Source organism: Zea mays, chromosome 1 (genome assembly GCF_902167145.1).
Source record: "Zea mays cultivar B73 chromosome 1, Zm-B73-REFERENCE-NAM-5.0, whole genome shotgun sequence".
In the NCBI taxonomy this organism is placed as follows: domain Eukaryota; kingdom Viridiplantae; phylum Streptophyta; class Magnoliopsida; order Poales; family Poaceae; genus Zea; species Zea mays.
Genome location: NC_050096.1, coordinates 251095579 through 251167125, shown reverse-complemented (window position 1 = coordinate 251167125; position 71547 = coordinate 251095579). Strand labels below are relative to the sequence as shown.

The 71547-nt window shown below is 49.3% G+C and overlaps 2 protein-coding genes and 1 pseudogene across 3 annotated transcripts; all 3 read left to right on the top strand.

Moving 5' to 3' along the window:
* LOC103645422 (F-box/LRR-repeat protein 12-like) overlaps nucleotides 1-122 on the top strand; it is a 713-nt pseudogene extending 591 nt beyond the window's left edge.
* A 5639-nt stretch (nucleotides 123-5761) lies between these two features.
* Nucleotides 5762-8614, top strand: LOC100282798 (uncharacterized). The gene is given in 7 exon segments (NM_001155704.1): nucleotides 5762-6198; nucleotides 6706-7337; nucleotides 7499-7555; nucleotides 7644-7882; nucleotides 7993-8111; nucleotides 8184-8270; nucleotides 8337-8614. Coding segments are annotated over 7 exon segments (1542 nt in total). The 5' UTR covers nucleotides 5762-5850; the 3' UTR covers nucleotides 8397-8614.
* Nucleotides 8615-38138: 29524 nt separating this feature from the next.
* Nucleotides 38139-46325, top strand: LOC103643608 (protein DETOXIFICATION 40). Of its 2 annotated transcripts, none has more exons than XM_008666772.4 (7): nucleotides 38139-38607; nucleotides 43513-44144; nucleotides 44278-44334; nucleotides 44515-44753; nucleotides 44913-45031; nucleotides 45135-45221; nucleotides 45925-46325. In XM_008666772.4, the coding sequence occupies exons 1-7, from the start codon at nucleotides 38347-38349 to the stop codon at nucleotides 46009-46011; spliced, it is 1482 nt and encodes a 493-aa protein (XP_008664994.1). In that variant the 5' UTR covers nucleotides 38139-38346; the 3' UTR covers nucleotides 46012-46325. The 2 variants fall into 2 exon arrangements, with proteins under 2 accessions (XP_008664994.1, XP_035820187.1); XM_035964294.1 differs by having other exon boundaries at nucleotides 38274-38607; nucleotides 42689-44144.
* The last annotated feature ends 25222 nt before the right edge of the window (nucleotides 46326-71547 follow it).

The window sequence follows — 71547 nt, the reverse complement described above, 5'->3', positions numbered from 1 at the left end:
TTCCAGGCCCCACGTGAACCTTAGGGTGTATGAAGTTATGTCCATTGGCCCTTCCATTGAGAATTTGTTCCGATTGCATTGAGGTGAAATTGTTAGTTAGGTTTTCGAAGTTTGGGATTAAAAGTTCCTCTGCAGCTATTTACATGTACATGTAACTTCTGTTTGTATATATTTTTAACAAGAGAAATTGATAGGGATCTCTCCTGCTAACATCGTCGTTAAAAATGGAGCCATATATTTTCAGCCAAACAATATTAGCATTGTGTTGGTGAATGGTGACCAGCTTACTGATTTCTACCACTGTACAGGGCATTCTGGATCCAGCATTCTTGAAGCATGTTCAACCTGTCTCCATATGCCCGTGCACCAAGAGCGTCCCAGACGTGAGACTGTCTGATGGAAGCCAACGTATCAGCATGGAAGTTGTGTTGGAGATGCTGATGGAAGTTGAGGCCACCATATACGGTGTGAGGCACGCTGGAGTCTATGGCAGGGAGAAGAAAAGTCCTAGTGTGATCATTGCTGTAAAAGATTTTTCAGATTTTATACTATATGGAAATACATCTCATATGTAATAATCAGATTTGTTTTGGTTAATACAATTTATACTTGTTTCAAATGAGGTTCATATATATATGAGCTGTGAAGTGTTTGTTGGTGCATGCTGAAATGAAATTTAGTTTCCTGACTTTGATATACTATTAATGTAATATGATTACAGTTGCAGTTTTCAATACTATTGTAAGTGGACGTTAATGTTGACATGTGGTTGTTAATAGTCATGTCTGTTATAGCTAAAACCAAGGTTGTTGATGCCTCATATGTGGTCGCTAAAAGCTGCAAATTTGGTTGTTGATGCTTTTTATGCGGTTGTTAATACCCCACAACTAACGACCATTATATATCTGGTCGTTAATCGAATAACGACCGGAATCTACATGTGGTCGTTACTACAACTAACGACGGAACATTTGACGACCATCGACGACCACATTTTTGTGGTCGTTGTTTACATTTGACGACCACATTTTGGCTATTAACGACCACATATCCTATCGTTAATACTCATTTCTCTTGTAGTGTGCGGATCGAGGAACCTCCGCCACCGCGCGTCGAGGTAATGGAGTTGCGGCTAGGGCTGGAAACGAGCCGAGCCGAGCCAGGCTCGGCTCGGCTCGGTGAGGCTCGGTAGAATAGCGAGCCGAGCCAGGCTCGACTCGGTCACTTAGCGAGCTCGGTAATGAGGCTCGGCTCGGCTCGATATAGGCTCGCGAGCCGGCTCGGCTCGGCTCGCGAGCCTGTACACTCAAATACTCAACAACAGTAATTATAGTCATTAGCTCAAATTTGAAGCACAATATGTTCCATATAATAAAAAATTATGTCCCTGCACTCTAGTTCCTTGTGAATTGTGACCAAAATAGCACACTTACACACTGGTCAACGGAGATACGAGTAAGCAGTAGTTTGGACCGAGCCTCGAGCCGGCTCGCGAGCCTCACCGAGCCGGCTCGGCTCGGCTCGTTAGTGTAGCGAGCCGCAGAATTAGGCTCGGCTCGGGCTCGTTTAGGCTCGCGAGCCTCACCGAGCCGAGCCGAGCCTGATCGAGCCCGAGCCGGCTCGCGAGCCTCGAGCTTTTTTTCCAGCCCTAGTTGCGGCCACCGGCCTGGGAACCGCCGCCACCGCACAAGGGCGCTGCCGCCGCTCGCCCTCTGGATCGGGGGCCGCCACCGCCGGCCTAGGAACCGCCGCCACCGCTCGCCCTCTGGATCGGGGGCCGCCACCGCTGGCCTGGGAACCGCCGCCACCGCATGTCGAGGTCGGGGAGCCGCGGCCACCGCCGCGCGCACTATCGGGCAACCGCTGTCGCTAATGAATCGAGATGGGGCGTGAAAAACTGATCCCTAGCACTACGGATTTTCTTTTATAGACATCTGGAACTGGTTCGGCTCGACCAGATTGCACTGTCTGGCCTGTGCTTCCAATAACTAAAGGAAGCCCAGAGCTCCTAATATATATATATATATATATATATATATATATATATATATATATATATATATATATATATAATGGATACATCAAAATATATATATGTGCATCTCTATTGTTATTTATACGGTCTATTTCTAACACATGCATGGCTATGCGCCCTGGCTAGAGTTGTGCTTGTCGAAGACGGAGTCAAGGACTAAATGGACAACCGCCAGCGGGTTGTAGCAAATGGACGCTCCTCTTTCTTTCACGTGACAGCAATAGAGGAAAGTGAGCCGTTATTTTTCATAACTAATAACATGTTGGTAATTTTTGAAGCTAAAAGTATGAGAAAGTAGGGATGATGATGTTGTGAGTTTTGTACCAGAGCAAAAGCAACTGTTAGTCCAATTGTTTCTTTTCACTCCTTTGATTGGCTTATGTCTTTTGTGAAAGTAAAAAAAAAACATGATGGAAAGTCAGAGGGGACCTAATATGTTTTTGGTTTAGAGACATGGTAGATGGTACTGACCTAGCCCATTTTTTAGAGATGAGATGATTCTATCACTACTGAAGAATGGGGCTTCAATCCAACAACTTTTTATTTTAGTTGATATAAAACCGATATCGACACAAGCTTTAGGGGGTGTTTGGTCAGAGGGACTAAAGATTAGTCTCTAGTTTTTAGTCTCATTTAGTCCCTTTACCAAACACTAGGTCTAAAGTATGGACTAAAATGATTGTCTTTAGTCCTTCACATATGTGCTAAAAGAGACTAAACCATATTAATTTCACATTTACCCCTCATTTAGTTCAATTGTACTAATAGCAAGAGAATGTTAAAGGTCATTTTAGTCTTCTTATGAGTCCTTTAGTATATTCTTACTATTTTTAGCCCCTAGAACCAAACATGTTGGGGACTAAACTTTAGTCCCCTAACTAAATTTTAGTCTCTAGACTAAAGAAACCAAACATGGCCTTAGTGCCGATTTTAAATGTGGAGAACCGTACAAAATATATTAGTACCAGTTGTTTTCCCCAACCTGTACTAATATGAGGTACATGTTCAGTACACTATCTTGTTCAAAACCTTTAATACCAATTCATAAACTAGAGAGGCTTTTAGTACCGGTTATTATAAACAACTAGTACTAAAAGTGACTTTACTTTCCTACTGGCGCAATTTGAATTCTCGCCAACATTAGTCTAGGATCGATTCTTTTAGATTCAATACTAAAGCTTAGTTTTTAGTACCTGTTCTGAACAAGAACCATTACTAAATACTAAGCTTTAGTATTAGTTTTGTGGAAGAACTAGTACTAATATGTGCCCTATATATCTCCAACCATCTATGTAGACCCGAACTGGACACTCCTGGTTCACCTCTCCATAGACGCTGCCGCCACTCCCCAAGCGGCATGGTTGTGCTCCTACATCCATTCCTCACCTCGAGCCTTCCTTGCTACCCTCGTCGATCTTCCATAACAAAGTCGCCATCCTCACCTTTGCCCAAGGACTCCAATCAGCTAGCTTCGCCCAAGGATTGTAGATAAGGTTGCTTATGGCTGCAAATTGCTGGTAAGGTTACTTAGCCACTCCACTTGTTAATTAGTTGTGATTAATGGCAATAAGGTTGGTGTCATGCAACCTTGTTAGTCTATATGTATGTGGTGGGGTTTCTAAAGGTGGTTGTTTTCATAACCTATGCAATAGGGTAAAGCCCATGTTGGCCAGTGATTTCGGTGATCTATGGCTAGGAAACTACATCATAACATCGGTTGCACCCTAATTAGATCATTGTGGCATTGTGCGGGTTTGTATCTAGTGTGCAATTGGACATTCACATAAGCCTTTTTACCAACACATGTATATTTTGTTGGTGAACAAGGTTACATGAAACTTTGTGTTCAAATAAAGTGTTTTAGTCAAAATTTAGAATACTTACATGACTTATTAGGATAACACCAAACCTCCACTTGGGCATTTGATTCTACAATACATGTTCTTAATCCCACGATGTAATGTACTCCTAGCTATGTGACAAAAATGATTCTTGAGAAATATTTGTCCATACCACACAAATTATATTTTGGATATGTGCCATACACATTATTTAATGAAATGATTCATTCATTTTAGATTAATCTGCCGTACACATTGCGTCTTGCAAATTGTTTAGTGAAATATCCCATTTATTTTATATTTTAATCCCATCTAAATATTTCAATTATCTAGTCAGTGAAATTGAAACACCAAATAGAATGTGTTTCTTCGGGTTTTTTCTCTACCACAGGTTGTGTCCCAACGTCGATATGCACCTGGGTGCTGAACTCGGTTGTCTAATATCAGCCATGCGCACCTACCCTCAAGCCACCGATCGTGTCACTCCGCTACATCGATTGCGTTAGTCATCGCGCATCGGGATCAGGTAACCCCAATGTTACATCAATTTGACTCGCGTTTTTAGTTCGAACGTTGTTCTTTTAGTTGAATTAAGCCATTTGATCAAATCTATAGTCGAAGTTATGTGGAAGCTTCCCTGCGAGGTTTAATGATTCTTTTGTTTTTATGCAACAATACATATATATTTTAGAAAATTTCTATATAAAGTATGTTTCTTTTCCTATATGTAGTGAACTAAATGGAGCTCGAAAGGAGAATCTGTCTTGGTCTCTATAGTGAGAGGGTTTTTTTTATGATGGAGACGAGTCGTGGAGAGCTACTGATATTACTTTACTAAATTGGTTAAAAACTTATAAATGGACAAGCACCATGACTACATATGAATTAAGAGCTATATCCAAGAGTAGTACCGGTTCTTGGCTATAACCAGTACTATAGATGGAGGGATCTTTAGTACCGATTATAGCCAATGTAAGAACCGATAATAAAAGGTTAATTAGGCTTTGATACTAGTTATAACCAAGAACAGATATTAAAGGTCCCTCTATATTACCCGTTGTTGCAAAACGGACTAAAGATCGTGACCTTTATGCCAAGTATCGGTTGGGAATCTGGTAATAGCCGGTTCCCAACCGATGAAGATGTCTTTGTGTAGTAGTGTATTCTTAAGATAAATAGGGTAGATGGAAAAACTAACGCTGTCTGCGACAATATTCGTAGACCCACTTGTTACTAGTGATCCTTAATTGTCAATCCCATCCATTCGCTCATAGTCCCTCCGTTTATTTTTATTTGTCGTTGGATAGTGTAAAATTGCACTATTCAGCGACAAATAAAAAGAAACGGAGGGAGTATACAACATCAGACCAGCAGACCATACTCCCCAGTTATCTGTCCTCGGAGGTGTAGCTCACCCCATGGCCGGTCACCGCCTCGCCCTACGTCGACACTGCATCGCCCCATTCATTACCAAACCTCCTCACCTCCATACACACCTCATGCTGGCACATCAGTTTCACTTGTCGCGGAGTGCTGTGGTGCATGCAGTACGTGGTGGTAGGTAGGGTTTAATTGAAACAGTCAGTTGAGATGCTACCAACGCTGCTGGTAGGACGCCGTCGTGCCGCCCGCAGCGGCGCAGTATGAGCCGATCACCCTAACTACCACTACTCGTACGGATGGCACGTGTACACTTGTGTCTCAGCATTCACGCTCAGATTGATTGAGAGAGAGGTGGTAGTGGACTAGTGGTACTCGTACTCAGCTCACCAGCAGCAGCCAGCTGCGGCATGGGCGTACTCAGCTATCCCGCCGTCGTCGCCCGCACGTCCGTCCGTCCGTCGCTATGGGTTATTATATATAGAGAGAGATGGGCAAGCGCCACAAACCGATCGAGCCTCGACGAGCGAGTCGAGGACTCATCCTAGCTAGCTAAGCTGTCCGACAGCGCAGCAGACCGATACGAGTACGACGATGATGAGTAGCACCGGCGGCGAGAGCAAGCTGGAGAGCCCGCTGCTGGGCCTGCCCGCGCCGGGCTCGTCGGCCGGCAGCGGGCACAGCCACGGCGAGGCGGTGAGCGGGCAGCTGGAGAGCATCCTCAGCGACGCCTCCCTGCCGTGGAGGCGGCGGATGCTGTCGGCGTCCATGGTGGAGATGCGGCTGCTCGTGCGCCTGGCCGCGCCCGCCGTGCTCGTCTACATGATCAACTACCTCATGTCCATGTCCACGCAGATCTTCTCGGGACACCTCGGCACGCTCGAGCTGGCCGCCGCGTCGCTCGGCAACACCGGCATCCAGGTCTTCGCCTATGGCCTCATGGTACGCCCTGATCCATCTAGCAATAAATATGCATGATCATATACTTGCTAGTCCAGTTCCGCCTCTCTTCTTTGATTAATTATTATTAAGGGGGTGTTTGGTTACTCCTGCTAAAGTTTAGCTCGAGTCACATCAAACGTTTGACTTTTAAATAGGAGTATGAAATATAGACCCAACCAACTGGACTAGATTCGTCTCGTCTTTTAATCTTCGGCTGACAAATTAGTTTTATAATCCGACTACATTTAATACCCGGAACGGAGGTTCAAACATTCGATGGAATATGAGCTAAATTTTAGTTTGGGGTAACCAAACACCCCCTATGATAACAGTGCAGCAGTCATCGAGAGGTAGGCAGGTAGCTAAGCTAGGCAGTTAACTGTGGTGGACAGGACTAGTAATAATCGAACTGGATGAACAAAACAAAACAACTGAGAACTGACGACGACCATGCATGCATGGCCATGGCCATGGGCGCGGTGCATGCACGCCGCAATTGCAATGCAGCTGGGCATGGGGAGCGCGGTGGAGACGCTGTGCGGGCAGGCGTACGGCGCGCACAAGTACGACATGCTGGGCATCTACTTGCAGCGCTCCACCATCCTGCTGATGGCCACGGGGGTGCCTCTGACCGTGCTCTACGCCTTCTCCCGCCCCATCCTGGTCCTCCTCGGGGAGTCCCCCGAGATCGCCTCCGCCGCCGCCGTCTTCGTGTACGGCCTCATCCCGCAGATCTTCGCGTACGCCGCCAACTTCCCCATCCAGAAGTTCATGCAGGCGCAGAGCATCATGGCCCCCAGCGCGTACATCTCCGCCGCCACGCTGGCCGTGCACCTCGCCCTCAGCTACCTCGTCGTGTACCAGTTCGGGCTGGGCCTCCTCGGCGCGTCGCTCATGCTCAGCGTCAGCTGGTGGGTCATCGTCGCCGCGCAGTTCGCCTACATCGCCACCAGCCAGCGGTGCCGCCTCACCTGGACGGGCTTCTCGTGGGAGGCCTTCTCGGGGCTCCCCGGCTTCCTCAAGCTGTCCCTCGCCTCCGCCGTCATGCTCTGCCTCGAGACCTGGTACTTCCAGATACTCGTGCTCATCGCGGGACTCCTCAAGGACCCCGAGCTTGCCTTGGCCTCACTCTCTGTCTGGTAAGCAATTGCAGTTGCATATTATATATATATATATATATATATATATATATATATATATATATATATATATATATATATATAGAACTATGCATGGTACTGATTGTTTACAAGAATTGATGAACTAATTGCATTGTTTCTCCGCACGGCGGGCGTTGCAGCATGTCAATTACAGGGTGGGTGTTCATGATATCAGTTGGGTTCAATGCAGCAGCCAGGTAAACAAACAAAAAAAATAACAAAACAGACCCTTTTCTGTTCTGAATTTCTGATGAAAAGGGTGGACTGTTTGTTTTGTTTGTTCAGCGTAAGAGTGAGCAACGAGCTTGGCGCCGGCAACCCAAAGTCCGCGGCGTTCTCTGTGGTGGTAGTGACGCTGCTCTCCTTCGTCCTGTCGGTCATAATCTCCATCGTCATCCTGCTGTGCCGGGACTACATCAGCTACATCTTCACCGAGGGCGACGACGTGTCGCGGGCGGTCGCCCAGCTCAGCCCGCTGCTGGCGGTCACCCTCATCCTCAACGGCATCCAGCCCGTCCTCTCTGGTCAGCAGTCTCTGCACATATAGTCTGCAGCAGACACTGCATTGCTCATCGATGGCACGTCCATTCTACAGTGTAGTAGTAAATAAATCCTGTGGATGGATATAATGCAGGGGTAGCTGTGGGGTGTGGATGGCAAGCGTTAGTCGCATACGTCAATGTCGGCTGCTACTACATCGTCGGCATCCCCCTTGGGTGCCTCCTGGGATTCTACTTCGACCTGGGAGCAGCGGTACGTACAGGTTCTTCCTCACCTCATCCTGATGCTGTGCGTAATGGCGACTGCATATATGACTGCCTGCAGGGTATCTGGAGCGGTATGATCGGGGGCACCCTGATGCAGACCATGATCCTGGTGTGGGTTACATTCAGGACCAACTGGAACAAGGAGGTACAAACTGCAAAAGCTTAATTTGAATTTGCCTCTAAATTCACTCCGAATGTCCTTGGATTGCAGGTTGAAGAAGCGCAGAAAAGACTGAACAAATGGGAAGACAGTAAAGCGCCTGTCCAGTGAGCCCAAGAACGAAATAAGGCTTCTCTGTTGCCAAACCAAGAACGAGAGACGTGGGAAATTGATGCAATTCACCCTGATGCAGATTCGGCAATTGATGCAAGGTTGCAATTCAGTGTCCTGAAATGTCTACGAGGAGAGGAGAGGAGATGAGATGGCTGGAATTTTAAATACTACTCTTGCATCACGCAATTCAATTCTGTGTTCCGTTATTATATATCGTTCACTGATGCGACAGCATAGCAGACTAGTAGTCAATAATAATTTTTGTTGGAATTGCCACGAACCCGCCACCATAAGGCATTGTTCGTTTCTACTGAATTGGTGGATCGGAACGATTTCTAACCAGATTGTTTCTCTAATTTATATAAACTTTGATTAGGTGGAACGATTCCGGGTGCAATCCGACGTAAACGAACAAGGCCTAAAGCAGCCGGTCGATTACTACGGGCCAGGGTTCCTAATTTCGGAACGAAATTTTCGCTCGCAATTCAGCAAAAAAATTCTTGTGAATTTAGGTTCCGCGCCAAAACGGGATGCAAAATAGCCCATACCAATCCTCACATGGTAACACAACCCTAAATCGTGACATCCTATCCCTCCCTCCCTACCGAGAGCTGGCGGCGGACTAACGGCGCCCCCGTACCGGCACCGCTGCCGGCGCTGTGCTACGTCGCGACCACTCCTTCGCGGGCTCTCTCACTAGCTCGCGCCGTCACACTCTCGCCTCCCATCACCAGGCACCAGCTCACGCTCGCCTCCCCTCACCAGCTCACGTCATCGCGCGCTCGCCTCCCCTCACCAGTCTTGTTGTATTTATATAGGCTGGAAGGTGGGTGGTTACATTGATAGATCTAATCGGTTACTTATCTATTACAATCATATCATATATATTAGGAACACTAACAAACTCGAAATCAAATTTGTTACATGATAGATCTAATCTAGTACTTATCTGTTACAATCATATCCTATCTATTAGAACCTCTAACAAATTCGAATCTAGAATAGGTAATAGTGACGTAAGATCCAGCAAGTGCAATAAAAAATAGGTGGAAAAACTCACGTGTGGTGTGTTCCTTAAGTGACCGAATAGGTAAGCCTTTTATTTGCTAGTTTTTTTCCTGTTTTTTATTTCCATATTTTAATCATCCCAATTCAAATCTGATTTAAAATTTTGAAACCATATTTATATGCACAACCAAAACATCAACATGAATGCAAATATTTACATTTATTTACTCCTTATTTACTTTGCTCAAATAAGTATTTGTATGCATGAAATTTAATAAACATGGAATTCACATAGTTATATACCCAATAGTAGTAATTTATATAGAATAACTCACTATCCTATTTACTATAGTTTTATATAGTCAATATTTTATATTTACTATTTATTAAATTTTAGGGAAGAAAGTCTCAATTCATAACTTTGTTATATTACGCTTGAAATTTTAAATCTTTAGAGAATTTTCTTAATCAACCAAGATACGATATTGGAGTGTTATACCTAGGAACAGGGTACCTAGGGAGGGCCTGAAGGCCTCCCAAAGACGACCCATGAACCGGGCGGCCTACCTGCCAAGTAGCTCGGCGTAGAGGTCCAAAAGACCTCTTGGGGACGGCCCACCGACCGGCCCACCCACCAAACAAATATTCGCTGAGCAACCCAGCGAGACGAGACTGCCGACTAAGCCAGCAAGGTGGGGCTGCTGAGTAGCCTACCCGCCGAGCAACCAAGCGAGGCAGGGCTGACAAGCAACCCGTCTGCCAAGCAACTCAGCGAGGCGGGACTGCTGACCAACCTGCCTGTCGAGTAACCCAGCGAGACGAGGCTGCCAAGCAACCTGCCCGTCGAGTAACCTAGCGAGGCGAGGCTACTGAGCAACCGATCCGTCGAGCAACCCAGCAGGGCAACAGTCAGCTCTCAGGGAGAGTCGGCCTAGTACTATCAAGCCACATCGATACGATGGGATGCCATCGAGCCATGCCCGGACTATGGAAGCAGTACCAAGGGGTCTTTGTCAAGCACAATATCAGATACATATCCCTGCTGATTAGTGGGATCGGACGATCCCGACCGTAGAAACCTCACCATTTGGGTCTCTACAGTGACCCATACACCGGAGGGGACAGGGCAATATGTCGTAGCAGGCGTACGCCTACGCATGATGAAAGATGACGCTAGGGAGATGACAGAAGACGAGGTTGTACTGAAGACATCCCTAAACCACGCCTTGAGCTGACTCAACAGAACCCGCCAAGCACCACCACGTCTAAATCGAAGTGGCAATACAGAAGCTGATGGGATGCGACGCCATACCAGAGGTATTGCAACACACTGAAAGTCGCCTAGAGGGGGGTGAATAGGCGGAATCTGAAAATCTTGGATGCTTGTAGTGGTGGTGGTTGGGGGGTATTTATAGCCCTCAACCACCACATAGCCGTTGGGGAGGCTGTCTGTCAAAGGGCGCACCGGACAGTCTGGTGCGCTAGCCACGTCACCCAACCGTTAGGGTTTTGAAGATTTTGACCGTTGGAGCGCTAACTTCATGTCACACCAGACAGTCCGGTGCTGTACCGGACAGGTACTGTTCACTGTTCGGTGCGCCTCTGACGCTTGCTCTGACTTCTGCGCGCACTGTTCACGTACTGTTCACACTTTTGCAGACGATCGTTGTGTTGTTAGCCGTTGCTCCACTTGGTGCACTGGACAGTCCGGTGACACACCGGACAGTCCGGTGAATTATAGCGGAGCGGCGCCTAAGAAACCCGAAGGTGGCGAGTTCGGAGTGTACGGCCCCTGGTGCACCGGACACTATCCGGTGGTGCACCGGACACTGTCCGGTGGCACACCGGACAGTCCGGTGCGCCAGACCAGGGTTCTCTTCGGTTTCTTTTGCTCCTTTCTTTTGAACCCTAACTTGATCTTTTTATTGGTTTGTGTTGAACTTTTATGCACCTATAGATTATATAGTCTAGAGCAAACTAGTTAGTCCAATTATTTGTGTTGGGCATTCAACCACCAAAATTATTTATAGGAAAAGGTTTGATCCTATTTCCTTTTCAATCTCCCCTTTTTTGGTGATTGACGCCAACACAAACCAAAGCAAATATATAAGTGCAGAATTGAACTTGTCGGCGTTTCGAGACAGGGGGGTCCCTAAGCCGACGAGTGAGTGTGCTGCGTGCCCCAGCCCAGATGGGTCGAGCGCGTGGGCGAGCGCGAAGGGGGGAGAGGCGAGGTGGCCGGAGTCGAGCGTGAGAGAGGTGGAAGTCCCGCGGCCTTCGTGTTCGTCCCGCGCCCAGGTCAGGTGCGCTTGCAGTAGGGGGGTTACAAGCGTCCACGCGGGTGAGGGAAGCGAGCGGCCCCAAGAGAGCGCCTGTCCCGTCCTTGGTCCCGCGCGGCCAACCTTCTCTAAGAAGGCCCTGGTCCTCCCTTTTATAGTCGTAAGGAGAGGATCCAGGTGTACAATGGGGGGTGTAGCAGAGTGCTACGCGTCTAGCGGAGGGAGAGCTAGCGCCCTAGGTACATGCCAATGTGGCAGCCGGAGAGATCTGGGCACCCTGCTGGCGTGATGTCGTGGCTGTCGGAGGTGCGGCGGAGCCTGGCGGAGTGACAGCTGTTGGAGCGGTCGAGTCCCTGCTGACGTCGTCCTGCTTCCGTAAGAGAGCTGGGGGCCGCCGTCGTCATAGAGCTTGTGGAGCGCCATCATTGCCCCTCCGGTCGGAGCTGGCCGGATGGGACGCCGGTCTTGTTCTCCGTGACCCGAGTCGATTCGGGGTAGGATGATGATGGCGCTTCCTGTTGACGTGGCGGTGTGTGCCCTAGGCACGGCGACGTGGGGGTTCCTCCGAAGCCGAGGTTGAGTCTGTCTTCCGTTGCCGCGGCCGAGCCCGAGCCATGGGGTCGGGCGAGGCGGAAGTCGTTCGGCCGAGGCCAGGGCGGAGTCCGAGCCCTGGGGTCGGGCGAAGCGGAGTTTCGTCGTCTTCCGGGTGTTAGCCCGAGTCCGAGCCCTGGGGTCGGGCGGAGTGGAGTTCGCCGTCTTCCGGGTCTTAGCCCGAGTCCGAGCCCTGGGGTCGGGCGGAGCGGAGTTCGCCGTCTTCCGGGTCTTAGCCCGAGTCCGAGCCCTGGGGTCGGGCGGAGCGGAGTTCGCCGTCTTCCGGGTCTTAGCCCGAGCCCGAGCCCTGGGGTCGGGCGGAGCGGAGTTCGCCGTCTTCCGGGTCTTAGCCCGAGTCCGAGCCCTGGGGTCGGGCGGAGCGGAGTTCGCCGTGGTGCCTTTGGCAAGGCCTGACTGCCTGTCAGACTCACTCTGTCGAGTGGCACTGCAGTCGGAGTGGCGCAGGCGGCGCTGTCCTTCTGTCAGACTGGTCAGTGGAGCGGTGGAGTGACGGCGGTCACTTCGGCTCTGCCGGGGGCGCGTGTCAGGATAAAGGTGTCAGGCCACCTTTGCGTTAAATGCCCCTGCAATTTGGTCAGTCGGTGTGGCGATTTAGTCAAGGTTGCTTCTGAGCGAAGCCAAGGCCTCGGGCGAGCCGGTGATGTGTCCGCCATAAAAAGGGGGCCTCGGGCGAGACGGAAGTCTCTCGAGGTCGGCTGCCCTTGGCCGAGGCTAGGCTCGGGTGAAGCGTGATCGAGTCACTCGTGTGGACTGATCCCTGACTTAATCGTACCCATCAGGCCTTTGCAGCTTTATGCTGATGGGGGTTACCAGCTGAGAATTAGGCGTCTTGAGGGTACCCCTAATTATGGTCCCCGACAGTAGCCCCCGAGCCTCGAAGGAAGTGTTAGCACTCGCTTGGAGGCTTTTGTCGCACTTTTTTGCAAGGGGACCAGCCTTTCTCGGTTGCCTTTCGTTCCGGTGGGTGCGCGCGAGCGCACCCGCCGGGTGTAGCCCCCGAGGCCTCGGAGGAGTGGTTACACTCCTTCGAGGTCTTAATACCTCGCGTAACGCTTCGGCTGGTCTGGTCGTTCCCTCATGCGAACTGGCCGTAGCCCGGGTGCACGGTCGGGGCCCAAGCTCTCGGGCTGGTATGTTGACGCTGTCAACGATTTGGCCGGAGCCGGTTTTTGCGAGAGCAGCCCCCGAGCCTCCGCATAGGGCGAGAGGACGATCAGGGACAGACTCGACTTTTTACATACGCCCCTACGTCGCCTTTCCGCAAGGAGGAGGGGGGAGTGCGCCATGTTACCCTCGATGGGCACCGAACATGGTGTCTCCGGTGAGCTGCAAGCGGGTAATCCGAGTGGACGTCCGTGCCCCGTTCGTTGGGGGTCGGCTAGGGGCCCAGAGGCACGCCCAAAAGTACCTGCGGGTGATTTGTCGGACCCGGTCCCCTGGCGACGGGGTCCGAGGGCTCGATGCCTCCCTCCGATGGGATTCCGTTACAAGATCGTTCCCGCTGGTCTCGGAAATGTCCTAGGGTACCTCGGGAGCGCAGCCCGAGCCTCGGTTATGTATCGAACGTACCCCTAGTCATCCCTCGCTCGGCGTCTGAAGCGACTGTGAACCCTTCGGGGGCCAGCCTTCGAACCCCTGATCAGTAATGGGCGCGGAGCCCGAGTAGCCTGAGGCGGCCATGGAACCCTTCGAGGGGCTGGCCTTCGAACCCCTGACCAGTAGTGGGTGTCGGGCCCACGCGATCTGAGGCGGCTGTTGAACCCTTCGGAGGGCCAGCCTTCGAACCCCTGATCAGTAGTGGGGGGCTCGGAGCCCGGTTCCTTCGCGGAGAAGGATCCCTTTCGGGGTATCCCCCTTTCCCAGTCCCTGTTGCAAGAGATAGAGAAAGAGGAAAACGGAAAAGGATACGAAATCGGACAACGTGGCGTACCTTTTCTGACGCGGTTATTATGGCGAAGGTGAAGCGTCGCGCGCTCCTCCCGTCAGAGACGCCGCCTGTCCCGCCGCGGAGTAAATGCGACGGGGCGAGTGGTTGGCGGGGCGGCCGTTGCGCGCGTGCGATCCGTTCGAGGAACGGGTCACGGGTGCACCGTCTCCACGCCGTGAGAGGAGGCTCTCTTGCTGTCCCAGGATGGGACGTGAGCCTGGCTGACGACGTGACCGCTGCGCCCGCCCGCCTGCCACCGCTATTACTGCCGGCCCACTTTCGGTCGCTTTGATCGACGCGCCAGGCTGGCGCTGTTGGGTCGCCTCGAGTCGTGGCATTGGCTCCGCAACCGAAGAGGCGCGATGGTGGCACAAGTGGCGGTGCGGTTGCTTGCATGCAGCAACTGGCGCGCCGGTTGCTCAACGCGTGGGCCTGGGTTCCCAAGCTGGCGTGTCAGAAGTCGGAGAAGCGCGCCCATCTGGCGCGGTTGCATGTCGCCTGCATGGCTGCCCGCCCCTTCTACCCGTTGGTCTGGGCGAAAATGGGGGGTCGCTTGTAACCGCTGGACGGTCGTGCGCACCACGCGCGGCGGTTTGGCTTCTTCTGCCCTGAGCCGGCTTGCATGACATGCGGGACCCAGCCCCCGAGTCGCAGGGGAGGGCCTTGGAGCGTGTTGGAGAAGACTCAGCCCGTGGCGCCTGGGGGCGCACGTAGGGAGAGTTGCCCTTAAAAGGAGGGAGACTCCTTTCGGAAGGCAACCATGTCTTCTTCCTCCCTTAGGCGTCGTGTCTTCCCATCTTCCAAGCCCCCGGATGGGGGGTATCCGCCGCCTTTCCGCCTCCTCGTTGGAGGAACGCAACTCCATGGGAGTTGGTACCTCTCAGCCATCGTTCGGCTTCAAGGATTTTCATCAGCCGGCCCGGCCGTACCCCCATGCCGACGATCACCCAGGATGGTGACCGCCGGTTTCTGGGTGGGGAAGAGCAAGCCGGGCTGCGATCTTGGTCCCACCCTCAGCTTCAAGGATGTTCATCATCCCCGCTGGGGCGGGAGCCACGCTGAGCCGGCGCTCTACCTTCCGCGCGGGTCCGCGGGTCGCCCTTTTCCGCGGCGTTCGGGGGTGGAGGCGCTCGCTGGCCCTGCGGACGACGCGGACTTAGACAACGTGGGGCTGATCGACGGCGGGCGTCGTTACCTCCAGCGTGTCGGAGTCATCGGCCGGGCTTCCGGCGGCCCCTCCTGCCGGAGGGTGACCGCCGCATCGTGTGCACGAGAGGACCACCCACGATGCCGCGCGCCGTTAGGGCGGCGTTCGTGTTCTGGGGTGGTCCTGCTTTTGCACTGGGACGGCGCCCTTGCGCAGAGGCCGGCGCCCCACTCGTCTGGGAGGATTTGAGTGGGGATCTGCCGGGGGGCTGGTGTCCCCTGCCATCGGCGCCGAGGCGGGGCGGCTCGAGAAGTCCTCGTCGCCGACGGGATCACTGCCACCACCCGCGCCCCGGGCCACCGCGCCGGCGTGCTTGTCCTCGCCCCTCGAGCGTCGGCGGGGGCGAGGGCAAGATCGCAGCAGCGCCGGCCCACTGTCGCCGTAGTCAGGATGGGCGGCGGCGAGCCGGCCGTCGGTCTTCTGTTGCTCCGCAGGCCTTCCCCATGGAGTGGGGTCGTTCGTACCTGCGGAGGGGGGAACCGGAGTTCCGTTCGTAATGGCATTTCGAATGCCGGTGTTTTTTGTTCATTGCGGCTGTCGGGGCCTGAACATGTATGTAATTTCGGCACGGAGCCGTGTTTTTTCCTCATTTTCGAGCACTAAGTCTCGCCTGTTGATTATCTGAACCGCTTTACCAAGCATGAGTTGCCCCGTGTCAAGGTGACGGGTGAGGTATCCGTATCCCGGAGGCGTAGGAATCCCTCGGCCCGTTCGGCCTTGTTGTCTGGGGCTCCTCTAGCTTAGTTAAAGAGACCCCTCGGCCGCCCTTCGGTGGACCGAGGCCAGGGGTAGCGATATCAGTATGAACAGAGGCGGAGTTGGCTCGAGAATGGGAACCTGGTTGGCCGGAGCCTAGTCGTGTTGTCCGTCAGCGGAGCCGACGCCAAAGTCGATCAGTCGAGGCCTCGGGTCAGGCTGGCGCCCTTGGAAGCCGGTTGACCGAGGCCCCAGGGGTAACCGGTCGAGCCGCCTGCTCGGGCCGGATTCCCGGAGGAGTCCCTGGGCCGCGTCGCCGCCCGAGGCTGGGTCGGGCTTTGCTGAAGACGTCGTCGATGCCGAGGGTGCTACGGCTCCCTTCAGCGTGAAGACCCGAGCCTGCAGGATCAGATCATCTTGTAGCGTGTGCTTTCTGTGGCCGCCGAGGCTAGAAAAAACACACCCTCGCCGCGCTTGCGAAGCTGCGCCTTTTTCCTCTTGTTTCGAGCATCTGGACTCTGTCGGTAACAGGGATGTTTGTGTGAGCGAGAGTTGCTTTTCGCGGAAGGGACGAGTGAGGTATCCGTATCCCAGAGGCGTGGGAATCCCTCGGCTCGGTCGGCCTTGCCGCTTACGCGTACTTTCACCCGTCCATGAGGCCCTGTCCCCGACTTAGTCGAGAAAGCTTGAAGGACTGCTTCGGCAGGAGAGCTTCCGAGCGTGAAGACTTGTTCGGTCCACGGAGTCGCTTTATCCGAGCGCAAGTTACTTATCGCAGAAGGTGATGAGTGAGGTATCCGTATCCCGGAGGCGTAGGAGTCCCTCGGCTTGGTCAGCCTTGGCTGCTTGCGTGTACTCCGTCGTTTCCAGGATCCGCTTTCCGAAGTAGTCAAGAAGCACGAAAGAAATCCTGCTAAAAAGAGATCCTTTTTCGAGGAAAAACTCGACGCAGAGGGGGTCTCCCCCCTTTTAGCCCCCGAGGGAGGGTCGGGCTTTGCCGAGGCTAGGCCGACCCTTCCTTGACGACTAAACTTTGCGTAGGTGCGAGGTATATGAACAACTTGAAAACATCTTAAGGGTAGAATCGACGTAGCTGTTTGATGTTCCAAGCGTTGCCGTAGATTTCGCCTTGATTGTTGGCCAGCTTGTATGTTCCGGGCTTCAGAACTTTGGTGATGACGAATGGCCCTTCCCAGGGGGGCGTGAGCTTGTGCCTCCCTCGGGCGTCTTGCCGCAGCCGAAGCACCAGATCACCCACCTGGAGTTCTCGGGACCGGACCCCTCGGGCGTGGTAGCGTCGCAGGGACTGTTGGTACCGCGCCGAGTGTAGTAAGGCCCTGTCCTGAGCTTCCTCCAGCTGGTCCAGCGATTCCTCTCGGCTAGCTTGGTTGCTTTGTTCGGTGTAGGCCCTCGCCCTCGGGGAGCCGTATTCCAGGTCAGTGGGCAAGATAGCTTCAGCCCCGTAGACCAGGAAAAACGGCGTGAAGCCCGTGGCATGACTCGGCGTCGTCCTTAGGCTCCAGACCACCGAGGGGAGTTCCTTCATCCATCGCTTGCCGAACTTGTTGAGGTCGTTGTAGATCCGAGGCTTGAGCCCTTGTAGAATCATGCCGTTGGCACGCTCTACTTGCCCATTCGTCATGGGATGAGCCACGGCGGCCCAGTCCACCCGGATATGGTGATCCTCGCAAAAATCCAAGAATTTTTTGCCGGTGAACTGGGTGCCGTTGTCGGTGATGATGGAGTTCGGGACCCCGAAGCGATGGATGATGTTGGTGAAGAACGCCACCGCCTGCTCGGACCTGATGCTGTTCAGAGGTCGGACCTCGATCCACTTGGAGAATTTGTCGATGGCGACCAGCAGGTGCGTGTAGCCCCCGGGCGCCTTCTGCAAGGGACCGACGAGGTCCAGACCCTATACAGCGAAGGGCCAGGTGATGGGTATTGTCTGCAGAGCCTGAGCGGGCAGGTGCGTCCGCTTCGCATAGAATTGGCACCCTTCGCAGGTGCGGACAATTCTAGTGGCGTCAGCCACCGCCGTTGGCCAGTAGAAGCCTTGCCGGAAAGCATTTCCGACAAGGGCTCGGGGCGCTGCGTGGTGGCCGCAAGCCCCCGAGTGTATTTCTTGCAGCAGTTCCCGACCTTTGGCGATGGAGATGCATCGCTGGAGGATGCCCGAGGGGCTGCGATGGTAGAGCTCCTCTTCGTCGCCCAGCAAGACGAATGACTTGGCGCGTCGCGCTACCCGCCGAGCCTCGACTTGGTCGAGGGGTAGCTCTCCTCGGCGGAGATATTGCAGGTACGGGGCCTGCCAATCTTGATCTGGCGTGGCCCCGCTCTGCCCTTCCTCGACGTTCAGTGCCTCGCCCTCGGAGGCCGAGGGTACCTTGGGCTGTGCCGAGGGTACCTCGGGCTGTGCCGAGGGTACCTCGGGCTGAGCCGAGGGTACCTCGGGCTCGGGCGCATCGTCGAGCTTGACGGAGGGTTGATGCAGATCCCGGGAGAAGACGTCCGGGGGGACTGTCGTTCGCCCCGAGGCTATCTTAGCCAGCTCGTCTGCGGTTTCGTTGTAGCGCCGAGCGATGTGGTTGAGCTCGAGCCCGAAGAACTTGTCTTCCAGGCGCCGAACCTCGTCGCAGTAGGCCTCCATCTTCGGGTCGCGGCAGTGGGAGTTCTTCATGACTTGGTCGATGACGAGCTGCGAATCACCGCGGGCGTCGAGGCGTCTGACCCCTAGCTCGATGGCGATCCGCAATCCGTTGACCAGAGCTTCGTACTCGGCCACATTGTTGGACGCCGGGAAATGGAGGCGCAGCACGTAGCGCAAGTGCTTTCCGAGGGGCGAGATGAAGAGCAGGCCTGCGCCGGCCCCCGTCTTCATCAGCGACCCGTCGAAAAACATGGTCCAGAGTTCCGGTTGGATCGGAGTCGTTGGCAGCTAGGTGTCGACCCATTCGGCCACGAAATCCGCCAACACCTGGGACTTGATGGCCTTCCGAGGGGCGAACGAGATCGTTTCGCCCATGATTTCCACCGCCCACTTTGCGATCCTGCCCGAGGCCTCTCGGCACTGGATGATCTCCCCCAGGGGGAAAGATGACACCACAGTTACCGGATGAGACTCGAAGTAGTGTCGCAGCTTCCGCCTTGTCAGGATCACAGCATACAGCAGCTTTTGAACTTGTGGGTAGCGGATCTTAGTCTCGGACATCACTTCGCTGATGAAGTAGACCGGCCTCTGAACGGGCAATGCATGCCCTTCCTCTTGCCTTTCGACCACAATCGCGGCGCTAACCACCTGAGTGGTCGCGGCGATGTAGACCAAGAGGGCTTCTCCGTCCGCCGAGGGCACCAAGACAGGCGCCTTTGTAAGGAGCGCCTTCAGGTTGCCGAGGGCTTCCTCGGCCTCAGGGGTCCAAGCGAAACACTCGGCCTTCCTTAAGAGGCGGTACAAAGGCAGACCTCTTTCGCCGAGGCGTGAGATGAAGCGGCTCAGGGCCGCGAGGCATCCCATGACCCTCTGTACCCCTTTTAAGTCCTTGATGGGTCCCATGCTGGTGATGGCCGCGATCTTCTCCGGGTTGGCTTCGATGCCTCGCTCGGAGACGATGAACCCTAGGAACATGCCTCGGGGCACCCCGAAGACACACTTCTCAGGATTAAGCTTGACTCCTTTCGCCTTGAGACACCGGAATGTCACTTCAAGGTCGGAGAGGAGGTCGGAAGCCTTCCTTGTCTTGACTACGATGTCATCGACGTAGGCCTCGACTGTGCGACCGATGTGTTCGCCGAACACATGGTTCATGCACCGCTGGTACGTCGCGCCCGCATTCCTCAAACCGAACGGCATGGTGACATAGCAGTACATGCCGAACGGCGTGATGAAAGAAGTCGCGAGCTGGTCGGACTCTTTCATCCGGATCTGGTGATACCCTGAGTAGGCATCGAGGAAGGACAGGGTTTCACACCCAGCGGTGGAATCCACGATTTGGTCGATGCGAGGCAGAGGGTAGGGAACCTTCGGACATGCTTTGTTGAGACCAGTGTAGTCTACACACATCCGCCATTTCCCCCCTTTATTCCTCACAAGCACAGGGTTGGCAAGCCATTCGGGATGGAATACCTCTTTGATGAACCCTGCTGCCATTAGCTTGTGGATCTCTTCGCCAATTACTCTGCGCTTCTCCTCGTCGAATCGGCGCAGAGGCTGCCTGACGGGTCGGGCTCCGGCCCGAATATCCAGCGAGTGCTCGGCGACATCCCTCGGTATGCCGGGCATGTCCGAGGGACTCCACGCAAAGACGTCGGCGTTTGCGCGGAGAAAGTCGACGAGCACTGCTTCCTATTTGGGGTCGAGCCCGGAACCGATCCGGACCTGCTTGGTGGTGTCACCACTGGGGTCGAGAGGGACGGCCTTGACCGTCTCCGCTGGCTCGAAGTTGCCGGCATGGCGCTTCACGTCTGGCACCTCCTTGGAGAGGTTCTCCAGGTCGGCGATGAGGGCCTCGGACTCGGCGAGGGCCTCGGCGTACTCCACGCACTCCACGTCGCATTCGAACGCGTGTTTGTACGTGGGGCCGACGGTGATGACCCCGTTGGGGCCCGGCATCTTGAGCTTCAGGTAGGTGTAGTTGGGGACGACCATGAACTTCGCGTAGCATGGCCTCCCTAGCACGGCGTGGTAGGTTCCTCGGAACCCGACCACTTCGAACGTCAGGGTCTCCCTTCGGAAGTTGGAGGGTGTCCCGAAGCAGACGGGGAGGTCGAGTCGCCCGAGGGGCTGGACGCGCTTCCCAGGGATGATCCCGTGGAAGGGCACAGCGCCTGCTCGGACGGAGGACGGATCGACGCGCAGGAGCTTGAGGGTCTCGGCGTAGATGATGTTGAGGCAGCTGCCCCCATCCATCAGGACCTTGGTGAGCCTGACATCGCCGACAACGGGGTCGACGACGAGCGGGTATTTCCCCGGGCTCGGCACATGGTCGGGGTGGTCGGCCTGGTCGAAAGTGATGGGCTTGTCGGACCAGTCTAGGTAGACTGGCGCCGCCACCTTCACCGAGCAGACCTCCCGGCGCTCTTGCTTGCGGTGCCGAGCCGAGGTATTCGCCGCATGCCCTCCATAGATCATGAAGCAGTCGCGGACCTCGGGGAACTCTCCTGCTAGGTGATCTTCGTTCTTGTCGTCGTCGCGGGCCCTGCCACCCTCGGCGGGTGGCCTGGCCCTGTGGAAGTGACGCCGAAGCATAACGCACTCCTCGAGGGTGTGCTTGACGGGCCCCTGATGGTAGGGGCACGGCTCCTTGAGCATCTTGTCGAAGAGGTTCGCACCTCCGGGGGGCTTCCGAGGGTTCTTATACTCGGCGGCGGCGACAAGGTCCGCGTCAGCGGCGTCGCGTTTCGATTGCGACTTCTTCTTGCCTTTCTTCTTGGCGCCGCGCGGAGCAGACGCCTCGGGAGCCTCTTCCGATGGGCGGCCCTGGGGCTGCTTGTCCTTTCGGAAGATAGCCTCGACCGCCTCCTGGCCAGAGGCGAACTTGGTGGCGATGTCCATCAGCTCGCTCGCCCTGGTGGGGGTTTTGCGACCCAGCTTGCTCACCAGGTCGCGGCAAGTGGTGCCGGCGAGGAACGCGCCGATGACATCCGAGTCGGTGATGTTGGGCAGCTCGGTGCGCTGCTTCGAGAATCGCCGGATGTAGTCCCGGAGCGACTCCCCCGGCTGTTGCCGGCAGCTTCGAAGGTCCCAAGAATTCCCGGGGCGCACGTATGTGCCCTAGAAATTGCCAGCGAAGGCTTGGACCAAGTCGTCCCAGTTGGAGATCTGCCCCGGAGGCAGGTGCTCCAACCAGGCGCGAGCAGTGTCGGAGAGGAACAGGGGGAGGTTACGGATGATGAGGTTGTCGTCATCCGTTCCACCCAGTTGGCAGGCAAGGCGGTAGTCCGCGAGCCACAGTTCCGGTCTCGTTTCCCCCGAGTACTTCGTGATAGTAGTCGGGGGTCGGAACCGGGTCGGGAATGGCGCCCGTCGGATGGCCCGACTGAAGGCCTGCGGACCGGGTGGTTCGGGCGAGGGACTCCGATCCTCCCCGCTGTCGTAGCGCCCCCCACGCCTGGGGTGGTAGCCTCGGCGCACCCTTTCGTCGAGGTGAGCCCGACGGTCGCGTCGATGGTGCTCGTTGCCGAGGTGGCCCGGGGCCGCAGGCGCGGTGTTGCGCGTGCGCCCAGTGTAGACCGAGGCTTCCCGCATGAATCGGGAAGTCGCGGCATGAGGTTCCGAGGGATATCCTTGCCTTCGGGAGGCAGTGCTCTCGGCCCGCCGGGCCGCAGCGCCTTCCAGGAGATTCTTGAGTTCTCCCTGGATTCGCCGACCCTCGGTGGTTGACGGCTCCGGCATCGCGCGGATGAGCATTGCTGCGGTTGCCAGGTTCTGACCAACCCCGCTGGATGCGGGCGGCGGCCTGATCCTGACATCGTTGGCGACGCGGTGCTGGAGACCTTGGGGCAGGTGACGTATTTCTCCGGCCAGGGGTTGGCCCACCCATGCCTGTCCGACGTCCCGACGGATCGGCTCAAGCGCTCCTGTTCCCTCGTTGAGCCTGGCCTGCGCCTCGCGGACTTGCTCGAGTTGTGGGTCGTAACCCCCCGCCGGAGCGGGGACAACAGCTAGCTCCCGTGGGATGTCGGCGCGAGGCGCCGGCCTAGGGAGATCACCGTCCTTCGGCATGCCAAGATGGTTGCCTTCGGAGGGATTCCCTAGCTCGATGTGGAAACATTCGCGGCTTGGGCCGCAGCTCTCGTCGCCAAGGCTGCGGCTTCCATCGGAACAGTCGGATAGGCAGTAGTCACATGCGGTCATGAAGTCCCGCACGGCACTGGGGTTGCCAAGTCCGGAGAAATCCCAACCGATGCTGGGATCGTCATCTTCCTCGGACCCAGAGGGCCCGTAGGTCGAGACGTCCGTCAATCGGTCCCAAGGCGACCGCATACGGAACCTCAGTGGGGTTGCACTCGCCTCAATGAGAGCGCCCGCCAAAACGAGGTCGTTTGGCGGGTTGAGGCCGAGTCGAAATGACACAAGATGGGAGTTAGTTGGTACCTTTTGGTCGACGAGGAGCGACGTAGTCACATCGGGGACTGGTTGCACCGTCATCTCTGGTTCGAGGGCGACGTCCTGCAGGCTTTCCGCGAGCGCGCCGACGTCGTCTTCTTGCTCGGGGTCAGCGTGCCGCGGGGGGACGGCGCTTGCCTCCGTCTTGAACGCGAGGTCGACGTCCGGCGTGCCTTCCGTCGGGGCGTCGGGGGCGTCGATTCGCTCGACGGCCGATGAAGCGCGGCCTCCCACCTGGCCTTGACGGCCCCGCCTCCTCCTCCGTTGGCGGGGGAGAGAACGGAGCGAGCCCGAATGTTGCCCTTCCACCATGCGGGGAAGACGTCGTCGATTCCGCCGCCGGCGGGCGGGTTGTCGGCCGCCATTGTCGTAGTCGCGCGGCGGTGGAAGAAGTATCATGTCGTAGCTGCCGTCGAAGGACATGAACTCAAGAGTCCCGAAACGAAGCACCGTCCCGGGCCGGAGAGGTTGCTGGAGACTGCCCATCTGGAGCTTGACGGGGAGCTGTTCGTCAGCACGCAGCAGGCCCCTACCTGGCGCGCCAACTGTCGGCGTTTCAAGACAGGGGGGTCCCTAAGCCGACGAGTGAGTGTGCTGCGTGCCCCAGCCCAGATGGGTCGAGCGCGTGGGCGAGCGCGAAGGGGGGAGAGGCGAGGTGGCCGGAGTCGAGCGTGAGAGAGGTGGAAGTCCCGCGGCCTTCGTGTTCGTCCCGCGCCCAGGTCAGGTGCGCTTGCAGTAGGGGGTTACAAGCGTCCACGCGGGTGAGGGAAGCGAGCGGCCCCAAGAGAGCGCATGTCCCGTCCTCGGTCCCGCGCGGCCAACCTTCTCTAAGAAGGCCCTGGTCCTCCCTTTTATAGTCGTAAGGAGAGGATCCAGGTGTACAATGGGGGGTGTAGCAGAGTGCTACGCGTCTAGCGGAGGGAGAGCTAGCGCCCTAGGTACATGCCAATGTGGCAGCCGGAGAGATCTGGGCACCCTGCTGGCGTGATGTCGTGGCTGTCGGAGGTGCGGCGGAGCCTGGCGGAGTGACAGCTGTTGGAGCGGTCGAGTCCCTGCTGACGTCGTCCTGCTTCCGTAAGAGAGCTGGGGGCCGCCGTCGTCATAGAGCTTGTGGAGCGCCATCATTGCCCCTCCGGTCGGAGCTGGCCGGATGGGACGCCGGTCTTGTTCTCCGTGACCCGAGTCGATTCGGGGTAGGATGATGATGGCGCTTCCTGTTGACGTGGCGGTCTGTGCCCTAGGCAGGGCGACGTGGGGGTTCCTCCGAAGCCGAGGTTGAGTCTGTCTTCCGTTGCCGCGGCCGAGCCCGAGCCATGGGGTCGGGCGAGGCGGAAGTCGTTCGGCCGAGGCCAGGGCGGAGTCCGAGCCCTGGGGTCGGGCGAAGCGGAGTTTCGTCGTCTTCCGGGTGTTAGCCCGAGTCCGAGCCCTGGGGTCGGGCGGAGCGGAGTTCGCCGTCTTCCGGGTCTTAGCCCGAGTCCGAGCCCTGGGGTCGGGCGGAGCGGAGTTCGCCGTCTTCCGGGTCTTAGCCCGAGTCCGAGCCCTGGGGTCGGGCGGAGCGGAGTTCGCCGTCTTCCGGGTCTTAGCCCGAGTCCGAGCCCTGGGGTCGGGCGGAGCGGAGTTCGCCGTCTTCCGGGTCTTAGCCCGAGTCCGAGCCCTGGGGTCGGGCGGAGCGGAGTTCGCCGTCTTCCGGGTCTTAGCCCGAGTCCGAGCCCTGGGGTCGGGCGGAGCGGAGTTCGCCGTGGCGCCTTTGGCAAGGCCTGACTGCCTGTCAGACTCACTCTGTCGAGTGGCACTGCAGTCGGAGTGGCGCAGGCGGCGCTGTCCTTCTGTCAGACTGGTCAGTGGAGCGGTGGAGTGACGGTGGTCACTTCGGCTCTACCGGGGGCGCGTGTCAGGATAAAGGTGTCAGGCCACCTTTGCGTTAAATGCCCCTGCAATTTGGTCAGTCGGTGTGGCGATTTAGTCAAGGTTGCTTCTGAGCGAAGCCAAGGCCTCGGGCGAGCCGGTGATGTGTCCGCCATAAAAAGGGGGCCTCGGGCGAGACGGAAGTCTCTCGAGGTCGGCTGCCCTTGGCCGAGGCTAGGCTCGGGTGAAGCGTGATCGAGTCACTCGTGTGGACTGATCCCTGACTTAATCGTACCCATCAGGCCTTTGCAGCTTTATGCTGATGGGGGTTACCAGCTGAGAATTAGGCGTCTTGAGGGTACCCCTAATTATGGTCCCCGACAGAACTAGTTTGCATAATGTAAGTGCATGGGTTCTTTAGAGTTAAACCAATTTTAATATCATTAGATATGCATGGATTGCTTTCTTTTATTTAACATTTTGGACCACGCTTGCACCACTTGTTCTATTTTTGCAAATTATTTTGGAAAATTCTTTTCAAAAACTCTTTTGCAAATAGTCAAAGGTATATGAATAAGATTGCAAGAAGCATTTTCAAGATTTTGAAATTTCTCCCCTGTTTCAAATGTTTTTCCTTTGACTTCAACAAAACTCCCCCTGAATGAAATTCTCCCCTTAGTGTTCAAGAGGGTTTTTCAATTTTTGAAAATACTAGTAACTTTCTACCCCTTATTAAGATTTTGAAAATACTAGTAACTTTCTCCCCCTTATTAAGATACCAATTTGAAAAACTTCATTTTAAAATTTGGTGGTGGTGCGGTCCTTTTGCTTTGGGCTAATACTTTCTCCCCCTTTGGAATTAATCGCCAAAACGGAGACATTGAGAGCCCTTTACCCCCATTGGTACAAGTAAATAAGAGTGAAAAGATTATACCAATGTGAAGGGGTGGTGGAGTAACGACGAAGGGTAAATGATACCAGTAGAGTGGAGTGGAAGCCTTGTCTTCGTCGAATACTCCATTTCCCTTTCAATCTACGACTTAGCATAAATATACACTGGAAAACACATTAGTCGTAGCAAATGAAAGAGATATGATCAAAGGTATATAAATGAGCAATGTGTGCAATGTATTAATCAAAATTCCGAGAATCAAGAATATTTAGCTCATTCCTAAGTTCGCAAAAGGTCTTCTCATCTAATGGCTTGGTAAAGATATCGGCTAATTGATCTTTGATGTTGATATAAGTTATCTCGATATCCCCCTTTGTTGGTGATCCCTCAAAAAGTGATACCGAATATCTATGTGCTTAGTGCGGCTGTGTTCAATGGGATTCTCCGCCATGCGGATAACACTCTCATTGTCACATAGGAGAGGGACTTTGCTCAACTTGTAGCCATAGTCCTTGAGGGTTTGCCTCATCCAAAGTAATTGCGCACAACAATGGCCTGTGGCATATACTCAGCTTCAGCGGTTGATAGGGCTACTGAATTTTGTTTCTTTGAAGCCCAAGACACCAGGGATCTCCCCAGAAACTGACAAGTCCCTGATGTGCTTTTTCTATCAATTTTACACCCTACCCAATCGGCATCGGAATATCCTATTAAATTAAAAGTGAATCCCTTGGGGTACCAAAGCCCAAACTTAGGAGTGAAACTAAATATATCATGATTCTTTTCACGGCCCTAAGGTGAACTTCCTTAGGATCGGCTTGGAACCTTGCACACATGCATACAGAAAGCATAATATCCGGTCGAGATGCACATAAATAGAGTAAAGATTCTATCATCGACCGGTATACCTTTTGATCTACGGATTTACCTTCCGTGTCGAGGTCGAGATGCCCATTGGTTCCCATGGGTGTCTTGATGGGCTTGGCATCCTTCATTCCAAACTTCTTAAGAATGTCTTGAATATACTTTGTTTGGCTGATGAAGGTGCCCTCTTGGAGTTGCTTGATTTGAAATCCTAAGAAATATCTTAACTCCCCCATCATTGACATCTCGAATTTCTGTACCATGATTCTACTAAACTCTTCACAAGTAGATTTGTTAGTAGACCCAAATATGATATCATCAACATAGATTTGGCATACAAACAAATCCTTTGCAACAGTTTTAGTAAAGAGTGTAGTATCGGCTTTAGCAACTTTGAAGCCATTAGTGATTAGAAAATCTCGAAGGCATTCATACCATGCTCTTGGGGCTTGCTTGAGCCCATAAAGTGCCTTTGAGAGTTTATACACATGGTTAGGATACTCACTATCCTCGAAGCCGGGAGGTTGCTCAACATAGACCTCTTCCTTGATTGGTCCATTGAGGAAGGCACTCTTCACGTCCATTTGGTAAAGCTTAAAGCCATGGTAAGTAGCATAGGCAAGTAATATACGAATTGACTCAAGTCTAGCTACGAGTGCATAAGTTTCATCAAAATCCAAACCTTCGACTTGTGAATAACCCTTAGCCACAAGTCGGGCTTTGTTCCTTATCACCACACCATGCTCATCTTGCTTGTTGCGGAATACCCACTTGGTACCTACAACATTTTGGTTAGGACGTGGAACCAAATGCCATACCTCATTTCTCATGAAGTTGTTGAGCTCCTCTTGCATTGCCAGCACCCAATCCGAATCTCTTAAGGTATCCTCTACCCTGTATGGCTCAATAGTGGAGACAAAAGAGTAATGTTCACAAAAATGTGCAACACGAGATCTAGTGGTTACCCCCTTATGAATGTCGCCTAGGATGGAGTTCAAGGGTGATCTCGTTGGACTGCTTGGTGGACTCTTGGGTGTGGCAGTCTTTGACCCTATACTTCTTGCTCATCTTCCTTGTCTTCATTTTCTTCATCTCCCCCTTAATTATTGACCTCTTCTTGAGATGGCTCATTTTCTTGATCTTCTTCTTCATCACCTTGAGCCTGATCCTCATCTTGAGTTGGTGGAGATGCTTGATTGGAAGATGACAGTTGATCCTATGCTTGTGGAGGATCTTCGGATTCCTTAGGACACACATCCTCAATGGACATGTTCCTTAACGCGATGCATGGGGCCTCTTCATCATCTAATTCATCAAGATCAACTTGCTCCACTTGAGAGCCATTAGTCTCATCAAACACAATGTCACAAGAAACTTCAACTAGTCTAGTGGATTTGTTAAAGACTCTATATGCCCTTGTGTTTGAATCATATCCTAGTAAAAAAGCCTTCTACAGCCTTAGGAGCAAATTTAGATTTTCTACCTCTTTTAACAAGTATAAAACATTTGCTACCAAGGACTCTAAAATATGAAACATTAGGCTTTTTACCGGTTAGGAGTTCATAAGATGTCTTCTTGAGGATTCAGTGAAGGTAGAGCCGGTTGATGGAGTAGCAGGCGGTGTTAATCGCCTCGGCCCAAAATCGGACCGAAGTCTTGTACTCATCAAGCATGGTCCTCGCCATATCCAGTAGAGTTCTATTCTTTCTCTCCACTACACCATTTTGTTGAGGTGTGTAGGGAGAAGAGAACTCATGCTTGATGTCGTCCTCCTCAAGAAAGCCTTCAATTTGTGAATTCTTGAATTCCATCCCATTATCGCTCCTTATTTTCTTGATCCTTAATCCGAACTCATTTTGAGCTCGTCTCAAGAATCCCTTTAAAGTCTCTTGGGTTTGAGATTTATCCTGCAAAAATAACACCCAAGTGAAGCGAGAATAGTCATCCACAATTACAAGACAATAATTACTCCCGTCGATGCTTATGTAAGCTATCGGGCCGAATAAATCCATGTGGAGCAGCTCAAGCGGCCTATCGGTCATCATGATGTTCTTGTGTGGATGATGGGCACCAACTTGCTTTCCTGCTTGGCATGCGCTATAAACCCTGTCATGTCCTTTGACCAAACCTTGATTTCTATCCCCGAATGTGATAGCTCGTTGGGGATCTTCGTTTTTCTTGTAGGAGAAGAACATCCTTTTCTCCCCTGTCATATGGTTTGTGCACCCGCTATCAATGATCCAACTTGAGCCCCGGATGCATAAACCAGCAAAACAATTTAGGCCTTGTTCTTAGGTACCCAAACGGTCTTGGGTCCTTTCACATTAGAAACAAGCACCTTGGGTACCCAAACACAAGTCTTTGATCCCTTGTGTTTGGCCCCAACATATTTGGCAACTACTTTGCCTAATTTGTTAGTAAGCACATAAGAAGCATCAAAAGATTTAAATGAAATATTAGGCTCATTTGATGCAACAGGAGTTTTCTTTTTAGGCATTTTGACATGGGTAGAATGCCTAGAGCTAGAAGCCTCATTCTTATAAATAAAAGCATGGTGAGAAACAGAATGAGACTTCCTAGAATGAATTCTCCTAATTTTGTGCTCAGGATAACCAGCAGGATATAAAATATAACCCTCGTTATCCTGTGCCATGGGAGCCTTGTCCTTAACAAAGTTGGACAATCTCTTAGGGCATTAAGCTTGACATTGGTTCCCTGTTGGAAACCAATGTCATCCTTAATACCAGGGCGTCTCCCATTATAGAGCATGCTCCTAGCAAATTTAAATTTTTCATTTTCTATTTCATGCTCATTAATTTTTGTAGTAAGTTGAGCTATGTGATCATTTTGTTGTTTAATTAAAGCTAGGTGATCATGAATAGCATCAACATTAGTGTCTCTACATCTAGCAAAAATAGTAACATGATCAATACTAGATGTAGAGGGTTTGCAAGCATTTAATTCATCAATCTTAGCATGTAAAATGGCATTCTCATTTCTAAGATTGGAAATAGAAACATTGCAAACATTTAAATCTTTAGCCTTGGAAATTAAAACATCATTCTCGGTTCTAAGGCTAGAAAGAGATTCATTTAATTTATCAATCCTTGCAATTAAACTATCATTTCATTTCTAAGACTGATAATTGAATCATTGCAAACATTTGATTTTTCCATCTTAGCATTTAAACTAGCATTTTCATTTCTAAGGTTGGAGATAGTGTCATGGCATATGCTAAGCTCATTAGTCAATTTTCATGTTTTTCTACTTCCTGAGCATAAGCATTTTTTACTTTAACATGCTTTTTGTTTTCCTTAATAAGAAATTCCTCTTGGCTATCTAGGAGTTCATCCTTCTCATGAATAGCACCTATTAATTTATTCAATTTTTTTGTTGCATGTTAAGGTTGGCAAAAAGAGTAAGCAAATCATCTTCATCTTCACTAGAGCTACCCTCATCACTAGATGTTGTATATTTAGTGGAGGCTCTAGATTTTACCTTCTTCCTTTTGTCGTCCTTTGCCATGAAGCACTTGTGGCCGATGTTGGGGAAGAGGAGGCCTTTGTTGACGGCGATGTTGGTGGCGTCCTCATCAGAGGAGGAGTCGGTGGAGCTCATGTCAGAGTCCCATTCCCGACATACGTGGGCATCCCCGCCCTTCTTCTTGTAGTATCTCTTCTCCTTCTTCTTTCCCCTCTTGTTGTCGCCCCTGTCACTATCACTAGACATAGGACATTTAGCGATAAAATGACCGGCTTACCACATTTGTAGCACACCCTTTTGGAACGGGGCTTGTAGTCTTTCCCCTTCCTTTGCTTGAGGATTTGGCGAAAGCTTTTGATGATAAGCGCCATTTCCTCGTTGTCAAGCTTGGAGGCATCGATTGGAATCCTACTTGGTGTAGATTCCTTCTTTTCTTCCTCCGTCGCTTTGAATGCGACGCGTTGCACCTCGGGTGTGGAGGTGCCGCCTTGCTCCAAGTTGATGATTTGTTTGGAGCCTTTGATCATCAATTCAAAGCTCACAAACTTTCCTATCACTTCCTCGGGAGACATTAATTTGTATCTAGGATCCCCACGAATTAATTGCACTTGAGTAGGATTGCGAAAAACAAGGGATCTTAGAATAACCTTGACCATTTCATGGTCATCCCACTTGGTGCTCCCAAGGTTGCACACTTGGTTCACCAAGGTCTTGAGCCGGTTGTACATGGCTTGTGACTCCTCTCCTTGGATGAGGACGAATCGACCGAGCTCCCCCTCGATCGTCTCCCGCTTGGTGATCTAGATCACCTCATCTCCTTCGTGCGCGGTTTTGAGTACGTCCCAAATCTCCTTGGCACTCTTCAATCCTTACACCTTATTATACTCCTCTCAACATAGAGAGGCAAGGAGTATAGTAGTTGCTTGGGAATCAAAGTGTTTGATTTGGGCGACCTCGTCCGAGTCGTAGCCCTCGTCCCCTACCGATGGTACCTGCGCTCCAAATTCAACAATGTCCCATATGCTAGCGTGGAGTGAGGTTAGATGATGCCTCATTTTATCACTTCACATACAATAATCTTCACCATAAAAAACCGGTGGTTTGCCTAGTGGGACGGAAAGTAAAGGAGTGCGTCTAGAAATGCGGGGATAACAAAGTGGCATCTTACTATACTTCTTGCGCTCATGGCGCTTAGAAGTGACGGACGGCGCGTCAGAGCCGGAGGTAGATGGCGACGAAGAGTCGGTCTCGTAGTAGACCACCTTCTTCATCTTCTTTTTCTTGTCGCCACTCCGATGCAACTTGTGAGGAGGTGATCCCTCCTTTAGTTTGTTGCCGGATTCCCTTGATGGAGCCTTCCCGTGGCTTGTGGGCTTGTCGCTGGTCACGATCTCCCTCTTGGCATGATCTCCCGACATCACTTCGAATGGTTAGACTCTAATGAAGTACCGGCTCCGATACCAATTGAAAGTCGCCTAGAGGGGGTGAATAGGCGGAATCTGAAAATCTTGGATGCTTGGAGTGGTGGTGGTTGGGGGATATTTATAGCCCTCAACCACCACATAGTCGTTGGGGAGGCTGTCTGTCGAAGGGCGCATCGGACAGTCCGGTGCGCCAGCCACGTCACCCAACCGTTAGGGTTCTAAAGATTCTGACCATTGGAGCGCTAACTTCATGTCGCACCGGACAGTCCGGTGCTACACCAGATAGGTATTGTTCACTGTCCGGTGCGCCTCTGACGCCTGCTCTGACTTCTGCGCACTGTTCACGCATTGTTCACACTTTTGCAGACGACCGTTGCGCTGTTAGCCGTTGCTCCACTTGGTGCACTGGACAGTCCGGTGACACACCGGACAATCCGGTGAATTATAGCGGAGCAGCGCCTGAGAAACCCGAAGGTGGCGAGTTCAGAGTGTACGACCCCTGGTACACCGGACACTGTCTAGTGGCACACCGGACAGTCCGATGCGCCAGACCAGGGTTCTCTTCGGTTTCTTTTGCTCCTTTCTTTTGAACCCTAACTTGATCTTTTTATTAGTTTGTGTTGAACTTTTATGCACCTGTAAAATACATAATCTAGAGCAAACTAGTTAGTCCAATTATTTGTGTTGGACATTCAACCACCAAAATTATTTATAGGAAAAGGTTTGACCCTATTTCCCTTTCACACACACCTCGGCAGACGACTCCATAGGGGCTACGAGGCCCAGAAGCATGACCCAACAGACGAGACCACAGGGGCTACGATGCCTAGAAGCAGGAGACCAAACTCCACCCTAGTAGAATACTAGTCCTTATTGTTACGCTACCCTTTTGCTATAAAAGGGCAAGACAACCCCCATCCAAACATCATCTATATCTTTACAGCTTCACACAAGTACCCAGCTGTAACACATTCCAAGCAATCACCACTGCACTGGACTAGGGCCTCGGCCTGAACCAGTATAACCAACTCGCCTCAAATCCACCCTCGAGCCCCCCGTAGCTCACCATTCGGAGTGAGTCCACGCTAGCACCCCGTCCGAACACAAATCTTATTGTCCCCCGGTTCCAGAAACCACGGGACATAGCTTATGAGAATAATTGTCAATGAGTGTCAACATATAACAAGGACCACAAACACAAGGATTGTGAGATGGTCCTCATAAATCGTAATGCATATAATCAAGAATATATTTACTTTCATGAGTAGAGGTATTAAATGTCACCCTTTTGTGTTTACCAAACACACAATTAATGCCTAAAACTTCCGCTCACTCATGCTATGCTCATCAAAAAGACCTCTTTTACATAATTCATGCATGATTGTTCATTAATATGTCCAAGAAATATATGCCAAGATTAGTAGCATCAGAATTTGATGATGAAGAAATTATAGTAGCATGACTTGTAATTGTAGTATCATGAAGATAGTACAAATTTAGAGATTTTAATTCACCTTTCATAACAATAAGAGAACCTTTTGACACCTTTAAAACTCCATCTCCATTGAAGTATATGTACCCTTTACCATAAAGAGTACTCAAAGAAATAAGATTTTTGCTTATGTCTACAATATGCCTCACATTAGTCAAAAATTTGATATTGTCATGTGCATCTTGATTTGAACATATCGAGTTCCAATAATATCACATGGATTGTCATCATGTAATCTACCAAAACCTTCACCTTAGAGAGAGAGTCATAGATGACAAACCAATCTCTATTAATGCATATGTGAGATGAAGCACTGAAATCAAAATCTACTCATCACCACTATTTGCACATGTAGCGAAAGCAACAAGTATCTTACTGTTAGAATTATATACCTCAGAAACAACGACATAACGACACAAGCATTACCTTTACCATTGGATTTACCTTTCTCTCTATATGTGGCAGATTTCTTCTCTTTGTTCTTTAATTTATAATGCTCGGTTAATGATTGTATTTCTTGCAATACCTGCATAATTTATCTCCCTTACTTCAAAATTTTGAATGACCTCTTTAACAATTAGGACTTTTGTCTCTATTGCTACTGTTTGCTTTATTTTCTGCCCTTCCATGAACAAACAATGCTTGTCCACTGAAACACAACCTTCAAAAGATACCATATGTTTCATCTTTTCCTTGGCATGCAAAGCCTTAGAAACCTCATCCAATGTTAGAGTATCATGACTATATAATAATGTATCTCCGAAATTTACAAAAGAACTAAGCAAAGAGAACAAAAGAATAAGGTCTAAATCATCATCATCATAATATATCACCATAGCATGCAAATATGAAATGGTCTCCTTGAAGACCAAAAGATGGTTAAGCACAGAACCGCCTTGCGACTTGTGTGTATATAATTTCATATTTATATACATCTTGCTTATTAGATCCTTCGACATGTGAATCAACACTAGCTTGAGCCATAAAGCTATTTAAGTTTCTTAAGCAAAAAATCTTGCAAAATATCATTTGAAAGATAATTGAATTTGGGTCATGGCCTTACAATCTTTTTGTTCTCCTAATTAGTCTAAGATTTTGAATCTTTTTTACCAAATTTATCAAAAGCATCAACGACATTAGCTTGTGTACGAATAGCCCTTATCTTGACTTGCCATAGAGCGAACTTTATGTCACAATTTAGAGGTGAAAGATCATACGCAGTGGCGGACGCAGAACAAAATTCTAGGTGGGGCCAACAGTGCAAAAAACAAATCACCAGACTAGACCATAAATATAGATTAATGATAATAACATGAATGTTAAATGATAATATCTAGTGTTTCCAAAATGATATGAATACCAAAAAAACCTTTTTGGCTACCTAAAGGAGAGCTAGAGAGAGAAAATAGGTGGACTGACTTAGGACGAGGCACTAGGGCGGCGCAGCCGTATCGACGCGTCGTTCTGGCGAGACATCGAATTTGTTGTGAGATGGCGTTGGTGAGACGACGACAGGTGGGAGGATCGAGTGCAGGAGGCGAGGTAGCAATAGATGACGGTGACGGCAAGCGACAGCCATTGTTGTGTTGCGACGACGCGGTGGGACCCTAATGAGCTAGCGAGGGACAGATGACGCCACGGTCACACCAACAGCTTACCCATCTGCTGGTGTGAACTAGGAGGCAAAATATCAATGTTGTGTGCAGGATCCCGACGAGTCGACGAGCTGATGAGTAATGAGAAGGCAAGGTGCGCTGCAGCGGGCGGGTTAGGTCACCGACTTACTAATAGTCAGTCGATGATCGAAGAAGCGAGTGAGCCACGAGTGGGAGTGGGCTTGCGCCAGGGAAGAGAATCAAATGGCTCAGGTGAAGAGTGAACTGAGCAGTAAAGCGTCGAGAGAAAAATAGATCAAAATCTAGTTTTCATTAGATTTGTTCATGCTAACTATACAAAAGTTTGTTTATTTTGTTGTGTATCTAAACCTAGATATAAGGGGTTAAAAAGTTGAGGTGGGACCATGGCCCACCTTGCTCACCCCTTGGATCTGCCCTATCGATATGGCAAGGAAATAGCAATAATAACCAGAAAAAATATAAACGGTAGAAATTTAGGTTTAATCCTAGCAAAAAAAATCTACAGCCTAGTACACAACTTGTGCATGTTCAGCAATAAACTTCAAACCTTTTGGTAATATGTTTGGGTGCATATTTCAAACATCGCTAAAAATGAACTTTTTTTCTGCACTATCGATCAATAGTAGCAAGATAAGAGAAACTTGATTGCTTCCTAGATTCACATGCACTTATGATTGCTAGGAAACACAACAACATAGGCCTCAACACCACAGAGTAAAATTTGGTGACCGAAATCAACTCTACTTCTCGATAGTAACTTTGCAAATGAGTCGACACCACCGCCAATCGATGATGATATGGAAATCGACTCCATATCTAAGACACTGAGCAATATATTCAAACGCACGTAACAACACGCCGAACTTGCAGATTGATTAAAATGCTAGATTTTTTCAATCTTGTGTCTAGTTCTTCTACCACTTCATAGCAAATAATGCAAATACGAATCAAACACGAGACATAGAAATCTTACATAGAATACCCTAGGGAAAAAATCACGAGCGCCAACCAATAACCTTAACTATATGTGGGGAGTCTACAAAACGCAAGTTATACGAGATAAATCGTATGTCTTCTCGCAAAACTTACGAGATGTATATATAGGACGGACGAACTGCACTCCAATACAAAAATAAATCTGCTAATTAACATAACTCAAACCACGAACCCTCCAGATATCCATGCGAGACCCATGTTAAAATTCACATCAAATTCTAACGTTGTTTCTAGCATTGGCGTCGATTATAGCCGTCATCGGCAGTGTGCCTCTACGACTACATTAGCTATATATGTACGCCTTCACCAAAGAGGGTGATATGGTGCATGTTGTAGCTAGAGGCGGATCTATGCTCTATACCACTCGGATGGTGGTCTAGGACTTGATTCATATAACACAATTTTTTTCCAATCTAACGCGTGGTCAATTTTTTATAAAAAAAAAAGGAGAACAAAAATTTAGTAAAATCAACTTAAGGCTATTTTCAATAGATCCGCGAACGTGGAAAATAAGAGGTCGCATGCAACGGCTCACGTTTCCAATAGAGCGAGGATGAAGACACCCAAAAGGGACACTAGCTGTCGTCGTATTCTAAAATCCACGGATTCTCTCATCTCGATTTGTATGTCCGCATACGTGCATGGCTGGAAGGGGCATTTCTTTTGAGCGTTCGTATCGCAGCAGCTCATTTTGCGCGTCTGTATCCATAGACCGTCCTGTCTGCTGGTACCTGTATTATATACTAGTGTAGTAGACTGTAGACATAGACTCACCGTCTTGTCACGCCCCGGCGGCCGATCGGCTCATCGGTAAATGTGCAATATAAATTTAGTGATATTGTAAAGATTTAAATTGGAACTTCTATAGCAGACACTCAGCCTACTTTAGTTTGTGTTTTGACCAGGCTAAAAAAACTTCAGGCTGCCCGCTCCGCTGCAACGCTGCTTATATACATTTAACTTTACCTGGCTGGTGGCTCGATGCCAATCATGTGGTGACATTTTTTTGAGAGAGGCCAGGCGTACATTTTGCAACTTTGCAGGCCGTGGCTGTTTGCTGCGCGGGCGACAAGCGTTCGTGGCGTATGTGCAACGTCGCATGCGACTAGGGCGTCGGGATCCTCTTGGCTGCGTCCTCGGATTCTACTTTGGTTTGGGTGCTGTAGTAAATTTAATTTTTGTTTGTTTAAATAAAATTCACTCTTTTTTTTTCTATCTCTCATGCGTGTTTTTATTCTGAGGGAGTGTGTGTTCCTCTAAAAGTTTAGTTTGGATCACGTCTTTTAGTTTTTATCTATATTAGTTAGTTTTTATAAGTACACTATATTTAATACCTGTAAAAAAATATTTGCCATTTACTATTTAAAGTCTGTCAAATAAAGTCGAATATGTAAAGGGTCAGATCAATCGCTAACGTGACATTCCACCTAAGGCCTTGTTCGATTATTCCAATTTCATGTGGATTGAAGTGTATTAGGATGGATTGAGATGGATTTTGACTTGCTATGGATTTAAACCGACTCGATACCACCCAGTCCACATGGATTAAAGGTGAAACGAACAAGCTCTAATAGGGGGAGGGGGTCATGTGACCTTTGAAAAAGTTTATAAACCTAGATGACACACTTTACATCGTTAATGGGGGTTTATGTGACCTTGAATGAATAGTACATGGACATAGATAACACCCGAAATTGTTTATGGACTGTTGATGCACTTTGCTCAAACTAAAATTGAGGACACCTAAATTTTAGTAAATCTCCATAACAAAAATAATGTATATCTAGAAAAACCTAAATGTCTTATAATCAAAAATAAATTCCGTAGTACTATTCTGGTCCCGCTTGTTATTGAAGAACATTTGATATTTTTTTGGGGTGTAAACACCTACGCACGGAATATGTTTTGTACAAACTAAAACGCACGGGTGTATTTTCTACGAAGTATAAGTGTACGTCACAGGAATAAAGCAAGATACGACACGCGGGACAATTTGTCATCATGGCGCAATGATAAGTAAAGGCGAAACATGCTAATCCAAGAGAGAGAGATAGTTAGAGCTGTGTTGTTTTTATATCTAGCTAGAGCTGTTAGCTTAGAGCAATGTATTTATGGGACTGCTGGCAGATGTATTTATTACAGAACGACAAAGAAAGTACAACAAACGTAGTACTTATGGCCGGGTTGAGGGAGTAGTATTATGGGACGACGGAGGGGAGTGCATCCAAGCGTGCATTTACTGTTTCCAGCCGAATTCGCTAGATTGCGAGTGTTTGTCATTTTCTAATCCATTTGCAGCAGTAGCTAGGCTGTGGTGCAGAACGTTTCGGCGGGGGGCGCAGCGCAGTGGCTCGAGCACGAGGCCGATAAATTAGCAGCCCTCGGCCTTGGAAATGGAATCCCAAGGCATAATTTAGCTACTACCCCTACCCCCGCGCATTGGTTCCGTTCCATCCCAAGCTAACACAGGCATCGTATATATGGCGGGCGACGACGGGGCGGACGCGTCGGAGCGGCTGGAGAGCATCCTGACGGCGGAGGCGGCGGCGTCGCCGTGGGCCGCGGCCGCCATCGAGCTGCGGCTGCTGACGCGGCTGGCGGCGCCCGCGGTGGTGATGTACATGATCAACTACCTCATGTCCATGTCCACGCAGATCTTCTCGGGCCACCTCGGCAACCTGGAGCTCGCCGCCGCGTCGCTCGGCAACGCCGGCGTCCAGATGTTCGCCTACGGCCTAATGGTACGTACGCCACAGTCGCATACTGTATCGTCTCTGGCTGCAGCAGCATGTAGCTGCAGCTGGGTTTATTTCTCCTACTTTCGCTTGCCTTGCTTTGCTTTGCTTTCGCCGTCGTGGATGCGTAGTTGTCCCTCCCGATTCTCCCCCGGGCTCCTCGATTATTAGACTGTTTCATTTCATTTACCAAGCCACTGTGGCAGCAGACCCACGTTAGAGAATCTGGCGCTCCGACGTCCGGACAAAGCTTCGTGCGCGCTCCTCGTGCCGAACCGCTCCGCCCGATCTCTGTTTCACGCGCCCCCTAAGCTCGCCAGCAGAAACCACGTCCCCCACGCCTCTGGATACGCGCCACGTCGTTCCACGCTAAAATATTGGCTCCAAAATATAAAAACATTTGCAACGTAAAGTCCCAAATAGCTAAAGCATTTAAAACACGCACTTCTAACGTAGTACGTATAAATACATTTTTGCCGAGCGCGAAAGACTCGGTAACAAAAATACACTTTGCAAAACGTCGTCAAAAGCCGACTCTATGACGGCCGTTACTTATGTCGAGTGTCTATATAAGACATTTGACAAAAGTCTTGTCTTTGCCGAGTGTCAAAGGGAAGACACTCGACAAAATTTATTTGTCTTTTTTTTCTTCTTTTTTCCAACTTTCAAACACAGTGTTCACAAAATATGACCAAAAACTTGCAATCCAGTTATTTTAAAGTTGTATAAAACACAAAGTTAAAAAATCATGAAACTTGTCGAAATGTCATAATATCATATGTAGCTGTTGTGATAAAAATTTGACAATGTTTAATGAAAGTTGTCATGTACAAAACTTGTGCAACCTTTACATGAAATCATAAACCTTCTACATAGATTATTGTATTTGTACACAGACACAACGTACATGACAATGACAACTTTTACGAAACATCGTGAAACATTGTCAAATACTTGGTGTTGATTTGTGAGATACATGGTGTTGGTGATATTTATATTTGTGAAACTTGTTAGTGTGGTGCTATTTGTGAGATATGTGGTGTTGGTGATACATGTGATGATTCTGTGATATATATGTGACGCCAATGATATATATCTTTTGTTTGTTTGGTGTAATAACAAAAACAAAATAAAAAGGGGTTCTCTGGGCACTTTACCGAGTGCAATGACCATAGCACTTGGCAAAGAAGGCACACCTACGAACAGATAAAACTTCTTTGTTGAGTGTTATGGTAATGACACTCGACAAAAAGGCGTCTTTACCGAGTGCCATAATGACACTTGGCACAAAGCCGACGCTTAGGGCCCACGGAAGCTATCTTTGCCAAGTACCTGCTAGCCTAACACTCGGCAAAGAAGGAATCTTTGCCGAGTGCTAGCAATCAGTGGTGAAGACACACCCCGGGCCACCAGGCCCATGGCTCGGGGTGTGGCCGTCGCCGTGCTGTCCTGTTGTGCCCCGCCGTCGTGCCCCACCGCCACCATGCCCCATCCAGTGTGTGGTGCCCAGGCTGCCTGTGGCCCGGGGCTTGCCCCAAGGCTGGTTTCGCCGCCGCTAGCGAGCACACTCGCAGAAACCGACATGGGGACCCACTAGAACTCCCTTTATCGAGTGCCTGTTGGCTTGGCACTCGACAAAGAAAGTGTCTTTGTCAAGTGCCATAATGACACTCGGCACAAATCCTACGCTCAGGGCCCACGGGAGCTATCTTTGTCAAGTACCTGCTAGCCTAACACTCGACAAAGAAAGCGTCTTTGCCAAGTGTTAGCGAGCAGTGGCGAAGACACACCCTGGGCCACTCGGGCCATGGCTCGGGGCGTGGCTGCCGCCGTGTTGTGCCCCGCCGCCACCATGCCCCAACGTGCGGCGCCCCAGGCTGCCAGTGGCCCGGGCCTTGCCCCAAGGCTGGTTTCGCCGCCGCTAGCGAGCACACTCGCAGAAACCGACATGGGGCCCCACTAGAACTCCCTTTATCGAGTGCCTGTATGCTGGGCACCCGACAAAGAAAGCGTCTTTGCCGAGTGCCATAATGACACTCGGCACAAAGCCTACGCTCAGGGCCCACGGGAGCTATCTTTGTCAAGTACCTGCTAGCCTAACACTCGGCAAAGAAAGCGTCTTTGCCGAGTGTTAGCGAGCAGTGGCAAAGTCACACCCCGGGCCACTCGGGCCATGGCCCGGGGCGTGGCCGCCGCCATGCCGTGCTGCTGTGCCCCACCGCCACCATGCCCCAACGTGCAACACCCAGGCTGCCAGTGGCCCTGGGCTTGCCCCAGGCTGGTTTTGCCTCGCTAGAGCACGCTCGCAGAAACCGACATGGGGCCCCACTATAACTCCCTTTATCGAGTGCCTGTTGGCTTGGTACCCGACAAAGAAAGCGTATTTGCCGAATGCCATAATGACACTCGGCACAAAGCCTACGCTCAGGGCCCACAGGAGTTATCTTTGTCAAGTACCTGCTAGCCTAACACTCGACAAAGAAAGCGTCTTTGCCGAGTGTTAGCGAGCAGTGGCGAAGACACACCCCGGGCCACTCGGGCCATGACCCGGGGCGTGGCCGCCGCCGTGTCGTGCTCCTGTGCCCCGCCGCCACCATGCCCCAACGTGCGGCGCCCAGGCTGCCAGTGGCCCGAGGCTTGCCCCAAGGCTGGTTTCGCCCCTGCTAGCGAGCACACTCGCAGCAACCGACGTGGGGGCCCACTAGAACTCCCTTTATCGAGTGTCTGTTGGCTTGGCACTCGGCAAAGGCCCCATCACCGTCGCTTGGCACCATGACATCAACTTTTTTTGCCTAGTGTCGTAGGGCACTCGACAAGGTCTTTACCGATTGTCTGACATAAAGTACTCGATAAAGAGGTCGCCGATAACCAGTTCGTCGAGCCATCTTTACCGAGTGGTACACTCGACAAAGGTTTTGCTGAATGTTGTAGAGGCTTTATCGAGAGTGCCTACGACACTTGGCAATGAACTATGTTCCGGTAGTGTCTTAAATTAAATTTTGTAACATCTAGATAAAACAATTGCAACATTACGTGTAAAAGCATATGAAATATTTGTAACATAGACTTACAGCGTACATGTATAACCACCGCCACATATGTAATGTCGATATATTACTTTTGTAACATCAAGATAAAACACTTGCTACAATATATACATCCGAATCTGATAAAACACTTAAAACATACTGTATGTTTACAGTATGTGCTTTCCAGCGCGACGGGTGGCGGCGGGGTAGTAATTAAGATATGTTTACAATATGACTTAGAAATTCAGACATTTTATTTACCTAGAGTCATTACTGCTGTTGTAGAGTTAAATCTAAGTCATTTTTTCAACACGCTATTTCTATGACATTTTTATATGGCATCCAAGTAATTTATGCATTGCAGGTTATTCCTTTCCATTCACAATATTTAAGACATTAGATGTGCATCTAATAAGTCATTCCGTATAACTCATAGTATTAAAAAATATTATATGTTATCTAAGTCATTCCTTTGTTCCCGGGTTGAATCTAACTATCTAAGTCATTTCTCTTTTCGTATGATATATTCAACTGTTCTAAGTTATTTTTATATTACAAGTCATTTTTTATAACGAGTCAAGTGCCACAAGGATAGATTGGACCCGTTTTATAGTGTATAGAGCGTGCATGACTGACCGTCTCGGTGAGATGCATTCGGTTGAGTCCGAATAATAAACTACTCCCCAGTTTCAATTTAAAATTTGTTTGCCAATAAATGATGGCATATATATACACATCTATATCTATATTATCTATACTAATCTATTAAAAGCTTAATATGTGCACCTGGTGATACCATAGTTTCACTCTCACCACACCGTGTAAAAAAATAGTGTAGAATAAGCTGAGCACTCGAACCACGTCTTGGCTTCATAAATTTAGAAATAAACAATAATTATATTTAAGTATATAACAATCGTAGCAAAGTACGATCAACTATCTAGTATACATTATATAACTAGTCTTCATTTGCGTGTTTGGTTCTCTTCTCACCGCGTGTAGTTGCACCCGTGGATCCCTTAAAGCAATTGTTTGATTGACTGTATACTCAAATACAGGTCGGCACTGTCCTTAAAATACAGCAAGCCAGGCCCAGGCGAGATACTTCGGCGAGCGTACTCTCACGTGCATGCAGCGGCACAAATTCTTTTTACGTTGTTTTTATTATATCTTCTAATTAAAAAAATTTAATTATTAAACCGATTCTATGTTTGTGTTTATATACCATTAATGCTATATAATATTTGAAAAATTATTTATGTACATTCTCTATTACACGTCTTTGTGCAAACAACCAAATAAAGTATATGTCACGTTTGCACGAGTATGTACAAGTAACCTAAATAAATTTACTCTAGTTCTATCAATACTTAGTAGACTCGTGCGGGTCTAGCTCAACCAAACACATCCGCATGTGATTCCTACCGAGCAATCTAGGGGATGCTGGTGGGTCGTGACGTCGGGAGGGGGGGGGAACGAAATTGAAGGTGACCAGACAAGAAAATGGACAAAAATCGTCCAATAGTATGGCATTTTAATTTTTCAGCCGGAGAGATACGGTGACAAGATCCTAGAGTTTTCTAAAATTTAAATCAACGAAATATTTTTTCACAAATAAAGTTTCTTTTTTCAAAAAATACGGAAACAAAAAAATCTGGGCCGTTCCAGTGCATAGATGGGCCTGCAGAATTGTTTTTTTATTACAACAGGCCTGCATCACTGTTGACTCTAGTCTTGGTCAGGTAAGCCGTTCGCACATATGGGCCTTATTCACAGTATCATAAATCGGCCCAGGTCTATTTGAATTCGCTTCTTGTTGTCATTCACGGTTTCCGCCAAAACGAAGAGCAAGGTGTTCATATATTTTTGGTTGCTTCCGCAGCTGGGCATGGGCAGCGCGGTGGAGACACTGTGCGGGCAGGCCTACGGCGCCCACAAGTACGAGATGCTGGGCATCTACCTGCAGCGCTCGGCCGTGCTTCTGTGCGTCACGGGCGTTCCGCTGGCCGTCATCTACGCCTTCTCGGAGCCAATCCTGGTGTTCCTGGGTCAGTCGCCGGAGATCGCCCGCGCCGCGTCCGTCTTCGTGTACGGCCTCATCCCGCAGATCTTCGCGTACGCCATCAACTTCCCCATCCAGAAGTTCATGCAGGCGCAGAGCATCGTGCTCCCGAGCGCCTACATCTCCACCGTCACGCTGGTGCTGCACGTGGTACTCAGCTGGGTCGTCGTCTACAAGGTCGGCCTGGGCCTGCTGGGGGCCTCCCTGCTGCTCAGCCTCAGCTGGTGGGTTATCGTCGCCGCCCAGTTCGCGTACATCGTGATGAGCCCCAGGTGCCGCCACACCTGGACCGGGTTCACCTGGCAGGCATTCTCGGGCCTGTGGGGCTTCTTCAAGCTCTCCGCCGCGTCCGCGGTCATGCTTTGCCTTGAGACCTGGTACTACCAGGTCCTGGTGCTCATTGCCGGGTTGCTCCCCAACCCTGAGCTTGCATTGGATGCCTTGTCCGTATGGTGAGTGCGTGTTAATTAGTGTGTTTACGTTACCATTATATATATTCTTTCATCTTTCACTATCCGTCCCCATAGAAAGCCGACCAGAAACCTTAATCTTGTTGGCCTCTTCGTGTTATTATCTCATCTGCAGCATGACTGTCAATGCGTGGGTGTTCATGATCGCAGTGGGATTCAATGCTGCCGCTAGGTAGGTTCGCAACTCAACTATTACATCCGTTCTTAAATATTTGTCATCCCGTGGTTCACTAAACGGCGACAAATAAAAAAGAACGAAGGGAGTACATGATTATGCATACTACAGCTGACAGGTTTGATTTTTTTACTGGTTTTGTGTACCCTGACTAGCTTGCTTGTGAATGGTTTCCAGTGTGAGAGTGAGCAATGAGCTTGGTGCCGGCCACCCAAAATCTGCCTACTTCTCAGTGTGGGTAGTGACCGGGGTCTCTACGCTGATATCTCTGGTGCTTGCCATTGTGATCCTCTGCCTGCGCAACTACATCAGCTACATCTTCACGGAGGGTGAGGTGGTGTCAAACGCGGTGGCAGATCTCTGCCCACTGCTTGCCATCACGCTCGTCCTCAACGGCATCCAACCTGTTCTCTCAGGTTAGGTTTCAGAAACCTTCTCTCCATCAGTATGCTTGCACTACTACAATGGTTATTATTCCGGAAATAAACGGATGAGACTCCGGTTGGTTATTCCTGATCATGCATGGTGTAAGGGTAGTTCACGGTGTGATTTGAACAAGCAGATGTTTCACACAGGTGTCGCCGTTGGGTGTGGGTGGCAAGAATTCGTAGCCTACGTGAACGTTGGCTGCTACTACATAGTTGGTGTTCCCCTCGGCGCCATCCTCGGTTTTGTCTTCAAGCTCGGTGTAAAGGTAATGAAATCAAGTGCATAGTTAACAATGTTTCCTTTAATTTTCTGTCCACCGAATGTTCAACTCTAATGGCATACTCATGTGATCATGTCTCTCCTGACAGGGCATTTGGAGTGGTATGATTGGAGGAACTTTCATGCAGACGGCTATTCTAGTGTGGGCCACCTTGAGAACTGATTGGAACAAAGAGGTAGAAACAACTGAAATTTGCAGAACAAAAGGGAAAAAAATCATTTTTCTTTTTTGTGTTTACTTTCAACAAACCACGGTTACAAATTTGAACTATACGGAGTACCTTTGTTCCCATTTTTTCATTAGCCGTCTTGTGAGCATATAGTAATTGAAAACCACTACCAGGACTTCTGTCAGGCAAATATGCTAATAGAGTACTACTGAATTTTTGCAGCACTCTTCCAAAATATGTTTTTAAGGTGGTGTCTTAGTTTTACTGGTGTCCTCATTTTTAATTTTAGTCATGTTTTTTACTCAGTTTTGCCCTTCCGACAAAACTAAGCAAAAAAATACAATTAAGACTATGAATTTAAATAGCCATAAGTACCATTGATGTGCGTGCAAGTTATCTTACAGGAATGCTAGAATGTATAGAGAATATTCTAGTCACTCCAATTCTCTTCGATTTTGTGGTTCCGAAACTAGCCATAAACGTCTTTTTATTCTGCATAAAAGATGAACCACATAGCCCCGGTTTAGAAAGATTTAGAAAAGACTGTTAATTTATCTGACTGAAATAAACAGCCTCAAATTATTCGTACTGTACTGTATCATTCAGGGCTTACCAATCATGAATGCTAAAGCTCTGTCGCAGCTAGCTAATTGTCTTGTTGCTACTTGTTTCCGTTGTCCGTGCTGGGATAATTAATCGCATGTTTCAGGTAGAGGAAGCACAGAAAAGGTTAAATAAATGGGCGGATTCGAAGACGACAGAGCCCCTTCTTGTTGGTTTCGGCGATGGCAACTAATTTACTGCAAGGGTGGATGGATGGATCCACATCATCCTCTGGCTTCACCATCGTCACCATCAGGAATCTACGAAGGATCAGAAGAGACGACGGAGCCCCTTCTTGCCGGCGTTGGCGATGGCAATTAATTTACTGGATGGATGAATGGATCCACATTATTCTCTGGATGGCTTCACCATTGTCACCATCAGGATTGCTAATAAATCATGCGGAGGGTTATTTTAGCCAGTACCAAACGTATTTCGAGGACTCTATATTTCAATTTAATAAATATGTACCATTTATAATGAATAAGATGAGATTCTTCGTCATTATCTCTTGTATTTATGTGTTTGTGCTGTTGCGGTGAAGGAACAGAAAACGAGCCTTCCACATCTTCCTCACACCTGACAGGAGGTTTAGTTATCTAGATCTAGATTTCCGATGATACTGTTACTCAATACGTCATCAGCTCTGCTCTACCTTAACATTGTTGAGGCTTCGTTCTTCACCAACTCGATCTATGTTAAGCTGATCGATTCCAAGACCTATTTGAATTGTCCTATACAGGATAGATTACATCTCGGTCCACTTAATCAAGAAGCACAATATATCATGCTTGATACACTCTACATTGAATTCTTGCATTTAGATGCATGTTGTAGATTAAATTTGTATAGTCAGATGCATGTTGTATATTGAATTTTTGTGGTCAAATGCAGTTGTAGATTGATTTCTCACATTTAGATGCATGTTGTACATTGATTTTGGACATGCAAATCCTAGTGGCTATGACATGTCTACCCACAATGATAGGTCACGCCCCCTAATGGGCTACCACTATAAGCCCTTCTAGACTGCGCCCAAGCCACCCGCAAGCTATGTTAGACCGTCGATCAATGCTTTCCCTGTAAGGCAAAATTCACCCTCTTTTTATTGTTTTACACTTTTTCTGCTATATTTTTTCTTAAATATATTCCAACTGAATTTGTTTAATTTTTAGTGCACATTTAAATTGTATGCATGCTCTCTATGATTATTTATTCTATATTTTTGCTAAAATAATAAATATAATAATTTATGATTAAACTTTTTTACATACGACTATTTAAATTATTGCTATAAATAATTGACACATCTAATTAATCTAAAGTTACTTTTGTGTAATAGGCAGCAAAGATAGCATTATCTGTGTAAAAAGCCATCATAGAATGGTAGCAGCAGTTGTAGTGCCAATGGTTATGGCAATATAAAAGGCAAAAGCAACCCTCAAAATGGTTATGCAAGTGCCTTAAAGCAAGTGGGCGAAGGCTACTTTAGGTATGGATTCTAGTAGCTTTGGTCCCACCAATGCACACTAAGAAACACCTGATTAACATGTATTAGGAGTGAAAGAAACACTAAAACTTAGAGGCTCACTTTATGTAGGACCTTAAGGATGTTAGACTAGAGAGCCTCTTCCTAAACCACTTAAGACTACTAAACAATTTGGTCATGTTACCTTGGATGTTGTCATAGTGTAACAACACCAGGGTACCCAAAGTACTAGAGAGAGAGAGAGAGGAGGAAGCACAACGTAGGTTAGTGGTTGTGTTGAACCTGGGTAGGAGTGGGAACCAGCACACGAGCAATTAGAGAGGTTTGGGACATGGTGTGCATGATATCCTACATCTTCCTACTCATAGATTGATGAACACAAAAGAGAAAAATATTATAATCTCTAACACTAGTGAGCATCAAGACATTATAGGTCCCCTTACCTCATGGTTATGGTGGGATTTATAGCATATGGTCCTAATCCACCTTCAAACTTGTGCTCTGAGAGAACTCTTATGCAAGAGTATGCTATGGTTAGCTTGGGTGGATCTAACTTATGATTGATCAAATCCTCTGAAACTTTACTCAACGTCTCCCTTTTGTAGTGCAAGGGAGAATAGAGGTTACACAAACATCAAATTCCACTAGCTAAGACCTAACTCCCCATTCTTACCATATTCTTGGAGTTGATACTTATTAAGCACATTTGATGGTCACCTGATTTTGTTGGGTAGTAAACCATATGCGCAAATGTGTTATGAACATTGAAGGTACTTGGAATTAGCAAAGTTTACAAGTCCCTTTTAAATGTGATAGATCATCACCCAGGGTATGCAATATTTCAAACAACATTTTGAGAATCGAAAATGTTAAGTTCACTCCTTAAGGTGCAAAACCTTGACTCATCAAGAGGCTTAGTGAACATATTGGGTTGTTTTTTGGTTCCTACATGATGTATTACAATATCTTCTTTTGTCTCATGATCTCCCAAGAAATGATGGTGTATACCTATATGTTTGGTTCTTGAATGGCTAATTACATTATTGGCTAGTTTTGTAGCACTTTCGTTGTCACATAGGAGTAGAATTTTGGTAAAGTGATATCCAAAATTATTAAGTGTTTATCGCATCCAAAGAAGTTGTGCACAACATGCACCAGCTGCAATATATTCTATCGTGATGGTGGAAAGGGCTACATAATTTTGTTTCCTAGACCTCCAAGACACTAGAGACCGTCCGTGGAATTGACATGTCCTCGAAGTGTTTTTTGATCTACTTTGCAACTATCATAATCAAAAATCAAATACTTAAGTGCATCAAACCTAGAACCCTTGGGATACCACAAGTCAAGGTGAGGATTGCGCACTAAATATCTCAAGATTCATTAACGGACACTAGGTGCACTCTTTTGGGTTTGCTTGAAATCTAGCACACATACATACACTAAGCATTATATCAGGTCTAGATGCACATAAATAAAGTAGAAAGCCAATTATGGAATGATATACCTTTTGGTTGACGGCTTCCCTTCCTCATTGAGATCAAGATGTTCGTTAGTTGGTATGGGGGTTTTGATGGGCTTTGCATTCACCATGTTAAATTTCTTGAGCATATCTTGGGTGTATTTAGTTTGGCATATAAATGTCCCTTTCCTTAGTTGCTTGATTTGAAATTGAAAGTCGCCTAGAGGGGTGGGGTGAATAGGCGAATCCTGAAAATTATAAACTTTTGAACACGCACTATGCCCAGGGTTAGTGTTAGAATTAATTCGGAGTGCAGAAGATAGTTCTCCTTGCTAGGAGTTGCTCAATCAATGCGGATAACTTTGGGAGCCAACTCAAATTAATATGAGCAAGAGAACTTTTAGAGAGAGGAGAGGGGATAAACAAATCGAATGGAGATCAACACAAATGAACACGGTGATTTGTTTACCGAGGTTCGGTTCGAAAGAACCTAGTCTCCGTTGAGGAGGCCACAAAGGCCGGGTCTATTCCAACCCTTTCCCTCTCTCAATCGGTCACTTAGATCGATCGACTGCTTCTTCTTAATCACACGGGTCACTAAGAACCCGCAAGGATCACCACACAATTAGGTGTCTCTTGCTTTCTTTACAATTCACGTGGAAGGTTGAGAAAGAGATGAAGAAAGCACGATTGCGAAAACCAAGCAACAAGAGCGACAAATAACACACGGATCACACTCTCTCAAGTCATTAAGCATTAATGATCACTTGTCTTAATTGTAGAACTAGGTGAGTACCCGTGCGTTGCAACGGGAACATATAATACCATGATAACTTATATACAACATGTGTCTTATATTGTTATAATAAAATGTTTCATAATCCATTTGTGATCCTAGCCATACATAAATTTTGTTATTTTAATTTAGTTGTTTCACTACTACATTGCAACCATCAGTATCATGCAGACTTCGATATATGTCATGATTTGCATGGTCTCATCATTGGAGAGCACGTGCCACACCTGCCGGTAGAAGTCCCGTCGTACATCGTTAGTCATCAGGCACGCACCACCATACACGCTTGCTTAAACAAAAAGGTAAGTGTATGTTTGTGAAGAGAATTAAAGGCAGGCCAGCACAAAAGCTACCTCGACGATGGCGAGTGATCATTGTTGTCGGTCCTCCTCTGCGTCACCTCCGGCGCCGAGATGACGCCACAATCCTTGATATAGTAGTCGTCGAACGCACGCGACATGGTGAGTACCGATGACTCTAGGCTGGGCTGCCAAATGAAGTGCACCCCGGGCTCATCAGCGAGGTAGTACTCCTGGTCGTTGCACCACCGTATGTGCTACTCCTCTACATACATCTTGTTCGAGGACACTCACAGAACAACAACAATGGTCGTCATCCTAGCGCAAAAGAATTCACGGCCGGTCAGTAGCGACTTACGTGGCAGGTTGGGCTTCAGGTGGATGAAGAGCTGGGCGGTGTGATGGCGCCATCGTCATTTGCGGTGCCTAGAACAACCTGAGAGTCGTCGGCATTAGCGAAGACCATGAGGTCCCTCTGTTTGACGATGGACAACGCGGTGCAACCGCTCTGGACCGCGTCCAAGCGGCAGCTGTGCCAGAGCTTGCCGTACACAGCGGCGCATGGGCCACGTAGGACTGCTTCTAGAGGTCGAACTGGCAGTCGCCAAGCTTCTTCTCGTCGTCGATGAGCGACGCCAACGCAAGCGCCTCGTGCTAATTGAAAGTCGCCTAGAGGGGGGGTTGTAACATCCCAAAAATCCCAACCTAAGGTTTGGAACCCTAACCTCCTAACCCCCCCCCCTCTTATTTTATTTTCTCCCTAAACTACACCCTTAGATCATCTCATCATGTGCATACACTTGAAATGATAGGAGCACCTCACATAGACTATATTCATCACTCAAGATCATTTAGAAAATTATTGATTCAAAGGAAAAAGAAATAAAAAGAAACAAAAGTAGAAAAGGAAAAGAAAAGAAATAGAAATCAGAAAAAGAAAGAAACCCTCCCCCCCTCGGCTGGGCCAGTTCTGGCCCAACCCGCGCCGCACTCGCGCTCCTTTCCCCCCTCTTCCCCGGCCCAGGCGGCCCAGCTTCGCGCGCTCGCGCCTCCGCTGACAGACCGGCCCCACCGGTCAGCGACTCGACTCCCTCCCTGGCAGCCCGGGCCCGCCTGTCAGCACCGTCGTCTTGCCCATGCCTCACGCTCCGTCGCCTCGCCATTAAGGCTTGCACCGGCCTCAGTGACCACCCCGCCACTGTACCCGAGCCGTCCCCTCACCCCTCGCCTGCCCGAGCCGTCCCAATCGCCGTTAGCTCCATTCTCGCCATCATGGCGAGCTCGTCGGCGCTCGTCGTCCCCTCCATCCCTCTCCCTCTCCCGGGCGCCTATAAAAGGAGCCGCCCGAGCCCCGTTCTCTCCACACCAGCTCCGGCCAACTCCTCCGCTTCTCCCCGAGCCAATCGAGCTAGCGCCGCCGCACTCCCCCGTCGCTTCGGTGAGCTCCATTCTCCCCTCCCAAGTGAATATCAGTCAAATTAACCAGTGCGTGAAGCTCCGCCACACGCTCACGGTCATAGGACGCCCCTCCCCACCTCCTATTGCACCCGGCAACCTCACCGGCGGCCTCACCGCCGTGAACACCCGCCACCGCGCCGTGGACCGGCCGCCCTAGGCCCCGCTGGTCAAATTGACCCCACCCCTGTGATCGCCTGCCCCCGCCCGTGCCTCACCACCACCTCCCCGCCGCAGAACCGGACCCACGGCGGAGAACCGCCGGGGATTTCCACCGCCGGTCGAACTCCGGCCGACCTCCCCCTCCCTCCGTTACTGAGAGCACCTAGAGGGGGGGGGTGAATAGGTGATCCTGTAAAAACTTAACTTATAGCCACAAAAACTTGTTAGGGGTTAGCACAATAATTGCCAAGTGGCTAAAGAGGAGATCTTGCACAATACGACAATCACAGAGAATTCAACACAGAGGAGACACGGTGATTTATCCCATGGTTCGGCCAAGTACAAAACTTGCCTACTCCACGTTGTGGCGTCCCAACGGACGAGGGTTGCAATCAACCCCTCTCAAGTGGTCCAAAGACCCACTTGAATACCACGGTGTTATGCCTTGCTTATCTTTATCCCACTCGCGAGGAATCTCCACAAATTGGAGTCTCTCGCCCTTACACTTAAGATTCACAAAGAAACACGGAGTAAGGAAGGGAAGCAACACACACAAATCCACAGCGAAATGCGCACACACACGGCCAAGAATCGAGCTCAAAGACTATCTCACAGTTTCTCACAAGAACGGAGCTCGAATCACTTAGAATCACAAACGGATGCGCAAAGACTTAGTGTGGATGATCAAGAATGCTCAAGAGTTGCTTGGTTGTTCCCTCCATACGCCTAGGGGTCCCTTTTATAGCCCCAAGGCAGCTAGGAGCCGTTGAGAACAAATCTGGAAGGCCATCTTTGCCTTCTGTCGTCGGGCGCACCGGACAGTCCGGTGCACACCGGACAATGTCCGGTGCCCGATTCCTTTCCTTAAATGGCGAAGCCGACCGTTGCAGATGTGAGAGCCGTTGGCGCACCGGACATGTCCGGTGCACACCGGACAGTCCGGTGCCCCCTTCCGACCGTTGGCGCGGCCACGTGTCCCGCGCTGATCGCGCGGCCGACCGTTGGCCCTGGCCGACCGTTGGCTCACCAGACAGTCCGGTGCACACCGGACAGTCCGGTGAATTTTAGCCGTACGCCATCAGCAAATTCCCGAGAGCGGCCTCTTCGGCCGAGGGAGCCTGGCGCACCGGACACTGTCCGGTGCACCACCGGACAGTCCGGTGCCCCAGACCGAAACAGCCCCTTGGCTGTACACAGCCAAGTCTTCTCTTCTCTTCTTCTTTCTGTTTCTAACACTTAGACAAATATATTAGTACACAAAACCAATGTACTAAGACTTAGAAACATACCTTTGTTGAAGATTTGCACTTTGTTCATCCATGGGCATTGATTCACATTTAAGCACTTGTGTTGACACTCAATCACCAAAATACTTAGGAATGGCCCAAGGGCACATTTCCCTTTCAATCTCCCCCTTTTTGGTGATTTATGCCAACACAACATAAAGCAGATAGAACAAGTGCAAAATCACTTCAAATAAAAACTCAAATTGGTTTTGATTCAATTTGGACATATATGGATCATCCTTTGCCACCACTTGGTTTGTTTTTGCAAATCAAACTCAAATCTCTATTTCTATGTCAAACACACATGTTGAGGCATAAAGAGAGTCATTCCAAAAGAGATCGATCAAAGATTTCAAAAACTCCCCCTATTTCCCATAATCAACACTTCTCCCCACAAGAAGCCAACTTTTGACAGTAGAGACAATAAAAGACAATAAAAGCTTTTGACAAAACAAAAATTCTATTATACTATTTTCAAAATCTCTCAAGTGGTAGCTGATCCATTTATCACTTTGGCCCTTTATTTTCTCCCCCTTTGGCATCAAGCACCAAAACGGGATCAATCTTGGCCCTTTTAACCCCATTGCCTTACCAAAATCTTCACATGAGAACACAAAGGCAATAAGAGTCTAAAAATGAACTTGGAATAAGTTACCCTCTCATCGGAGTGCAGTGGAAGTCTTTCATGGTCCAAGTCCACCTTTTCCCTTTCAATCCTCCTTCGAGACTAAATCATCAAACTCAAGCACATGGTTAGTCTCAAAGGGTCAAGTTGTAACACATCTCCCCCTAAACATGTGCATCACTTTGCAACGGACTTGTGAGGTCCAGGGAGTGTTTGTACAACTTGAGCACCACAATAAGCAACAAAATGCAGAATGAACATGATCAAAGGCATAAACACATGTATGCTACAATTCAATCCAGGTTCCGCGAATCTATGACATTTAGCTCACTACGCAACCTGCAAAAGGTCTTCTCATCTAGAGGCTTAGTGAAGATATCGGCTAGCTGGTTCTCGGTGCTAACATGAAACACTTCGATATCTCCCTTTTGCTGGTGGTCTCTCAAAAAGTGATGCCGGATGTCTATGTGCTTTGTGCGGCTGTGCTCAACAGGATTCTCCGCCATGCGGATAGCACTCTCATTGTCACATAGGAGTGGGACTTTGCTCATATTGTAGCCAAAGTCCCAGAGGGTTTGCCTCATCCAAAGCAGTTGCGCGCAACACTGACCTGCGGCAACGTACTCGGCCTCAGCGGTGGATAGGGCAACGGAGGTTTGTTTCTTAGAATTCCATGACACCAGGGACCTTCCTAAGAATTGGCACGTCCCCGATGTGCTCTTCCTATCGACCTTACATCCAGCATAGTCGGAGTCTGAGTATCCAACCAAGTCAAAGGTAGACCCCTTTGGATACCAGAGCCCGAAGCAAGGCGTAGCAACTAAATATCTAAGAATTCGCTTCACCGCCACTAAGTGACATTCCTTAGGATCGGATTGAAATCTAGCACACATGCATACGCTAAGCATAATATCCGGTCTACTTGCACATAAATAAAGTAAAGACCCTATCATTGACCGGTATGCTTTTTGATCAATGGACTTACCTCCTTTGTTGAGGTCTGTGTGTCCGTCGGTTCCCATCGGCGTCTTTGCGGGCTTGGCGTCCTTCATCCCAAACCGCTTTAGCAGATCATGCGTGTACTTCGTTTGGGAGATGAAGGTGCCGTCCTTGAGTTGCTTCACTTGGAACCCAAGGAAGTAGTTCAACTCGCCCATCATCGACATCTCGAATTTCTGCGTCATCACCCTGCTAAACTCTTCACAAGACTTTTGGTTAGTAGAACCAAATATTATGTCATCGACATAAATTTGGCACACAAACAAATCACCATCACATGTCTTTGTAAAAAGAGTTGGATCGGCTTTCCCAACCTTGAAAGCATTAGCAATTAAGAAATCTCTAAGGCATTCATACCATGCTCTTGGGGCTTGCTTAAGTCCATAGAGCGCCTTAGAGAGCTTACACACATGGTCGGGGTACCGTTCATCCTCGAAGCCAGGGGGTTGCTCCACGTACACCTCCTCCTTGATTGGCCCGTTGAGGAAGGCGCTCTTCACATCCATTTGGTACAACCTGAAAGAATGGTGAGCGGCATATGCTAGCAAGATTCGAATTGACTCTAGCCTAGCCACAGGAGCAAAAGTCTCCTCAAAGTCCAAACCTGCGACTTGGGCATAACCTTTTGCCACAAGTCGAGCCTTGTTCCTTGTCACCACCCCGTGCTCGTCCTGTTTGTTGCGGAACACCCACTTGGTTCCCACAACATTTTGCTTCGGACGAGGCACCAGCGTCCAAACTTCATTTCTCTTGAAGTTGTTGAGCTCCTCCTGCATGGCCAGCACCCAGTCCGGATCTAGCAAGGCCTCCTCTACCCTGAAAGGCTCAATAGAAGAGACAAAGGAGTAATGCTCACAAAAATTAACTAATCGAGAACGAGTAGTTACTCCCTTGCTAATGTCACCCAGAATTTGGTCGACGGGATGATCCCTTTGAATCATCGCTCGAACTTGGGTTGGAGGTGCCGGTTGTGCTTCTTCCTCCATCACATGATCATCTTGTGCTCCCCCTTGATCACACGCCTCCTGATGATGAACCTGTTCATCGTCTTGAGTTGGGGGATGCACCATAGTTGAGGAAGAAGGTTGATCTTGCTCCAAGTATTCCTGTGGTCGCACATCACCAGTCGCCATGGTGCGCATAGCGGCCGTTGGAACATCTTCTTCATCTACATCATCAAGATCAACAACTTGCTCTCTTGGAGAGCCATTAGTCTCATCAAATACAACGTCGCTAGAGACTTCAACCAAACCCGAAGATTTGTTGAAGACTCTATACGCCTTTGAATTTGAGTCATAACCTAATAAAAACCCTTCTACTGCTTTGGGAGCAAACTTAGAATTTCTACCTTTCTTCACTAGAATGTAGCACTTGCTCCCAAATACACGAAAGTAAGATACATTGGGTTTGTTACCGGTTAGTAGCTCATACGAAGTCTTCTTGAGGAGGCGATGAAGGTAGACCCTGTTGATGGCGTGGCAAGCCGTGTTCACGGCTTCCGACCAGAAACACTCGGGGGTCTTGAATTCTCCAAGCATTGTCCTCGCCATATCGATTAGCGTCCTGTTCTTCCTCTCTACCACACCATTTTGCTGTGGTGTGTAGGGAGCGGAGAACCCGTGCTTGATTCCTTCCTCCTCAAGAAATTCCTCCACTTGAAGGTTCTTGAATTCGGACCCGTTGTCGCTCCTTATCTTCTTCACTTTGAGCTCAAACTCATTTTGAGCTCTCCTGAGGAAGCGCTTGAGGGTCCCTTGGGTTTCAGACTTATCCTGCAAAAAGAACACCCAAGTGAAGCGGGAAAAGTCATCAACAATAACTAAACCATACTTACTCCCTCCTATGCTCAGATAGGCGACGGGTCCGAAGAGGTCCATATGCAGCAGCTCCAGAGGTCTTGAAGTGGTCATCACATTCTTGCCGTGATGCGCTCCTCCCACTTGTTTACCTGCTTGACAAGTTGCACAAGGTCTATCTTTTTCGAAATGCACGTTAGTCAAACCTATCACGTGTTCTCCCTTTAGAAGCTTGTGAAGGTTCTTCATCCCTACATGTGCTAAGCGGCGATGCCACAGCCAGCCCATGCTAGTCTTAGCTATTAAGCATGCATCTAGACCGGCCTCTTCTTTTGCAAAATCAACTAAATAAAGTTTGCCGTCTAATACACGCTTAAAAGCTAGTGAACCATCACTTCTTCTAAAGACAGACACATCTACATTTGTAAATAGACAGTTATACCCCATCTGACATAATTGACTAACAGATAGCAAATTATAACCTAGAGACTCTACTAAAAACACATTAGAGATAGAGTGCTCATTAGAAATTGCAATTTTACCTAACCCTTTTACCTTGCCTTGATTCCCATCACCGAATATGATTGAATCTTGGGAATCCTTATTCTTGACGTAGGAGGTGAACATCTTCTTCTCCCCCGTCATATGGTTTGTGCATCCGCTATCAATAATCCAGCTTGAACCCCCGGATGCATAAACCTGCAAGGCAAATTTAGGCTTGGGACTTAGGTACCCAACTCATGTTGGGTCCTACAAGGTTAGCACAAATATTCTTAGGGACCCAAATGCAAGTTTTATCTCCCTTGCATCTTGCCCCTAACTTCCTAGCAACAATTTTCTTATCCTTTCTACAAATAGCAAAGGAAGCATTTAGAGCACAATAAATTTCGGAAGGTTCATTCACTACTTTCCTAGGAGCATTATGAACTACATTTCTCCTAGGCATTTGGTGAACAACATTTCTTCTAAACACATTTCTACCATGCATAACATGAGAACTAGAAGCAGTCATAGCATAAGAGTCATAAGCATGTGAATCAAAAACATCATTACTTCTAAAAGCATTTCTAGAGTATCTCCTATCATAGTACATGAAAGCATGATTCTTCTTAACACTATTAGCCATAGGAGCCTTCCCTTTCTCCTTGGTGGAGATAGGAGTCTTATGGCTTGTTAAGTTCTTGGCTTCCCTCTTGAAGCCAAGCCCATCCTTAATTGAGGGGTGTCTACCAATAGTGTAGGCATCCCTTGCAAATTTTAGTTTTTCAAATTCACTCTTGCTAGTCTTAAGTTGGGCATTAAGACTAGCTAATTCATCATTCAATTTTGAAATGGAAACTAAGTGTTCACTACAAGCATTAATATCAACATCCTTACACCTAGTGCAAATTTCAACATGTTCAACACAAGAGTTGGATTTTTGTGCTTCTACTAGTTTAGCATTTAAGTCATCATTAATGCTCTTTAATTTAGAAATTGAATCATGGCATGTAGACAATTCACAAGCAAGCATTTCATTTCTCTTAATTTCTAATGCAAGGGATTTTTGAGCCTCTACAAACTTATCATGTTCTTCGTACAAGAGATCCTCTTGCTTTTCTAGTAGCCTATTCTTATCATTTAAAGCATCAATCAATTCATTAATTTTGTCAATCTTAGATCTATCTAAGCCTTTAAATAAGCATGAATAGTCTATTTCATCATCACTAGACTCATCCTCACTAGAAGAAGCATAAGTAGAGTTTCGAGTACTTACTTTCTTCTCCTTAGCCATGAGGCACGTGTGATGCTCGTTGGGGAAGAGGGATGACTTGTTGAAGACGGTGGCGGCGAGTCCTTCGTTGTCGGAGTCGGACGAGGAGCAATCCGAATCCCATTCCTTTCCAATATGAGCCTCGCCCTTTGGCTTCTTGTAATTCTTCTTCTTTTCCCATTTTCCACTCTTCTTTTCCTGGTCACTATCATTATCGGGACAATTAGCGATAAAGTGACCAATCTTACCACACTTGAAGCATGAGCGCTTCCCCTTCGTCTTGGTCTTGTTGGGATGCTCCTTGCGACCCCTTAACGCCGTCTTGAAGCGCTTAATGATGAGAGCCATTTCTTCATCATTAAGCCCGGCCGCCTCAATTTGCGCCACCTTGCTTGGAAGTGCTTCCTTGCTTCTCGATGCCTTGAGAGCAATGGGTTGAGGCTCGTGGATTGGACCGTTCAACGCGTCATCGACGTACCTCGCCTCCTTGATCATCATCCGCCCGCTTACAAATTTTCCAAGAATTTCTTCGGGCGACATTTTGGTGTACCTGGGATTCTCACGAATATTATTCACCAAATGAGGATCAAGAACGGTAAAGGACCTTAGCATTAGGCGGACGACGTCATGGTCCGTCCATCGCGTGCTTCCATAGCTTCTTATCTTGTTGACAAGGGTCTTGAGCCGGTTGTATGTTTGGGTTGGCTCCTCTCCCCTTATCATAGCGAATCTCCCAAGTTCGCCTTCCACCAACTCCATCTTGGTGAGCATGGTGACGTCGTTGCCCTCGTGAGAGATTTTGAGGGTGTCCCATATCTGCTTGGCATTGTCCAAGCCGCTCACCTTATTGTATTCTTCCCTGCACAAAGATGCTAAGAGAACAGTAGTAGCTTGTGCATTTCTATGGATTTGTTCATTTATAAGCATAGGGCTATCCGAGCTATCAAATTTCATTCCATTCTCTACAATCTCCCATATGCTTGGATGGAGAGAGAATAAGTGACTACGCATTTTGTGACTCCAAAATCCGTAGTCCTCCCCATCGAAGTGTGGAGGTTTGCCAAGAGGAATGGAAAGCAAATGCGAATTCGAACTATGTGGAATACGAGAATAATCAAATGAAAAGTTTGAATTAACCGTCTTCCTGTAGTCGTTGTCGTCGTCCTTTTGGGAAGATGAAGATTCGTCGCTGTCGTAGTAGACAATCTCCTTGATGCGCCTTGTCTTCTTCTTCTTCCCATCTTTTCGTCTATGGCCTGAGCCCGAGTCGTTGGACTTGTCATCCTTTGGCTCGTTGACGAAGGACTCCTTTTCCTTGTCGTTGATCACGATTCCCTTCCCCTTAGGATCCATCTCTTCGGGCGGTTAGTCCCTTTCTTTGAAGAGAACGGCTCCGATACCAATTGAGAGCACCTAGAGGGGGGGGTGAATAGGTGATCCTGTAAAAACTTAACTTATAGCCACAAAAACTTGTTAGGGGTTAGCACAATAATTGCCAAGTGGCTAAAGAGGAGATCTTGCACAATACGACAATCACAGAGAATTCAACACAGAGGAGACACGGTGATTTATCCCGTGGTTCGGCCAAGTACAAAACTTGCCTACTCCACGTTGTGGCGTCCCAACGGACGAGGGTTGCAATCAACCCCTCTCAAGTGGTCCAAAGACCCACTTGAATACCACGGTGTTATGCCTTGCTTATCTTTATCCCACTCGCGAGGAATCTCCACAAATTGGAGTCTCTCGCCCTTACACTTAAGATTCACAAAGAAACACGGAGTAAGGAAGGGAAGCAACACACACAAATCCACAGCGAAATGCGCACACACACGGCCAAGAATCGAGCTCAAAGACTATCTCACAGTTTCTCACAAGAACGGAGCTCGAATCACTTAGAATCACAAACGGATGCGCAAAGACTTAGTGTGGATGATCAAGAATGCTCAAGAGTTGCTTGGTTGTTCCCTCCATACGCCTAGGGGTCCCTTTTATAGCCCCAAGGCAGCTAGGAGCCGTTGAGAACAAATCTGGAAGGCCATCTTTGCCTTCTGTCGTCGGGCGCACCGGACAGTCCGGTGCACACCGGACAGTGTCCGGTGCCCGATTCCTTTCCTTAAATGGCGAAGCCGACCGTTGCAGATGCGAGAGCCGTTGGCGCACCGGACATGTCCGGTGCACACCGGACAGTCCGGTGCCCCCTTCCGACCGTTGGCGTGGCCACGTGTCCCGCGCTGATCGCGCGGCCGACCGTTGGCCCTGGCCGACCGTTGGCTCACCGGACAGTCCGGTGCACACCGGACAGTCCGGTGAATTTTAGCCGTACGCCATCAGCAAATTATCAAGAGCGGCCTCTTCGGCCGAGGGAGCCTGGCGCACCGGACACTGTCCGGTGCACCACCGGACAGTCCGGTGCCCAGACCGAAACAGCCCCTTGGCTGTACACAGCCAAGTCTTCTCTTCTCTTCTTCTTTCTGTTTCTAACACTTAGACAAATATATTAGTACACAAAACCAATGTACTAAGACTTAGAAACATACCTTTGTTGAAGATTTGCACTTTGTTCATCCATGGGCATTGATTCACATTTAAGCACTTGTGTTGACACTCAATCACCAAAATACTTAGGAATGGCCCAAGGGCACATTTCCCTTTCAGTTACCGCCCGCGCCGTTAAGCCCCCTCCCCCATCGCTGGCATGTGGGCCTCGCACCGCAGCGCTGTCCCCCCCCCCCCCCCCCCCCCCCCCGTCGTCCCGTCGCTGTTGGGCCAACTGGGCCACCAGCCGCGCCCGGGTTGGCCGAAATACCCCCCGGCCCAACAAGGCAGGAAATCCTTTTCCTTTTTATTTTCTCATTTCTTTTCCCATTTTCACATATAAAATTTTATGCTAATATTTTATGTACCAAAAATAGTTCAAATAAATTATAGGGCACAAAAATAATAAGATATAAGAAATGGCACACCCCACTAAAGTCACCATGATTGATGTATTGTTATTATCTGTGTTTGATTAGCGGAAGAGGGATCCGATCCTCCGGAATTTGTAGCTCCGGAAGAAGGGCAAGAACCCGACCCCTCCGAGATAAACCTCTTGTACCAGGAAAGCTTCGGCGAAGGCAAGTCCATCCTTCCCTTGATGCATTATTTACCTATTTCTCTTTACCACTACCTAAGCCTGGAATATGGGATGGAATCAAATTGCATGGTGAGCATGAGAGAGCCCGCATTAACTAATACCTCTGATTACAAGACAGGGGATAAGTAAAAGGGTGTGAGTAACATGTTTCCAAAAAGTGTGCGATAAAGGGTATTCACCCTCATCACCTGGTGAGTAGGATGATCAGGGACTCCCTGGTTTAGGGGAGGGCCTAAGGTGATGGCTCAGCTGGTTTAGGCATGAGCAGATGGATTGTCCTCTCGTATAAGGACCGGTTTGTCATCCTTCACTACATGTACTCATAAAAAGTACAACCACTCGAGGCTGTGTGGGCAGCCACTCGATCTAAACTCATACGATCCAACGCCAGGGTTATGAAGGCTGGGGAGCACTGGTAGGATAAGGAGGGGGAAAGATTTGTCTGGATTGGACATGGCAGTGGCCTGACTTCTTCCGGTATAACCGTTAAGGTTAGGACATGCAAGGAAGGAAAGAGTTTCGGATTCGGATCTCATTGGCCATGAGATCGCAGAGCCGGACTAGTGGGTAAAGTGTACCCCTCTGCGTAGAGTCTAAACCTATTCAAATAGTCCGTGTCCACTGGTATGGACGAGTCTGGTATGGTATGACAATTAGTGTTTCTATAACAACAGGGAACAGGGAAATATGTGTGTGTGTTTCTGGAAAGATAATAGTGCCACGGGAGCGGGAAGCTCAGTGGTGGTTAAGCAAGTGTCATTTCTATTGTCTCGGGAAAACCCTGACAACAAGTACTGCCTTTCTCTGAAAAAGGATGAGTGACTTCAACTCCACCATATGAAGCATGTACAATATAGGTCACTTTCTCTTTACGGGAGCCGGGTGGGCTTGCGGAATACCTAGTGTATTCACCCAGATTTATTTATGTTTTTCAGCAGCTGAAGACTTCTTTTCTGCTATGCTTGATTGAAGGGGCTGTGTCTTCACCCAGTTCTGCCTGTGGCCTGGGCTAATTTATCTTCCACTGCGTTTTATGATTTTCGGCTCACTCTCGAGCTTGTACCCCCCTATATTGTAATAACATTACTCAGACTCTGTAACTATTTGAAGTAAGGAATGTGGTTACTAGTAATTGTATCACATTTGAGTCCCAAAGGATCAGGACGCTTCAGGTGGTATCAGAGCCTATAGGACTGGCCGTAGACCACAGCCCTGACCTTAAAAGTTTCTTAGCAAGAAAACACCTCTTACCCCCAAGAAACATTTTCTCTCCTGTCCCCGATATTAACAGACCCTTCTTTTCTTCTACCAGATGGAAAACTCTTGGGTCATTAGGACATCATACTGCTCAGAGGAGGAAGGCTTTCCTCACCTTCTACGGAGTTGCGGACTGCGCATGGGGATCCGTAAGAAGCCCGAATATGTCTGGAAGGAATACCGCGAAAATGGAATGGAGAAATGCTCTATGGCAGTCTACCTGGGAGAAAGCCGAAGCTACCCAAACCACCCCCCCCTTCCAAGTCACCTTCATCGGGCATCGCTTCCCAGACACTTGCCAAAGTGTTGCCCGAAAGGCCCTCAAACAGCTATGCCAAAACTACAGCAGAGAGGTCTTTGAAACCCCTCTTCGTTATTTCCCACCCAGCAATAAAAATACCCCCACCTGGAGGAAAAGACTTCAGGCTCTGTCAGGGAGAGACCCCACCGAGGATGACCCCACCATTGTCTACATGGCCGGATATCTCCACACCCTCGATACCCACTACGATGATCTCTCCTCCCACTGCACCCACCTAAACTCCCGGGTGGAAAGCCTAGAGCAGCAAGTCAAAGAGCTTAAGAAGGAGAAGGCATCTCTCCAAGAATGTCTCGACATAGCGGAAGGCGAGGAGGCCAACACCCGTGAGGCCTATCGAACCTTAAAGATGGACTATGATAAGAAGCTTAAGAAGCTCGCCCCCACAAAGAAAATCCAGAAGAAAACCTCGAGCCAAGGATGCCAGACGGAAAGGAGGAAGAAAGCTTCCCCAGCACCAGCTCCCGCCAGGATAGAGAATTTGTCCGATATCGAGGATATGTCCCTTGCTAGCCTTGATGATCTTCTCAAGGAATTTGGGGACACTCTAGAAAAGGAATTCGGTAGTACCTTAGGGAATGCTCGCGTGTAGTACAACTTGTAGTAGCCATATGCTTGTAATGTATTGGTGTAATGAATAAAATAACTTGGTTGAAAACAATTTGCATGTGCATAATAGTGACTCTCTCCCCTGGCAGATGGCTTCGGATAAAACCACGCCTACTGCCTCCGGGATTGGAGCAGGGTTTCCCCTGAGAGCTGAAAGGGAAGCCGATAGAGAGGAAAGTGAAACCCACCTCCCCGCACCTCCGCAACTACCCTTAGATCTAGCCCAAGTTCTAGCCAATCAAACCCGCCTCATCGAGGTCCTCACTCGAAGTCTGGAAAATCAACGTCCGAATGGTGGAAGACCGCAAGACAGAATGGGGGATTTCCTGAGGCTCAAGCCTCCCACGTTTGCCAGATCTAGCAACCCCCTCGTTGCAGACGATTGGCTGCGCACGATTAAAAGAAAGCTGGAAGCCATCGGATGCCCGGAAAATCAGCGTGTTCAACTGGCCGCCCATCAACTTTCTGGGATGGCCTTAGCCTGGTGGGATACCTTCAACGTCGCCATCAGAGATGCTACCTGGGCGGAATTTGAAACGGCTTTCCGGGAGCACCATGTGCCCCAGGGGCTCGTTCAGCTTAAGGAAGACGAATTCCGGGAACTGACTCAAGACGGAAGATCTGTCAGTGAATATGTGCACAAGTTCACGGAGTTAGCCCGCTACGCGCCAGATGACGTCAGTACTGAGGGCAAGAAGATGGCCCGTTTCCTAAAGGGACTCAGGCCAGAACTCAAGACAATTCTGGCTAGCCAAGACTTCCTCAGTTTCTCTCACCTCTCCCACAAGGCCATGCAAGTTGAAAGGGCAAAGGAGGAAGAAAAAGGGCATCTCAAAAGGAAATTCCAAGTCCTCCGGGCTCAACAGCAAGACCGGCGCCAGAAGACTCGATCCTTTGGATTTCCACCTAAGGGACCAAGCTTCAGTAGACCAGCTGGACCCACCTCGTCACGGTTCAGTTAGCAGAGTGAGTGCTCTTTCCATGCCCCCTCAGTTGCAAGCAACCAACCCCGGCGAATGCATGTTGGCACTGCGGAGATCCCAGTCATTTCAAGAACAACTGTCCCCAGCTAAAGCCACCAGGACCCACCTACTCCAACTCGGTGAATGGCCCCAAGAATACCTCGGCATCCGCCCCCAAGGCGCCCTCCTCCATCAGCCAGCAGAACAAGACCCAGTACCAAGGGAGGGCACGAGTGAATCACATCGATGCCCAGGAGGCTCAACAAGCTCCGGGAGTAGTGCTCGGTGAGTTCCTTGTTGAATTTACTCGCGCTACCGTACTTTTCGATTTTGGAGCATCCCACTCTTTCATAGCCACTAGTTTTGTGGAGAAACATGGCATTCCCTCTACTCCTCTAGAGATTCCCTTGGTCACCCGAACCCCAGGGTCCGACCTTCTATGCCAGCTCAAATGCTCCCAAGTCAGAATCCTTTTAAGTGGGGTAGTATTCTTGGCAGACCTAACCGTCTTGCCATCCAGAGGGATTGATGTGATCTTAGGGATGGATTGGTTAACTAAACACAAGGGTATCATCAGTTGTGCAAGCAAGACAGTCCTCCTCACCGACCACCAGAGAAAGTCAGTCTCTTGTCAGGCCCAGCCACCCACCAATGACCCGATGATGTTCAATCTAACAGCAGAAAGCATATCAGTGGTCGAAGAATTCATGGATGTGTTTCCAGAAGAGTTACCAGGAATGCCACCAGAAAGAGAAGTGGAATTCTACATAGATCTGATCCCTGGGACGACACCCATCGCAAAGAGACCATACCGCATGGCTTCTACCGAGTTAGCAGAACTGAAGCTCCAAATCACCGATCTTCAGCAAAAGGGATACATTCGTCCCAGCTCATCCCCTTGGGGAGCACCAGTCCTGTTCGTCTCTAAGAAAGAAGGGAGTATGAGAATGTGTATTGATTACCGATCGTTAAACGAAGTCACCATCAAGAACAAGTATCCACTTCCTCAGATCGACGACCTCTTCGATCAGCTTCAAGGGGCCAAATACTTCTCCAAGATAGACCTAAGTTCTGGTTATCACCAATTGAGGATTAAGGAAGCAGATATCCAGAAGACTGCATTTGTCACCCGGTACGGACAATATGAATTCACAGTGATGTCGTTCGGACTGACAAACGCACCCGCCTTTTTCATGAACCTCATGAACAAGGTGTTTATGGAAGAGCTGGATAAGTTTGTCGTGGTCTTCATTGACGACATCCTTATCTACTCCAAGAACCGTGAAGACCATAAGCGTCACCTTCGAATCGTCCTTGGAAAACTCAGGGCACACCAACTTTACGCCAAACTCAGTAAATGTGAATTCTGGTTGGAAAAGATAGCCTTCCTCGGGCATATCTTGACCACGGAAGGAATAGAAGTAGACCCTTCCAAGGTGGAAGCAGTATCAAAATGGAGGCAGCCGACCAATGTCAGTGAAGTTCGAAGCTTTCTGGGAATGGCAGGATATTACCGCCGCTTTATCAAAGGATTCTCCAGCATAGCGAGACCTATGACAGAGCTTCTCAAGAAAGACCATAAATTTGTGTGGACCCCAAAATGTGAAGGAAGTTTCCAGATCATAAAGGAGAAACTCACAACCGCACCCGTTCTGACCCTACCAGACATCCATCAGGACTTTGTCGTCTTCTGTGATGCCTCGAGACAAGGCTTAGGGTGTGTGCTGATGCAAAATGAAAAAGTCATTGCTTATGCATCACGCCTACTTAAGCCGCATGAGCAGAATTACCCCACCCACGATTTGGAATTGGCAGCCATAGTGCATGCTCTGAAAATATGGAGGCATTACCTAATCGGGAACAAGTGTCACATTTTCACCGATCACTAGAGTCTGAGGTATATCTTCACTCAACCAGATCTCAATCTCCGTCAACGAAGATGGTTGGAGCTGATCAAGGATTATGACCTGGAAATTCATTATCACCCCGGAAAGGCCAATGTGGTAGCAGACTCCCTCAGTCGAAAACCATTCGGAATAAAGGGAACCAACTTTTTAGAAGATTGGAAGAAAGAATCAGCTCAACTGAATACATGTCTGGGAAACAGCGACAATCTCGAAGTCAAACCAATGCTGGAAGACCTCATATGCAAAGCTCAACGCCTAGACCCAGAGACAGCAAGACTTGTGGAAAAAGCCCGCAAGGAACAACTCCCGGACCTCAGGGCAGATGAACAAGGAGCCCTTTGGTTCAAAAATCGTCTGTGTGTACCAAAAGGGGAAGCACAAGAAGTCCTGCTCGAGGAAGCTCACAACTCAGCCTACTCCATCCACCCAGGAACTACCAAGATGTACCGAGACCTCAAAACCAGATACTGGTGGAGAGGGATGAAGAAAGAGATAGCATAGTATGTGGCCCGGTGTGACACCTGCCAACGGACGAAGGCCGAGCACCAAAAACCTGCAGGCCTATTGCAACCCTCCCCGTGCCTGAGTAGAAGTGGGAAGAAATAGGCATGGATTTTGTAACCGGACTACCCCAGACGCAAAAAGGGAATGACTCTATCTGGGTAATAATAGATCGCCTCACCAAGGTAGCCCATTTCATTCCAGTGAAAACTACCTTTGGAGGAGCCACCTTTGCCCAAATTTATCTCAAAGACATAGTCAGACTCCATGGCATCCCAAGAAAGATAGTGTCAGACAGGGGAACCCAGTTCACCTCCAAATTCTGGACAAGCCTTCAGAAAGCTATGGGCACCAAGCTAGATTTCAGCACCACTTATCACCCTCAGACAGACGGGCAGACAGAAAGAGTTAACAAAGTCCTCAAAGATCTATTAAGAGCATGTGTGCTAGCATTCGATAGAAGTTGGGAATCCAGTCTACCCTACGCAGAGTTCTCATACAACAACAACTATCAGGCCAGCATCAAGATGTCACCATTCGAAGTGTTGTATGGACGAAAATGCCAGACACCTCTCATGTGGTCCAACGTAGGGGAAAAAGCACTAGAAGGACCTGCCTTTGTCAAAGAGGCAGAAGAGAAAGTTGCCCTGATCCGCAGGAGATTACTTGAAGCTCAGAGTCGGCAGAAGAGTTATGCGGACAACAGGCGGAGAGAGCTCAGATTTGAAGAAGGAGACTTCGTCTACCTCAAGGTCTCCCCGATGCGTGGTGTCAGGAGGTTCCAAGTGAAAGGAAAACTAGCACCGCGATTTGTTGGTCCCTATCCCATCATTGGCAGAGTGGGACCCGCAGCATACCGTCTTGAACTACCAGAGTCCATGTCTGACATCCACAATGTGTTTCACGTATCCTAGCTCCGCAAATGCCTACAAGCACCAGAAAGTCACATCGAAGAAGAGGCAGTGCAGATTCAGAAAGATCTTCAGTACCGAGAGAAGCCAGTAAAGATTCTTGATTCGGCTGTCCGAAAGACCCGCACCTCAGAAGTGAAGCTCTGTAAAGTTCAGTGGAGCAGAGAAGGAGAAGAGGAAGCTACCTGGGAGAGTGAGGACTCCTTGAGGAGGGAATACCCTTATCTTTTCTCAAATCCAGTCTAAATCTCGAGGGCGAGATTCCTTTAAGTGGGGTAGGTTTGTAACATCCCAAAAATCCCAACCCAAGGTTTGGAACCCTAACCTCCTAACCCCCCCTCTTATTTTATTTTCTCCCTAAACTCCACCCTTAGATCATCTCATCATGTGCATACACTTGAAATGATCGGAGCACCTCACATAGACTATATTCATCACTCAAGATCATTTAGAAAATTATTGATTAAAAGGAAAAAGAAATAAAAAGAAACAAAAGTAGAAAAGGAAAAGAAAATAAATAGAAATCAGAAAAAGAAAAAGAAAGAAACCCTCCCCCTCGGCTGGGCCAGTTCTGGCCCAACCCGCGCTCCTTTCCCCCCTCTTCCACGGCCTAGGCGGCCCAGCTTCGCGCGCCCGTGCCTCCGCTGACAGACCGGCCCCACCGGTCAGCGACTCGACTCCCTCCCTCTCGCGCTGCTCTCTCTCCCTGGCAGCCCGGGCCCGCCTGTCAGCATCGTCGTCTCGCCCATGCCTCACCGGCGCGTTCGCCACCGAGCGCCTCACGCCCCGTCGCCTCGCCATTAAGGCTTGCACCGGCCTCAGCGACCACCCCGCCACTATACCCGATTCGTCCCCTCACCCCTCGCCGTTAGCTCCATTCCTGCCATCATCGCGAGCTCGTCGGCGCTCGCCATCCCCTCCATCCCTCTCCCTCTCCCGGGCGCCTATAAAAGGAGCCGCTCAAGCCCCGTTCTCTCCACACCAGCTCTGGCCAACTCCTCCGCTTCTCCCCGAGCCAATCGAGCTAGCGCCACCGCACTCCCCCGTCGCTCCGGTGAGCTCCATTCTCCCCTCCCAAGTGAATATCAGTCAAATTAATCAGTGCGTGAAGCTTCGCCACACGTTCACGGTCACAGGGCGCCCCTCCCCACCTCCTATTGCACCCGGCAACCTCACCGGCGACCTCACCGCCGTGAACACCCGCCACCGCGCCGCGGACCGGCCGCCCTAGGCCCCGCTGGTCAAATTGACCCCACCCCAGTGATCGCCTGCCCCCGCCCGTGCCTCACCACCACCTCCCCGCCGCAGAACCGGACCCACGGCGGAGAACCACCGCGGATTTCCACCGCCGGTCGAACTCCGGCCGACCTCCCCCTCCCTCCGTTACCGCCCGCGCCGTTAAGCCCCCTCCCCCTCGCTGGCATGTGGGCCCTGCACCGCAGCGCCGTTCCCCCCCCCCATCGTCCCCTCGCTGCTGGGCCAACTGGGCCGCCAGCCGCGCCCGGGTGGGCTGAAATACCCCCCTCGGCCCAACAAGGCAGGAAATCCTTTTCCTTTTTATTTTCTCATTTCTTTTCCCATTTTTCACATATAGAATTTTATGCTAATATTTTATGTACCAAAAATAGTTCAAATAAATTATAGGGCACAAAAATAATAAGATATAAGAAATGGCACACCCCACTAAAGTCACCATGATTGATGTGTTGTTATTATCTGTGTTTGATTAGCGGAAGAGGGATCCGATCCTCCGGAATTTGTAGCTCCGGAAGAAGGGCAAGAACCCGACCCCTCCGAGATAAACCTCTTGTGCCAGGAAAGCTTCGACGAAGGCAAGTCCATCCTTCCCTTGATGCATTATTTACCTATTTCTCTATACCACTACCTAAGCCTGGAATATGGGATGGAATCAAATTGCATGGTGAGCATGAGAGAGCCCGCATTAACTAATACCTCTGATTACAAGACCGGGGATAAGTAAAAGGGTGTGAGTAACATGTTTCCAAAAAGTGTGCGATGAAGGGTATTCACCCTCATCACCTGGTGAGTAGGATGATCAGGGACTCCCTGGTTTAGGGGAGGGCCTAAGGTGATGGCTCAGCTGGTTTAGGTGTGAGCAGAAGGATTGTCCTCTCGTATAAGGACCGGTTTGTCATCCTTCATTACATGTACTCATAAAAAGTACAACCACTCGAGGCTATGTGGGTAGCCACTCGATCTAAACTCGTACGATCCAACCCCAGGGTTATGAAGGCTGGGGAGCACCGGGAGGATAAGGAGGGGAAAAGATTTGTCTGGATTGGACATGGCGGTGGCCTAACTCCTTCCAGTATAACCGTTAAGGTTAGGACGTGCAAGGAAGGAAAGAGTTTCGGATTCAGATCTCATTGGCCATGAGATCGCAGAGCCGGACTAGTGGGTAAAGTGTACCCCTCTGCGCAGAGTCTAAACCTATTCGAATAGTCCGTGTCCATTGGTATGGACGAGTCTGGTATGGTATGACAATTAGTGTTTCTATAACAACCGGGAACAGGGAAATATGTGTGTGTGTTTCTGGAAAGAAAATAGTGCCACGGGAGCGGGAAGCTCAGTGGTGGTTAAGCAAGTGTCATTTCCATTGTCTCGGGAAAACCCTAACAACAAGTACTGCCTTTGTCTGAAAAAGGATGAGTGACTTCAACTCCACCATATGAAGCATGTACAATATAGGTCACTTTCTCTTTACGGGAGCCGGGTGGGCTTGCGGAATACCTAGTGTATTCACCCAGATTTATTTATGTTTTTCAGCAGCTGAAGACTTCTTTTCTGCTATTCTTGATTGAAGGGGCTGTGTCTTCACCCAGTTCTGCCTGTGGCCTGGGCTAATTTATCTTCCACTGCGTTTTATGATTTTTGGCTCACTCTCGAGCTTGTACCCCCCCGGTATTGTAATAACATTACTCAGACTCTGTAACTATTTGAAGTAAGGAATGTGGTTACTAGCCTTCTGGGACTAGTAATTGTATCACATTTGAGTCCCAAAGGATCGGGACGCTTCAGGGGTGAATAGGGCGAATCTGAAATTTATAAACTTAAGCACAACTACAAGCCGGGTTAGCGTTAGAAATATAAACGAGTCCGAGAGAGAGGGCGTAAAACAAATTGCAAGCAAGTAAAGAGTGTGACACAAGGATTTGTTTTACCGAGGTTCGGTTCTTTCAAACCTACTCCCCGTTGAGGTGGTCACAAAGACCGGGTCTCTTTCAACCCTTTCCCTCTCTCAAACGATCACTTAGACCGAGTGAGCTTCTCTTCCCAATCAAACTGAACACAAAGTTCCCGCAAGGACCACCACACAATTGGTGTCTCTTGCCTCGGTTACAATTAAGTTTGATCACAAGAAAGAATGAGAAAGAAAAGAAGCAATCCAAGTGCAAGAGCTCAAATGAACACAAATGTCGCTCTCTCTAGTCACTATTTGATTTGGAGTGATTCCGGACTTGGGAGAGGATTTGATCTCTTTGGTTGTGTCTAGAATTGAATGCTATAGCTCTTGTAATGTGTTGAAGGTGGAAAACTTGGATACATTGAATGTGGGGTGGTTGGGGTATTTATAGCCCCAACCACCAAAAGTGGCTGTTGGAAGGCTGCTGTCGCATGGCGCACCGGACAGTCCGGTGCGCCACTGGACACTGTCCGGTGCGCCAGCCACGTCAGTCGGCCGTTGGATTCTGACCGTTGGAGCTCTGACTGGTGGGGCCTCTGGGCTATCCAGTGGTGCACCGGACAGGTCCTGTAGACTGTCTGGTGCGCCGTCTGGCGCTGCTCTGACTCTGGCGCGCACTGTAGCGCATTGAATGCGTTTGCAGTCGACCGTTGGTGCGAAGTAGCCGTTGCTCCGCTGGCACACCGGACAATCCGGTGCTTCACCGGATAGTCCGGTGAATTATAGCGGAGCGGCCTCCCATTTTCCCGAAGGTGGCAAGTTCAGCTTCGAGTTCCCTGGTGCACCGGACATTGTCCGGT

Coding starts and splice junctions, on each gene's coding strand:
- LOC103643608 (XM_008666772.4), top strand. CDS start 38,347: ATGGCGGGCGACGACGGGGCGGACGCGTCGGAGCGGCTGGAGAGCATC. Junction 44,335..44,514: donor GGATTCAATGCTGCCGCTAG/GTAGGTTCGCAA, acceptor AATGGTTTCCAG/TGTGAGAGTGAGCAATGAGC. Junction 45,222..45,924: donor GAACTGATTGGAACAAAGAG/GTAGAAACAACT, acceptor CGCATGTTTCAG/GTAGAGGAAGCACAGAAAAG.